At 35.4% G+C, this 72,089-nt stretch overlaps 1 protein-coding gene across 1 annotated transcript; it reads left to right on the forward strand.

Moving 5' to 3' along the window:
• Window positions 1-22,316: 22,316 nt before the first annotated feature.
• Window positions 22,317-33,597, forward strand: LOC145667575 (uncharacterized). The gene is made up of 2 exons (XM_081735045.1): window positions 22,317-22,337; window positions 32,929-33,597. Exons 1-2 carry the CDS (start codon window positions 22,317-22,319, stop codon window positions 33,595-33,597), a joined length of 690 nt encoding a protein of 229 aa, XP_081591171.1.
• The last annotated feature ends 38,492 nt before the right edge of the window (window positions 33,598-72,089 follow it).

Below are 72,089 nucleotides of genomic sequence, written 5' to 3' on the forward strand. Positions count from 1 at the left end.
CGCGTATCTTTAGTAAATTGAAAATGATTATTGATTATCGGGTTTATACATATAAAATACAATGTTGCAACCTTATGAAGGAAAAAGGTGAATTTTGATAGTCAGGGTTTTTGTTTTGTCTTTGAGCCAAATAAATATAAATATTTATAAAATATGAATACTTGTCGAATATGAACGGTTATGTAGAATTTAAACGTCGACGAAATATTAAGATAGATATTAAAGTGAAATTTATTGTATGGATTAATATGAATATATATATATATATGCGAGTATGTATGTAATGGGCTCGATATTTACCCTGGTCTTGTTAGGTTGCCATAGATTTTTGACACCCGGTATTAACCAACTATTTGTGATATATAGTATTACCGCGTAAATTGTCATAAATTACTTTTTGTTGAGTTGTAATTAATTTCTGTAACTATTAAAGTGGAATATAATGTTAAATACTGCATGTGAATAAAACAAGTAGCGGGTCGTAAGATAAATAAGAATAACCCTAATCCTTACCCAAATTTACTTTGCGAGTGAAATTAGCAACCTACGAAACAGTGCGCCCCTCCAACGACTTTTTCCATCAGTAAACCATGAAACAAATCCTTCCCCTACGATCGGAAACCAAACTATTCAGTATCTAGAATTTTTTGACTACGAGATCTATACTAGGAAAAAATTAGTGATCTTAAATTCAACGAACTGAAATCTGTTTAATAATTTAATGTGAATACCGGAATATGGAAATATGTTCCCAATATCTGTGACTGGATTTGATAAGTTTTCCTTAATATTGACAAACTTTGAAATTTTAGATAAAGTGCGTCGAGTGACGAAATGAGAAATATAGATATACATATATGTGATATGAAGCAATTAGTTGTCTATAGTTAAAACAAAAACAATTGAATACTCTCATGGACACAAACCACAGTGCGTAAAGAGAGTTGAAAAAAAAAAGGAGCTATTATCGACGTGAGAACAAAGACTCATAAAACTGTCGATATGTCTCCTATTGAGACAAAGACTCAATAAAATATTACTAAAGTGTTTTTTTTTTAAATGATTAACCAATTATTTTTTTTCTTTTCCTGCAATGATATGTATTCATTGCACTGAGTTTTAAATATATATTGACCCTTGAATTTTTTTTCTTGTCTCGTCTTTGGTTTAATTCTTTTTCATGTAATCCAACTTTTAATATATATATAAAAAGAGAAATGTGTTATTTGATCTTGTTGAAAGTAGCGAATTTCTGTGCATGTTTATGAAACATTCTTTTCATGTATTAAATTTTTTCTGTTATGTCAAACTAAATCTTCTTCTATTGAAATGTAATAAATGTCTATAGCAATGTAGTTAGGTTAGTTTAATTCAACCAAATACAACCCGAAATATACATTGTCCTGTATGAATGTGTGTGTGAGTGAAATGTAGGTTTAGTATTAAGTGCACCAATTATCTTGTCATACATATGTGACTTATTATAATTATTGGTAGTTATCAATTGAACTCATTGAATGTTAATACTAACTTAAGTTGGCTCTATGAAGGAAGTAAAAAGGACTGAAGTAGCCTGAACGAATGATCATCATGAGAGAACTGTGAAAGTCAAAATCTTCGACACATATGTGATACTCTGATTTTTTTTTCTGTGGTCGTTTCTAACATGCCATCAACTTCGTCGTTCATTTTTCAAATCTTGAATATTAGTCTAGAACTTCTGGAAATATTGAATAAACGGTAAAATTAAACTTTCTCATCTATCTCAGAGCTAGATTGGGATAATTCGGTAGTTGGGGGCAAATGGATCTAGGTCGGGGATGTATGGGTTAACATGTGTCTACCTTTGATCACTTTAATACCAAACATTCACCCAATAGCTATTGGAAATGATCCCAATTAGATAATTATTCACTTTCCTTTACCATATTCCTCAAAATATCCAGTAACAGTTTCCTCTTTAGCACCTTCTTACTTTACCTCTTTCCTCTTCTATCTTCCTCTTCCTTTCTTCATCTTCTTCTTCTATTTTTAATAAAACTGAAAGGGGGGTCGTGACTGGGAATTCTATATGTAATAAACACGGTCATGTATTTATTTATTTTATTTTATTTTCTTTAGAAGTCCGATAAAAAGTTTTCTCGTTTCGATCGAACCTAGTATGTTTCGAAATTAAGAAATGGAAATTATATTCCAATATAATTAGGCATAAGCTGATAGCTTCATGAACATCCCTACCAGGGGTGAAGGGTTCCCACTCACGACTTATTCTGTGCATCACTTTTGTTGCAGATTTTTTTTTTTAATCAGTTTTAGATTGACGAGCGGTGACAGGATTCGTTGTTATGGCAACAGTGGTTTCTATGACAACGGCCCCTTTTTCCAGTTTTACCCTGTGGAAGATATTTGTCGAGGATCCCAAAACCAGCACAAATATTGAGCAAAATATTCGATCATGACAACATTTGTGTGGTCATAAATAAAAACAGTAATAAGGACTGAAGCACGTACTACAATGTTCCTTTCATCTTTATTTGTTTCACACATTGAAATACTTGTACTTCTTACATGTAACTTACTTTCCGTTTACATTATATTTTCTTCTATTTCTTGGATGAAATGTGCCTTTTATTCAAATGTTTCAGTTTTCTACTACTCTACTTCTTATCCCATCCCTCCTCTCAGGACCTATGGGAGACACTACAACAAAGGTTGCATTACATTATGTTGTTGTTGATGGTATTCTCTTTCCAGCTGAGATTATTTCACTTTGATTGAACACTATAGGTATAGGTAACATTGATTTTTTTTATATATGAACACACACTGAAACTTCAGGCATCCTCAAATGGGATACTTACGGGGGCCTAATGACAATTTTAGCCTCATATTCATATTCAGGCCGATTGGTTTATATGAAATAAACACCAATATCAACAGTTTCACTTTCATTCAAAATGGGGATGGAGATGCCATAGACCATCAAATGGGGCCTCAGTAAGTTTGGCGCCTTTCAAAAAGCTACATCAATAGCTGTTCTTTTTGCATTTGTCCCCTTATAGGTCTGGTATAGTTGGTTTTGGCTAATTTTGAGTATGGCGTACCCATGGTACAATTTTGGAAAAAATATGTGATTGTAGGGTTAAAGTGACATCTAAAATTAATGTTTTCATAATTGTGCTCGCAAACCGTCATAGGTCAAAAGGGGCTCAAAATATTGAATCGAATTTTTTGAGAAGGGGAAATGGTCGATGGGACCTGTTTTTTTTTTTTTTTTTTTTTTCAGACAGAACCCTTGTATACACCTATACATACATCCAAGTTTGAACTAAATCGACCGAGCCGTCTTGAGAAATAAATTAATCCCACGTTTCCGATTTTGCGCCATTTCTCATGAACTAATGAGAGTTGACGTTTGAAATGTGAGGGATTAATATATCTTGGGGCTACCTACATACCATCCACTTGTCGTCCCAAAATTCATTTGAGGCCATTTCACGATACTCATCCACCCATGCTTTTTCAGCAGAAAAAGTGCGTCTTTGATTCGAGTATATACGGTAAGTTTAACTAAACACGCATGTGTAGTATATACCTCGAGTTTCTGTTTCCTTAATACGCTGGTTGGACAATATCCGACCTCAAATATGCTACGTCTAGTGAAATCCTAACTCTTTTATAATCCGTATTATTATCTGCGTTTTCCAACGTATGCAGACTGTCAGAAATACATTTGCTTTGTTTAAATATTTTTAAATTAAATCCTTTCCAAAGTTATATGTTTTCAATCAACATAGATTAACTTTAACCTCTGAAGTGACAGTCCTTTCATCAATGTTAATTAAGCTTCTAATTAGTTAATTAAATAGTTTAGTAATTATTTTAATTTAATTAATCAACTTATTTAAAAGCAGTTTAAATACTTACTTATCTTAATTAAGATCATATCATCTATTAAGCTCAACTTATTTATAGTTTCTACTAATTTTTCCGTTAATGAATTAACTTATTCTATGTATTTGACACAACTGAAACCTTTAAGAAATCTATATTATTTCTGGAGGCCATGATAGTAGACATTTTAATGAATGGGCCCAGATCACATTTTCGTCTCAATTGAAGTTTTTTGTGTGTATGTGTTTGTGTATGTCTTTGGCATAATTTAGACTAAACAGTTTACCAAACATTGTTAGGATAATCAAGTCTAGGAAGCTCAGGTGGGCATGTCATGCCGCCAGAATGGAAGAAAGTAGGAACGTTTTTAAAGGTCTCACTGGAAATCCAATCAATAATCCACCATTAGGAAAACCTAAGCGCAGATGGGAGGACAATATTGAGATGGATCTCGAAGAAATAGGAATACAACGTAGAAACTGGATTCAGTTGACTAAGGACAAATTCAATGAAGAGCTTTTGCGAGCGCGGTATTGAACCTCTGGTTTCCATAGGCTATAAAACTAGTTAGTGTGTGTGTATGTGTGTGTTCGTGTGAGCATGTGCATAGTGAACCTATTCCATGCTTTATTTACAATCATGTTCGTATCGTACAATATGGGCTCCCTTCGAACGACGACGAGCTTAACTGGGAGCATTTGCTCCCTGCCCCCTACCTGCTTCTAAGTTACACCACTGTATCTTATGTCAATGACTCTCATAATACATTTAATAAATGTAGTGAAGTAAACTTAATTAATTTTAATATCGATGTAAATATTTAATTCGTAAAATATTTGTTTACATACCAATATTTTTCTAGCTATTAATATTCATTTTTTCATTAAGTAAATATTATACATAATCAAATCACTTGGGACGACATAATAATATCTTTAAAACCTTGTCCTTGATTGATTTTTCCGATTTCCTTTCCTTAGTTTCCAACTATTTTCATATTAAGTTCAAATATGTCAACTTGGAATTTATAATGAAAAAATCGCTACATAAAAACTCAGTATGGATATTTGGTACAGCATACCATTCGTTCTAATAACAGTGCAAGAATAACAGGATAACAGCTATGATGAGATTAGTAAGTGATTGTTATTTTCTTTCATATATAAAAGTTAAAATTTTGGTATAATACCACTGAGTAAAGAATTAATTTGGTAGAAAGACAATATGCACTTGAATTTTGAAATTGATCAGTTTCAGACGAGAAGATTTAGAACACCCTTATCTATTACATCAGCACAAGTGCGTGCCGAAATCAAAGGAGCGTAATTGCTCATGGTCCATTTTGAACAATCCCGAATGGAAGACGTGTTTTAGTATTTAAGTAAAGAATTTAAGAAACCTCTGCAATTAGAAAAGTTTGAAGTGGTGTTATGAGGTAGATAGGTAATGTTTTGATTGAAAGAAGTTTTGGTAGCCGCAGCAAGTGGAAAAAGAATATTTGTAAGTACACACAGAATATTTGTAAAATTCATGATAGATAAGCTTATGTAAAATTCAAATATGGACTGAATTCGAGTATAAGACATATATCACTGGGTGGAACCAATATTTAATTCCTTATTACTTGATATTCTGTGCAAAATAAGATACTTTACCTCCATGCGTTTAACATTATATCACCATAAGAGCCAGGTATAGAGCAATCAAAAATAAAATCATATCGTTCCTAAAAATTACAATATTTTTAAGTGCTAGTAAGTGAATTAAACTTACCGATTATTTTTATAAGTGCCACTAGAATGAATACATAAGAATATAGCATAAAGTTTCTTAGAAGTAAAATTATAATACTTTTAATTTGTATTTGGAAGGTAAAATTTTCCTCACCAAATAATACATGATAAGTTACTCGTGCAAAATTTGGATCGACCTATGCATTCTGAGCATATATTAAATAATAATAACTTCTGCTGGAATTTGGAAATTTATCATTGCCTTCATTAAGCATATCATACAAAAATTGTGCCCCATGAAGGTAATGATAAATTTCCCACTGAAACACTATTATTATTAATAATACATGGTCAGATTATTTTATTAATTATTAGTCACACCAAAAGACACAGGTTTCAATGTTACAACCGATGAAAGAAGCAAATTTCATTAATACTCTTACTCTTAACGTTACTCCACATTAATTGTCTTATATCTGATACTGTTTACTTGATATATGATAACTTTTCTGAAAGCGAAAATGTTTGCTTAGTGATATATAAAATTGCATGACTTCAAAATTACAAGCTGCTGATGATACTTAGGTAAGTATAAGTATTTCGTATAAAGTGCTATATCAGTTTTAGCTTACCCTTAACACAAATAAATTTCTAAAAGTAAGATGAAGAAAATAAAACTTTTCTCTCCATGCAAAAAATGAGATCGAAAAAGAAGTGTCTTTTTTACATGTTTATAACTATTTTTTATAAAAACTACAAATTCATAGGTTTTATATGAATTCTGTATTGTGGCACAACCACTAATTTCAACATAATATTTCTTCATGGCCACAGTTGACGAATAAATCTCTGGCATGGGTGCTTGACTGGGATAAAATCCCAAGTATTGGTTCGAATCCCACCATTAGTGCTCTAAAGATACATTAAAGTGTCACTAAACGAATCAATACAAGGAAATAAAGTTTTAGAACGTAGTAACATATGGAGTATTGTCAGAACGACGCACATATTAATATAATAACTTACATGTTCATTCTTATTACTGCTTTAATTTGCAATGACGATAAATAAATTAGCACTACTTTGCCATGATATAGTTTCGTTTGTTCATTTATGTAATTTTCTTTTATGAACAACTTATCGTCAAGAATATCTTCAAAATGTAACATCAGTTCATTAATTTTTGAAAGTACTGCGGTTTCCTTTTCTGAGTTCCCTTTTCCTGAGATGTACACTATATCAGCAAATATATTTGTCTCTTTCATTTTTGTCCCTTAATAATAATATTAATATCATTAACTTATCTTTACAGATTATATACACCCTTCTCTACACTTTGGTATCCGCTGGATCACCACAATATCCAGCTGGAGTCTCACCTGCACAATGTCCTAATTATCCTTTCTGTGGAAGCACACCCATTCCTGCATTGACTCCGCAACAACTTGGCATTTTGGGTCAAGCCTCTCTTGCTGCAGCCCAAGGACAATATGTAGTCAACCCCAACAAAGATGATGGAAGTTACAGAGGTGGTGCTGGACCTGATGGCGATGATGGAACTTACCGAGGAGCAGCTGCCTATGGCGATGATGGAAGTTACAGGGCTCAAGCTGCTTCTTTAGGAAATGTGTTATTACAATTACCTCAGCAGGTGAGCCCAATTATTGAAGACGGAAGTTACCGTGGCGGTGCTGGATCAGATGGAGATGATGGTACTTACCGAGGTGCAGCAGCTTATGGCGATGATGGAGGTTACAGGGCTCAACCTGCTTCTTTAGGAAATGTATTATTACCATTACCTCAGCAAAGAAGCCCAATTATTGAAGATGGAAGTTACCGTGGCGGTGTTGGATTAGATGGAGATGATGGTACATACCGCGGTGCAGCAGCTTATGGCGATGATGGAAGTTACAGGGCTCAAGCTGGTTCTTTGGGGAATGTAGTATTACCACTTCCTCAGTGAGGAAGTCCTGCCATTGAAGATGGAAGCTACCGTGGCGGTGCAGGATTAGATGGCGATGATGGAACTTACCGGGGTGCAGCAGCCTACGGCGATGATGGAAGCTACAGAAATTAGAGTACATTGACAGAAATTTAATTGTCTATTTACCAAAATTCAGGAATACATGTGACTATTTGTTTTGTTGAATGCTTCTTGAAGGTGGTCATGCAGTTTAAAATTGTTGACTAATATTTTACAGTATTTTTTCTTTTGATCCTAATTCTGGTAATGTATGGAGAAACAGTGTAAAATACTTCGACTTCAACTTATTTTAGGCAAGTAATTTAAAGAAATAAAAGTATTAAAAGTATTTTTCTTTCAAAATTTTTGTCATTTCTTTAAAACTTTCAGTAATCGGTCTCTTTTTGATTTGGTAAGGATACCTTTATTTAATATCTTACAGCGATTGAGTAGATTTCATTTAAATCTTGTTCAAGGAAGCATTTGTAGAGTAGAAGCACAGTCTTCATAAAGCTATAATGAAAAGAATGCGAAAAACTTTAAATTGGTTACCGAACAAAAATATTATTGATTTAATACTACATAATGCTCATAGAAAATGGGCCACAAAAAATTGGAGTAATGTAAGTATTCTCAACAACCAGCAGTAAGTACGGGCGAGATAGCTCAGGGATAAACTATTAATGCGTTTTAATTGATGTTCCGTTTTGAAAATTAAATATAGTTAATAAGATATCATAATAGGTAATAAAGTGAGAAGATTATCTTACTATAGTTAATATTAGTTGAAATGTAACATATTTCTTGTTAGGCTTTCAAGAATTATGACTAAAAGGAGAATTGACCCCAAACTATGTTCAGCAATATATTCAAATGGGCCAGTACAATCTGTCTAAAGGGACCTCTATCAGCATAGGTACCTGCACTAGATTGATAATTATATATAATTTTGGCAACATCAATCTGTTGTGTAATTTTCATTGAGTCCATGTTTATAAATGGAAAACTCAATACTTGTTATGTTTTGATTACGTCACACTTCCTCCATTATTTTGAAAAGGAATGGACACTGTCCAAGAAACAGAAAATAATTTGAAATAACGAAGGGCAATAAAAAATATCCTGTTATGGACTCAATTGGGTGTTTCCAGAGGCGCACAGGATAACTAGATTGGCAAAAGACCAGGGGCGCACAAGAAGAGGTCTACCGGTGATGTGGTACATTTGTTTATTTATTTGCAAGAAAACTTTCTTAATATTAAAGAAAGTAAGCATGTGCTATTTGTATAAATAATTATTATAACCCTTTCCGCACGAACCCGCACAATCGTGCGGGTAGCTTTTCTGTATTACATAAGCAAGAATTTTTCATTTTTCATGCTCACTACGGCTTCAAAACACGCACAATTGTGTGGGTCCACTTTCTCAGAACCTACGATGGACCCACGCATTTTTTAATAAAAATGTTCTATACATGTTTCATGTAGTATGGAAAAAGCGATTTCATGAAAATAGTCTAAGAATTTCTACTCCCGTGCAGAAAGGGATAATACATGTCATTCTTTTCGATAAACAATAGAACGATAAAAAGGTACGAAACACCTTTGGCAACTACTCTCGACAAGTCCAAGATATGAACAAAACAATTTAAAACATTGACTATAGTCGACATTCGCTGAGTAGGGAAATTTTCTTTCCGTCCACAAAAGTCGAGTTTCGCAGTGAAAGGATTAGGTATTACTAGAAACGAAACTTTTTCCCAATAATTTTTATATTTTGTGGCATTAATTATCACAATTTTCGCATTTATGTCTCATTTATTTTTTTTTATGTAGCACAAGATTTTTTAAAAATTATGGAACTTGTAAACAGTATATTTTTGGTAGTAAGGTGCACATCTAATACAAAATGAGGATATACCTTGATTAGGTGCATTCTTACTAATGTAACTAACTAACTAACTCTATGGCCTATGGAACCCGGAGGTTCAATGCCGCGTTCACAAAAGCTCTCCACTGACTTCTATCCTTAGCTAACTGCATCCAGTTTCTACTTTGTATTCCACTCTCTGCGAGATCCATCTTAACATTGTCCTCCCATCTGCGCCTAGGTCTTCCTAATGGTCGTTTTCCGATTGGTCTTCCAGTCAAGACTTTGAAAGCGTTTCTACTTTCTTCCATTCTAGCTACATGACCCGCCCATCTAAGCCTCCTAGACTTGATGACCCTAACAATGTAGGGTAAACCGTATAAATTAAGTAGTTCCTCGTTATGAAGTTTCCGCCATTCCCCATTCCCGTTCCTCTTGGGTCCGAATATTCGTCTCAGGATCTTGTTCTCAAATACCTTCAGTCTATGTTCTTCCCTCAGAGTAAGTGACCATGTTTCGCAGCCATACAAAACGACAGGCATGATTATCGTTTTTTATATTTTAAGCTTCAAATTCCTCGACAGAATTCGCGACGACAAGAGATTTTGAACCGAATAGTAACACGAATTCCCTGCTTTTAGTCGACGTTTAATTTCTTCGTGGATATGATTTTCCTATGTTAATATTGATCCTAGATATTTGAAACTATCCACTTTATCAAAAGTATTATTTAATATTTCAACGCATCCATAATTTGCTGTATTTAGGTCCCGACGCACTTCCATGTATTTAGTTTTCTCTGCATTTACTTCTAAACCCATGTCCCTGCAAGCGTTTAATAAGATCTCTGCATTTCTTTCTATTGTTCTCCTATCATTCCCTCTTTGAAATATAGAAATTAATACAAAAATTTAAACACTTCCTCTAACGTCATCCTTAGTTAAAGGATAACATGCAGCAAGACATTACCAATTCTTCTTTTTAGTTTGTTCTCCTGTCAGTAACAATCATATTATACTTGGAAAAGAATCTCTCGTCATCAACACTCGAGACTGGCAACCATATTGAACGTAACGAGCTGACATCAAAAGACCTGTGGTTAACTTTTAAAACTGTTTAATAATGATACAATGTCAATTTCCTTACTGTTGAGAACTTCAATAACCTTACTTTTAAATTCACGGTAAGGAACCAACAGATCATGAATATTTTCACTACAAAACGCACTGAAGGATTTAAACAACAGTTTGATTTTGTTTATGTCTACATCTTTAGGAAGTGAAACAGTTTCTGGATCATATAACTCGCAGAGCTTTTTCGTAAATGCGTTCTTAAAGTTAAATGATATTGGAAATGCGCTTTTCATTTGTTATTATTATTATCAGCAATTAACAAGAATTCCACTTTTTCGTTTTTATTCGCATTTATCACAAGTAATGCCGAATTTCACAAAAAATCGCGATAATATAAGAGTGATTTCTGGCTCTGAAACGAAAAGTTTGAGGTTTCCTGAAAAATATACGCATTTTTTTTAACGTTCCGAACATATCGCGTTAACGAAAAAGTTTTGTGTCTAAGTATCACAAATACAGAAATTCTCCATGTTAACTTGAAACATTCTCAATGTTATCTTTAAATCGTGAATCCAATGGTCAAAAATAAATAAAAAATGAATGTAATATAACTCTAGCTATACACGACTCCAACACTCACTTCCTGATTAATTATTTATTAACTTTATGTTTTAAACTACGGGTAGTTATGTCATTAAATGTTCTAAAGATCATAGCAACTATGGCAAATCTACTAAAAAATAAACACCAGTTACTCACTCAATGCAGCAATACCTCCTATATACTCGAATCTAAGATGCACCCCATTTCTAAACTTCAAAAGTTGTGCCAATTTCTTGTACTCAATTCTAAGATCCTAAAGCGGTTTTGTACGCGATTTCAAGACGCACTCCCATTTTTTACCTGAAAGGGCTTGAGTTTATTGAATAAGTATAGTGGATAAGTATAGTGAAATGGCTCCAGATGAATTTTAGGACGGCAAGTGGATGGTATGTAGGTAACCCCAAGATACATTAATCCCTCACGTTTCAAACCTCAATTCTCTTTGGTTCATGAGAAATGGTGCAAAATCGGAAAAGTGGGATTAATTTATTTATCAAGAACGGCTCAGTCGATTTTGTTCAAACTTGAATGTGTGTATAGGTGTATACAAGGGCTTTGTCTGAAAAAATTAACATGTCACACCGACCATTTCCCCCCCTCAAAAAATTCGATTCAACAATTTGAGCCCCTTTGATCTATGACGGTCTGCGAGCACAATTATGAAAACATTAATTTTAGATGTCACTTTAACCCTACAATCATATATTTTTCTTTCAAAATTGTACCATGGGTACACGCCATACTCAAAATTAACCAAAACCAACCACACCACACCTATAAGGGGGCAAATGCAAAAAGAACAGCTATTGATGTAGCTTTTACATATTTGCTACGTGAATGAATGAGAAATCACACCTGAAGTGCCAAATTCACTGAAAGCCCATTTGATGGCCTGTGCTGCCCACATCTCTAGTTTGAGATATAGTGAAACTGTTGATATTTAACCATTTATTTGGGAATGAACACCCTTGTCATTTTAAAACAAAGACGAAAGAATAAATCTTTGTGATTGTGTGAATTTGTCTCGAAAAAGGGAATACTGACAGCCAAGAGAGTCTGTTGCGATTTTTCTTGGGGCAAGAACCCCCACCTACATAAGAATTGTATGTTTTATATTAGTAAATTAATAGTCAATGAATTAAAATATAGGCCCTGTAAAACTTATATTGAGAACAAAGGTTATGAAGTTCTCATACCTGCATTTAAAGGCAAAAAATCACAATTGTCCGCCGCAGAAGCAAATGATACTAGCAAGAATTCGTTGTGTAAGTGAAAAGCTGGAATGCTGAAAGAAAAATATCGTCTGCTGGATGAAATATTTGACAATGAAATGATAGCTAGTATCGACCCGTATTACAGAATTGCTAGTTCTCTATACAATGAATTCTCCATACGTGTGACACAGATGAAAACCGCTCCACAATCAACACAATCATGAAATCTGCGAAAACTTCAGTAAACGAAAACACCTTTGCAGCCTTTGTTGAATAGAAGAAATTACGAACAAAAGAACTTCCATTTTCATGTATTTCTTCACAGGATCTTGAGGATTTTCCTCGAATTACCGACATATATTAAAAACGATCCATCCAAAATAAACAGGCAACATGTTATTTGGCTGAAATGCTGGATGAAAGAGGTATTATTAATATGCAGTATGTTAAAGATTCATATGAAATAAGCACCAATATCAACAGTTTCACTTTGACTCAAAATAGGGATGGGGACGCCACAGACCATCAAATGGGGCCTCAGTAAGTTTGGCGCTTTTCAGGTGTGATTTCTCATTCATCCACGTAGCAAATATGTAAAAGCTACATCAATAGTTGTTTTTTTTTTGCATTTGCCCCCTTATAGGTGTGGTATAGTTGGTTTTGGCTAATTTTGACTATGGCGTACCCATGGTAAAATTTTGGAAAAAATATGTGATTGTAGGGTTAAAGTAACATCTAAAATTAATATTTTCATAATGTGCTCGCAGACAGTCAAAGGTCAAAAGAGGCTCAAAATGTTGAATCGAATTTTTTGAGGAGAAAAAATGGTCGGTGGGACCTGGTTTTTTTTTTTTTTTTTTTTTTTTTTTTTTTTTTTTTAAGACAGAGCCCTTGCATACACCTATACATACATCCAAGTTTGAACAAAATCGACCGAGCCATTCTTAAGAAACAAATTAATCCCACTTTTCCAATTTTGCACCATTTTTCATGAACCAATGAGAGTTGAGATTTGAATTGTAAAGGATTAATGTATCTTGGGGGTACCTACATAGCATCCACTTGTCGTCCCAAAATTCATTTGAGGCCATTTCACCACACTCATCCAGCCACGCCCTTTCGGAGAAAAACTGCGTCTTAGATTCGAGTATATACGGTAAGTTTGACTGGACACACATTTGTAGTATATACCTCGAGTTTCTGTTTCCTCAATACGCTGGTTGGACAATATCCGACCTCAAATATGCTACATCTAGTGAAATCCTAACTCTTTTCTAATCCGTATTATTTTCTGCGTTTTCCAATGTATGCAAACTGTCAGAAATATGGTACACTTGCTTTGTTTAAATACTTTTTAAATTAAATCTTTTCCAAATTTATATGTTTTCAATCAAACATAGATTAATTTTAAACTCTGAAGTGGCAGTTCTTTCATCAATTTCAAATTAGTTAATTAAATAGTTTACTAATTATTTTTATTTAATTAATCAAGTTATTCAATAGCACAGTTTAAATATTTATCTTAATTAAGATCATATCATCTATTAAGCTTAACTATTTATAGTTTCTACTAATTTTTCCGTTAATGAATTAACTTATTCTAGGTATTTGACACAACTGAAACCTTTAAGAAATCTATATTATTTCTGGAGGCCATGATAGTAGACATTTTAATGAATGGGTCCAGATCATGTTTTCGTCTCAATTGAAGTTTTTGTGTGTATGTGTGTGTGTATGTCTTTAGCATAATTTAGACTATACAATTTACCAAACATTGTTAGGATAATCAAGTCTAGAAAGCTCAGTTGGGCAGGTCATGCCGTCAGAATGGAAGAAAGTAGGAAAATTTTCAAAGATCTAACTGGAAATCCAATCAATAATTCACCATTAGGAAAACCTAAGCGCAGATGGGAGGACAATATTGAGATGGATCTCGAAGAAATAGGAATGCAACGTAGAAACTGGATTCAGTTGACTAAGGACAAATTCAATGGAGAGCTTTTGCGAGCGCGGTATTGAACCTCTGGGTTCCATAGGCTATAACATTAGTTCGTGTGTGTGTATGTGTGTGTTTGTGTATTTGTGTGTTCGTGTGAGCATGTGCATAGTGAACCTATTCCACGCTTTATTTACAATCATGTTCGTATCGTACAATATGGGCTCCCTTCGAACGACGACGAGCTTAACTGGAAGCATTTCCCTGCTCCCTACCTGCTTCTAAGTTACACCACTGTATCTTATGTCAATGACTCTCATAAATACATTTAATAAATGTAGTGAAGTAAACTTAATTAATTTTAATATCGATGTAAATATCTAATTCGTAAAATATTTGTTTACATACCAATATTTTCTAGCTATTAATATTCATTTTTTCATTAATAAGTAAATATTATACATAATCAAATCACTTGGGACGACATAATAATATCTTTAAAACCTTGTTCTTGATTGATTTTTCCGATTTCCTTTCATTAGTGTCCAACTATTTTCATAGTAAGTTCAAATATGTCAACTTGGAATTTATAATGAAAAAATCGCTACATAAAAACTCAGTATGGACATTTGGTACAGCATACCATTCGTTCTAACAACAGTGCAAGAGTAACAGAATAACAGCTATGATGAGATTAGTAAGTGATTGTTATTTTCTTACATATATAAGAGTTAACACTTTGGTATAATAGCACAGAATAAAGAATTAATTTGATAGAAAGACAATAGGCATTAGAATTTTGAAATGGATCAGTTTCAAACGAGAAGATTTAGAACACCCTTATCTACTACATCAGCACAAGTACGTGCCGAAATCAAGAGAACGTAATTGCTCATGGTCCACTTTGACAAATCCCGAATGGAAGGCGTCTTTTGGTATTTAAGCAAACAATTTAAGAAACCTCTGCAATTAGAAAAGTTTGAAGTGATGTTATGAGGTAGATAGGTAATGTTTTGATTGAAAGAAGTTTTGGTAGCCGCAGCAAGTGGAAAAAGAATATTTGTAAGTACACACAGAATAATTGTAAAATTCATGGTAGATAAGCTTATGTAAAATTCAAATATGAACTGAATTCGAGTGTATCACATATATCATTGGGTGGAGCCAATATTTAATTCCTTACTACTTGATATTCTGTGAAAAATAAGATACTTTATCTCCAGGTGTTTAACATTATATCACCATAAGAGCCAGGTATAGAGCAATCGAAAATAAAATCATATCGTTCCTAAAAATTACAATATTTTTAAGTGCTAGTAAGTGAATTAAACTTACCGATTATTTTTATAAGTGCCACTAGAATGAATACATAAGAATATAGCATAAAGTTTCTTAGAAGTAAAATTATAATACTTTTAATTTGTATTTGGAAAGTAAAAGTTTCCTCTCCAATTAATACATGATAAGTTATTCGTGCAAAATTTGGATCGACCTATGAATTCTGAGCATATATTAATAATAATTTCTGCTGGAATTTGGAAATTTATCATTGCCTTCATTAAGCATATCATACAAATAATGTGCCCGATGAAGGCAATGATAAATTTCCCACTGAAACACTATTATTATTAATACATGGTCAGATTATTTTATTAATTATTAGTCACACCAAAATACACAGGTTTCAATGTTACAACCGATGAAAGAAGCAAATTTCATTAATACTCTTACTCTTAACGTTACTCCACATTAATTGTCTTATATCTGATACTGTTTACTTGATATATGATAACTTTTCTGAAAGCGAAAATGTTTGCTTAGTGATATATAAAATTGCATGACTTCAAAATTACAAGCTGCTGATGATACTTAGGTAAGTATAAGTATTTCGTATAAAGTGCTACATCAGTTTTAGCTTACCCTTAACACAAATCAATTTCTAAAAGTAAGATGAAGAAAATAAACTTTTCTCTCCATGCAAAAAATGAAATCGAAAAAGAAGTGTCTTTCTTACATATTTATAACTATTTTTTATAAAGAAACAAAAACTACAAATTCATAGGCTTTATATGAATTCTGTATTCTGGCACAACCACTAATTTCAACATAATATTTATTCATGGCCACGGTTGACGAATCAATCTTTAGCGTGGGTGCTTGGCTGGGATAAAATCCCAAGTATTGGTTCGAATCCCACCATTAGTGCTCTAAAGATACATTAAAGTGTCACTAAACGAATCAATACAAGGAAATAAAGTTTTAGAACGTAGTAACATATGGAGTATTGTCAGAACTACGCACATATTAATATAATAACTAGAGACCGGATGTCTAGGCACTAAAAACCTGTAAAATAGGCAGGCAAATAGGCACTAAAAATTTTAAAAATAGGCAGTAAAATAGGCACTAAAATGTAACTCGAAATAATGAAGATAAATACTCAATACCATTAAAAATAGGTTCAGGTCATAGATAATGTTCAAAGAATATAGAAACATACCTGTTTGTTAATATCTTATTTTATTGTACATATAAAAACGAAGCTTCTTATGCATTCATACATACTGGGTGAACCTAAAAGATCTGCACATACTTCGGAAGGTGATTCGTGATATCAAAAGAAGATCTGTTGCATGATGCATATCAAAAGAAGGCAAAAATTCCTGTTGCATGTTGTGGAATTCCGCGTCATGTACGAGTGACAGGGGTGCCATCTTAAAATTGAAAATCGAATCCTGACAATTGGAACGAGACATAAAAGTGTGCACATACTTTGAGAGGTGTTTCCTGACATTCAAGAGGACTTTTTGTCTTCTTTTCATGTCACGAATCACCTCTCAACGTATGTGCACACCTATCTGTTCCGTTCCAATTGTCAAGATTTGATTTTCGATTCCAAGTTGGCACCACTGTCACTTGTATACGACACAGAATTCGACAAAATACAACAGGACCTTTTGTCTTCTTTTGATGTAATTAATCACCTCCCAAAGTATATGCACATCTTTGAAGTTCACCCTGAATGTACATTGTAACGCAGCACGTGTTTGTATTTACAACCACTTATTATACGTATATATGCGTCTTTATTTATGTTGTATAAATTATAGATTTTCCTAGTGAAGGCTTATTTTAAAGAAAATGCATAAAATAGGCAACATTAGGCACTAAAGCAATTATTTAGGCAGTAAAGGTCGAAATAGGCAAAATAGGCAAAATAAAATTGGCTTAAATCGAAACTATAACCCCCCACATAAACTTTGAAACGTTATTTTTGATCATATCTTTAATATTAAAGAATAGGCATTTTGCCTAACATCCGGTCTCTAATAATAACTTACATGTTCATTCTTATTACTGCTTTAATTTGCAATGACGATAAATAAATTAGCACTACTTTGCCATGATATAGTTTAGTTTGTTCATTTATGTAATTTTCTTTTATGAACAACTTATCGACAAGAATATCTTCAAAATGTAACATCAGTCTATTAATTTTTAAAAGTACTGCGGTTTCCTTTTCTGAGTTCCATTTTCCTGACAAGGGAACCTTCCGAAAATGATAGTTGCAGTGAAAGATGTGGCCTATGCCAATTGAAAGGGCTGTAACAGAGATGAGCATTCCCAAAAAATTAGCTGCCCATAGCAATAGGTTCAAGAAATATAAGGGGTGGAAGTTTGGGAAACAGCAAGTTTGGACAAGGGAGAAAAGTGCAAATTCCGCCAAAAAGGGGGGCACGGCAAAATACAATGCTGACAAGTGATGTATAGAAAGAGACTTGCCACAATAGGGAACAAATGAAGGCCACCAGTGGGGTTAACCGTGTTGCCAACTGCAATGAAAAGTATATGTTTTGCAAAGAACACTATATGAAGTGAGTGCAATATTCAGTGTCAACCTGTCATGTAGAACATAAGATATGGCCGGGCTGTGTATATTAGAATGAACAAAACAAGAAGCACCGACTATGCAGGAAACCGACGTCCCTAGAGTCGAAAAGAAAAACGAGTTCCAAAGTTGGTAACATTGGCCATGAACATCCAGACAAGTCTAATATAGTTAGGCCACTCGCTTCACAAAAAGAAAATTCCGGCAACAGGCATCACTCGGAATGCATCAATGCTAGAGTGATTGAGGCAATGTCAAGTCGGGGAACATGAAATGGTTGGGTTGAGCCAAAAATCGATAATAGAAGTAGTGAGCATTATGTCATGGTTGGGTCGTATGTGGGAATATACAGGGTGTCCCACCAAACTTTGTGACCTGGAAGATTTGCGAAACGAACAAAAATGTAACGGATCCAGTTGTGCAGGAATGTATCAATGTCAGGGGGTGATAAAAGTCTGTGAGAGGCAAGTGCCCCCAGGATCCCCATAATAGGGCCCCAGGAGCCAACTTCAAACTTTCAAATGGCAACAGGGACCGAGTGGTAACTCTCTTGATATATCATGGAATGTGCAACAACACCTATAGGAAACATTTGTTATATGAAACATGTTTTTCAAAATAGCCGATACAAATATATGTTGTGTCTTAACATGGCATCGTACATTGTGATCTCAAATTGCTGGGAAGCGAAAAGAAATGTTGCAAATCCAGTTGCACAGGAATGTACTCATGTCGAGGGCCAAGAAAACTTTGTAAGAAGCAAGTCCCCCAGGGCCCCCATTATAAGGCTCGAGGGGTCAACCGCAACATTTCAAATGGGAACAGGGAGCGGATGATATTTCTCTGGATAGATACAACACCGCCTATAAGAAACATTTGTTTTATGAAGCACGAGTTTCAAAATGGCCGCCAAAAATGCGCGTTGTTCTTGTCACCGAGCAGATATTTTTGGCGGTCATTTTGAAATCCCATATAGTAAATATTTCTGATATGCGTTGTGGCATATTCCAAGATTTATCGAAAGAAATATAACTCGACCGATGGTGCTATTTGAAATTTTGAAGTTGGCCCCTGGGACCCTATGATGGGGACTTGAGGGCACTTGCGTCTCAAAGAAGTTTGTCGCCCGCTGACATGGGTACATTCCTGCACAACTGGATGTGTCACATTTTTTTCGCTTTAAAAGTATTTCAGTCGCAGAGTTAGGTGGGACACTCTGGATATATCTTATAGACGGTGATAGTACTGCAGACAGCAACACACAGTAGATCAAGCCTTTGATTATGTTTGCTTTCTACAGGTGTGGATATGTGATAGAAAGACCGAAGGTTCCGACACCTCTAGAGTACTGTTTCGAGACATTCACAGGCGATCATTGTACCATGTGTGACGGATTGGCAGTATTCCGCTGTGCTCACTGCAAATGTATCTTCGGTTTGGACCATTGTCTCATCGAACAATTGCACGTACAATGTGGACGAGCATGTACAAATGATGCGGAGGCTAATGCCTGTTGCCGAAATTTTCTTTGTGTGAAGCGAGTGGCCTAACTATATTAAAATTGTCTGGATTTTCATGGCCAGTGCTGCCAACTTTGGAACTCGTTTTTTTTTCGACTTTTTTCGACGTCGGTTTCCTGCATAGTTGGTGCTTCTTGTTTTGTTCATTCTAATATGCACAGCTCGTGATCAAATGTGGCGCATTATGGCCAACTCCGCCTTTCCCGTATTTTTCATACTTCTGTTTTTTCTATTCTCTTTTGTTAGATTGTACCACTGATTATACACTCATATCTTATGTTCTACATGACAGATTGACACTGAATATTGCACTCACTTCATATAGTGCTCTTTGCAAAACATGTACTTTTCATCGCAACTGGCAACACTATTAACCCCACTGGTGGCCTTCATTTGTTCCCTATTGTGGCAAGTCTCTTTCTATACATCACTTGTCAGCATTGTATTTTGCCGTGTCCCCCTTTTTTGCGGAATTTGTACTTTCCCCCTCTTGTCCAACTTTGCTGTTTCCCGAACTTCCACCCCTTATATTTCTTGAACCTATTGCTATGGGCAGCTAATTTTTTGGGAATGACCATCTCTGTTGCAGCTCTTTCAATTGGAATAGGGCACATCTTTCACTGTAACTATCATTTTCGGAAGGTTCCCTTGTGAGATGTACACTATATCAACAAATATGTTTGTCTCCTTCATTACTTTCCCTTAATAATCATTAACTTATCTTTACAGATTATATGTTTCCTTCTCTACACTTTGGTATCCGCTGGATCACCACAATATCCACCTGGAGTCTCACCTGCACAATGTCCTAATTATCCTTTCTGTGGAAGCACACCAATTCCTGCATTGACTCCGCAACAACTTGGCGTTTTGGGTCAAGCCTCTCCTGCTGCAGCTCAAGGACAATATGTAGTCAACCCCAACATAGATGATGGAAGTTACAGAGGTGGTGCTGGACCTGACGGTGATGATGGAACTTACCGAGGAGCAGCAGCATATGGCGATGATGGAAGTTACAGGGCTCAAGCTGGTTCTTTGGGGAATGTAGTATCACCAGTTTCTCAGTGGGGAGCTCCAGTTATTGAAGATGGAAGCTACCGTGGTGGTGCAGGATTAGATGGCGATGATGGAACTTACAGAGGTGCAGCAGCCTACGGCGATGATGGAAGCTACAGAAATTAGAGTACATTGACAGAAATTTAATTGTCTATTTAACAAAATTCAGGAATACGTGTGACTATTAGTTTTGTTGAATGCTTCTTTGAAGGTGGTCATGCAGTTTAAAATTGTTAACTAATATTTTACAGTAGTTTCTTCTTTTCATCCTAATTCTGGTAATGTATGGAGAAACCGTTTAAAATACTTCAACTTCAATTTATTTTAGGCAAGTAATTTAAAGAAATAAAAGTATTAAAAGGTTTTCTTCCAAATTTTTGAAATTTCTTCAAACTTTTTATTAATCGGTTTTTGATTTGGTAAGGATATCACTATATAATATCTCAGGCACGTAGCCAAGAGGGTCCGGGGATCCGGACCCCCCCCTCTTCGGGACCAGAAATGAAAAAATTAAGGATGAAACAAAATGAAATGAGAAAAGAAGGATCAGCGTTAAAGATAAAAAGGTACAGCAAGCTTTTGGTTACTCTTTCTTATGAGGAGATTGGTATTACTTCCAATACATGGTGGCGAGATGAGTGAGATGTCCTGGAAAAGTCAGAGAATTTGAAATTTCTAGAAAAGTTACGGAATTCTCAGAATTTCTGCTACTAATAAGGGAGATTTCAAGCTTCCGAAAGTACAGTGCTTTTGTCTAATAGCGTGGACATTTTTTATCATAATTTTTCGTCATCGCACCCTTGCAGTATCAAACATGTTATTTAAAAAAGAATTTCTGCTGCTCCTTTAACCTGTTATTTGCAACTGACAGTAGTTGACGGAAAAATAAAAACAAAAATTTATTTGGAAAGAAAGTTCTGTTAACATTTGATTCAACAGAGAAAGGGACGCAGATATTGTAAAATATTTTACAATACATCACTGAGTATGTACTTTTCATAATAGTGAATATGTACTTTTTATAGTAGTTGAGGTCATAATGAAAGGAAAATTGTTATATTTGAATGACGTAAATATTGTAAAATCTTTTTAATACCTTTTTTATTATTATTTTACTCGAGATTTCTTCATAGTTTGTTATTAAAATACTTACTAACATATCCTCATTTTATTGTCCTAACAAACCAATATATGTTGCTAGTAAAGTAATTTAGATTGATCGAGCTCCTGGGCCTTCAGAATTTCATGTCACGCGCCTCCCCCCCCCCCCCGAAATCCTGGCTAAACGAACCAATATATGTTCCAGCAAAATAGTTTAGAATGATCGAGCCCCTTGTGTGATGACAACAATATTTCATGTCACGGACTCCCCCTTCACGAAATCCTGGCTACGTGCCTGAATATCTTATACAATTGAGTTGACTTCGTTTGAAACTTTTTCTTTGTAGCATTTGTAGAGTAAAAGAACAGTCTTCATAAACTTATAATGAAATAGAATACGAAAAATACTATAAATTTATTATCAAACAAAAATATTATTGATGTATTACATGGCGGTTGTAGAAAATGGGCCACAAAGAAATTGGAGTAAGTAACTATTCACAACAACCAGTAGTTACAAAACAGCATCGCGGACGGGATAGCTAAGGGATAAACAATTAAGGCATTATGAGTGATGTTAACTTTCTAAAATTTAATATAGTTAATAACTATCATAAAAGATAACAAGTAGATTATCTTACTATAATTTAAATCCTAATTTCAACTGAAATCTAAGTATATTCCTGGTTAGCGCTTCAAGAAGAATTGACCTCAAAGTAAGTATTTCTAAAAATTTGTCTTCAAAATGTTGTATATAAACGAAAGTTACAAATATCAATTAAACGAAAACTGCAAATCGGTACGTCTAACAGTTACAGAAATGTCAAGAAACAGAAAGCAATACCACAAAAGTGTGAGGTTTGCGTACCAAAGAAATTATGAGAACATAGACATAGAATATGCATACAAAATTCCTGAAACGATACCACTTGAACTTCCCTTGATGAAATTTTGCGTACGCTATTGTTTTGCTTGTTGCAGTTCATTGAGTTGATGCATAATCTTTTTTCTAACGAATGTCTAATCCACTCCGCAATCCCTTCCCCCCCTTCCCCCCCCCGTCAGAAAAAGTAAAAATGTTTTACATAGAGTGCCTAGATTTATCTTGAAACAACCACGTAATTTTTCAACTAATACATAAAATCTTATGAAATTTTGTAACATGCAAACATAGACAGAGGGACATTGATATGCTTTGCAATATCACTTGGTTAACAGTGCTGCCAACCGCACATAAAGTTTATTTTTTTAAATAGTACTACTAGGGAGAAGCAAAATATGAAATTTTATATTTTAAAGCATTCCTCGCAGAGCAACAAGAATATTTGTTTCATGGTATCTAGAATCGGAATAGCGTGTTTTTAATCTTCATAATGCATAAGTTTTCACAAACATGTTCATGATAATTCAAGAAAAATAAATATTCCTTCACAAAACAGTTGTTTAATAATTCAGTATACTACGTTTCGAGTTTGTTGATGGTGTTCCTTCTTGACCTATCAACGCAAGCTCACAATACAGTAACTAACCTATGACCAATACAGTGAAGATCATATTTACATAGATTATTCAGTAATATTCACAGTCAGATGGCAATAGTATGAGATAAAAACAAATGAAAGTCTATGATATCCTAAGAGAAGCATTACAGCTTTTTTTAAAAAAAAAAAAATACAACTTCATCTCGTATTCCCCTATTAAATTGTGAAGAATCACATTTTCAAATTTATTTTTGTAAGTATAAAGCATTCATTTTACAGAATTTGTGACATTTTTTAATGATCTAAACAAGTTAATTAGAAATGCTACCAACACTACAGTCTAAGCTAGATTTCTCTGAAAAAGTCTCAGGAACTAAATTGTTCTTTAAGTTTCTGAATTTATGTTTTAAGTTCGCTTCTGCTATTGAGTGGTTAGACTCATTTAAGTGTTTAGTTAGAGATGAAATCCGTTTTTGTTCAGCGTATTTAATGTCCCTTACATTAAAAAAAAAAAAAAAAAAACTTTTAAATTCTAGCCCCGTTTTGTTTATCCAATGTATTGTTCCCCACATGAACATGTCACTACAGATATACCCGAATTTTTAAGGTCTTTTATAAAATCCTTTTGTGTGTGTGTTGGGGGGGGGGGGTAACGAAGCAGAGTTTTGTATGTTTGGAAAGGGAGATGAAGCTAATTGTAACTTCAAATACAGGAAAATCATTTTTAGTTTCGGTGATAGATGTACTGTTTGAAGTTTGAGTATTGAATTCGCGTGGGTCGGAAGTCTACAATACGATCTGTGAAACGAAACACATTTATTTACATATAGAAAAATACCAATACTGGCTACAATACCAGTTCTTCGCACGAGAAGGATAGGTTTTATTCAACATATCATATTTGAACGAAAAGAAATGACTCATATCTACCCCGTCGGTATTGTTCCTGTCTATATTAGTTAAATACATATATAAATAACGAAGAGTAACCCGTTCGGTGTTATCCTTATCAATTGTCGGGCAAGCTGACATTTAACTTTTTGCCTATTCTTTTGCATTATACAGGGTATTTCAAAACAACACCGACAAAGTTTTGGAGGTGATTCCTGAGACCAGTATAAGACAAAAAGTATAGACCAACCTGAGTGCACAAATGCTTCCTTTCGGAGTTAGAGGCTGCCAAAAATATAAAAAAATGAACTTTAAACGTCCGTAGCTCCAAAACTATGGGACCTACTGTAGTCGGGTCAAGGCCTCACTTAGGAACTAATATGTGCCCTGTCCAAAAATACATGTTTCAGAATTCTAAGGTACTCAAGCAACAATTTTTATAGAGAAAGTTTAGCTACGAGCATATAATTTGAAGTAGTTACAAACTACACTGAAAAAAAGGACTTGGTCAGGAATACCAAATTTGTTTGGTCAGAGCATTTGGTCACTTTTTTTGGTTAATTTAACCAAAATTTGGTCATTTTGACCAAACCTGTTTGGTCATGAACACTATTTTTTGGTCAGAACATTTGGTTGATTTATTTGGTTATGCCAAACAAATCTTAAGTGATTTGGTAAAGATTTGGTTTTCCTGACCAAAGTGTTTATTTACAAAGTCACGTGTATCGATTTGACTTCTGGGTAATCTTTATTTAAGCTATCAGTGTTTTGAGCGTATGTTAGTGACAAATAAAACTTACTATTTAGCTGCACAGAATGAATGCTTGAAGTGTGTGATTCATTATGTAAATCGAGGTAAGCTTACTTTTTCGTATATATTACTTTATTGTAATGTAATGTGTATTGGTTATTTTAGTGGTCGTATATTTGGCATAACATATAGGCCTTTATATACAGATGAAGCGGGCAAGTTATATTGACGACGCTAGGGCAGGGAGCAAAATTATAGCGTCAGGGGTTGGTTCATTTCCTATTCCTCCACTAGAAACTTCCGGAAAGGGATAAATCAAGTGACACTAGAAGTTTGCAAAATAAACTGGTGCATTCACAGTTTATAGATGCACAAAATCCAAAATATACGGAAGAAATAAGTAGTGTTTACTTTCTTCCCCAGATCACTTGGTGTAGACTCTGGCTCACTTGGTAGTGATTACCATTCTTATTTGTAACTGTGATGTAGTCATGAATATAAATGGAGTGTGAACGTGTGGTATAGAAACTACGGTGCATAAAACACGAACCAACTTGTGCTAGGTGGCCACTAGAAAGCAGGAATGCTATCTAATCGAGTCAGGACAGGAGCGTAGCAGAGGTGCCCGAGGATTAAAAACGATGTGCGTCCGTACGGAGCAGACGCGTCAGCGACGGTGGCTATTCATATAAACGAGATAGTTAAGAACAGCTCACTATAAGTCACATTACCGACTCCGGAGCCATCGAAAGATTTGGGGGAGATACTAAATGTCATCCGAAATATGAAGCATACTTTTGAAGAACTTTTCATATGGAATTCAAATATGGGAATTCTTACCTATGAGATCGATATTTCCTGAGAAATGCGTTAATAAAAGCGTATAAGTTTACGTTTGGGACACCACTCGAAATAATTATTGAAGAAATATATGTTCCCTAATTTACTTCTTACTGACTCCTAAAAGATTTGCACTGGGCGACATGAAAATATCTCACTTGGCATACGTAAAATTCAAGGATGCCATCAGAAGTAATTGTTAAAAAATCACAATTCTTTCCGAACATGAGAGATAGTAATAGACATTATCGTGTCCGTGAGTTTTCTCGAGGTTCTCCCGTTTCCTCACACATTCACATTCCACCATTTTTGTTGCAATCAATCCCTTCCATTAATCACCCGTCACCTTTGACATAAAGGGCACAAACATGGTACGTGAAACGAATTATTTTGTGGAGAGGAATTGCGGTGGTTCAGTGGTAGAGCGTTCACCTCTGGTGCATGGGGTCCCTGGTTCCCTTCCAGCTCGCATCAAATGAACGTTGTGGTAGACAAACACCGTGTGCTTGGGTTTCATCGGGGTTATCCCGTTTCCTCCCACTTTCTTCATTCCACAATATCATTCGTTTCTTATCATCACCGTCTCCTTTAGCATAAGTGTGGGACGTAAACCTGAAAGATTTCATTTCATTTTGTGAAAGTTCCGTCAGGGCTTTTGCCGGTGATAATCATTTAACGCAGATGGTTTGAGATAAGTGGAAACGTACCATGAAGTGCACACTATTGGTGACTTTTTGCTGTTAAGTTTCCTTGTTTTTACTTTAAAATATTGTTTAAACCTTAAAAAAGTTATTACGGGATGTATATTTTCATCGAAGCTACACGTAATATTTTTACAAGTACTAACTTTGCATTTGCATATTTAAGAATTTCTTGCTTTGTGACGATATTTGTTAGAAAAAAAGTTCTCATGACTTTTGCGATAACCGCATTATTTTCAGTTTAGTACTTATATTAACAGTATTTGGTAATTTCTACCAAATGTTTTGGTCAAATTCACTAAATGCAGGTTTAGTATTTACAACCAAATTATTTAGTTCCAAGAACCGAATTTGGATCATTTTAATTAAATTTTTGGTATTCCCAACGAAGTCCTACTTATTTGGTTATTCTTTGGTCAAAATTACCAAACGCATATTTGGTACTGGTAACCAAATACTAGGTTCCTGCAACCAAACAAATCATGACCAAATGATTTTGTGCTGGTGACCAAGCGTTTGGTTGGCGCTATATTGACCAAACGATTTGGTAACCAGCACCTATTTTTTGGTCAATTTGACGAAACCTTTTTTTCAGTGTACCTTTATAAAAATCGTAGCGGAAGTACCGCAGAATTTTGAAATATGGATATTTAGATAGCACACATACAAGTACCTATGTGAAGCATCTGACTACGGAAGGGTCCCACAGTTTTGGAGCTATGGATCTTTAAAGTTCATTTTTCATGTTTTCGGCAGCCTATAACTCCGAAAGGAAGCATTTGTGCACCCAGGTTGGTCTATGCTTTTTGTCTTATACTGGTGTCAGGAATCACCTTTCAAACGTTGTCGGTGTTGTTTCGAAACACCCTGTATATCATCGAGGCTCTCACCAAATAGCTAAGCGATCCCGAAAACTGAATTAGGACTCTAATATCCATCGTTCTGGGTATTTATCTTCTCCTATTATGCTTTGACCCTCTTACAATCTCCTCTCCTCAAGGCGAAAATCGACAAAATGGTTTCGTACGGGGTTAGACCTGATAAAGATCTATCTGTATGCCAAACTTGGTAACTTTGGGAGACTCCTTATTATGTGAAAATTCTTATAAGGGGCACACACACACAAATGTTATTTTACTTATAAAGTATACATTAACTAAAAGGGGAAGACTACTAAAATTGATACAAAACGTAACCATTTTTCGTAAGTGAAAAGGAATAATGAAATGTAACTTACCACAATAAGAAATCATGTTATTTTACACCCGAAAATATGGATCAAAAGAATTTTCAGCGCTGCCATCTATAGAAATTACAGTGTGGTCAGAATATGAATTACCCAAAAATCTAAGTTAAGGTAGCGACTAGAAAAATGAACTCAACAGTAATTGATGATTTATCATGTAGTCTTGGCTCCTCGTTAACTACTTTTTAAAGTAATATTTGTGTTTATTTTGTAATAAACAATACAAAATAAATAAGTTTGTAATAAACAGAACAAAATAAATACGAATATTATTTAAAAAGTAGTTAACAAGGAACCAAGACTACATGATAAGTCATCAATTACCGTTGAGTTCATGGATAATTCAGATTCTAGCGACACTGTAATTTCTATGCATGGCAACACTGAAAATTCTTTTGATTCATATTTTCGGGTGTAAAATAACATTATCTATTATTGTGTTGTTACATTTCATTATCTCTTTTCGCTTACGAAAAGTGGTTAGGTTTTGTATCATTTTTAGTAGTCTGCCCCCTTAAGGTACGTACCCAGTGGTTCCCAACTGGTGAGCACGCCTCCCAAAGAGAGGGTGAGGAGGGATCAAAATGGATGCAAGTTTCTGTCAGAAATAAACTGTGAAATTACGAAGAAAGTAGGACTTACCGTAACTATTTACAATATACGATTTTTAGTAAACTTCGCAAACGCTACGTGATTAACATTTTGTCTGTATTGTTCGTATTCAAGATTTCTACATTATTGAAAATTATACATATTAAAATTCTCCCAAAAATTATCAAAAATGAGTACAACATTATTTCAGAATACAACACAAGTTTATCGCTTAAAAACAAAAGCATAAAAGAAAATTGTTATTATAAAATCACTCTAGTGGGCATTATAAGATCGCAATGTAACTACCTACGTCCATACGTAAATATTTGCAACCGTTACTCCACACGATTGCTTGAATTAATGCAAATTTTTGAATTGTGTATTTTTGCAATAAATAACTAGAGCGATTACCTGGACGAGTGGGTTAATGAAGTCAGTCTTTTAATGTATTCGCGCGTAACGGTGACTTTAGTGGAGGCTATCCATATCACATTTGCCTACTATTGAAAGAAAGGTGTGCGCCGTTAGCTGGAAGCAAACATTCTCCAGCAGTTGACACCTACTGGACGAAATTAAAATTTCTAGGCGTGATCTTCTTCACCGTACTCGTCAGAGTTTATTATTAAATTATTATTATTATTATTATTATTATTATTATTATTATTATTATTATTATTATTATTTGAGAATTCAATGCTGTATCTGAAATAGCAGAAGGGTTGAAGTAAATAGAAAGAAAATCCAAATGAGAAGGAGGAAGTCATGAAATGTGCAAGGTTTACGGCAGAGGCGCGCCCGCGTGGGGGCCCTCCGGGTCCGGACTCCCCCAAAAAACTTCGTAACTCAACATACGGGTCCGACCCTTTCAAAAAATCAAAACTTAGTAACTCAACATACGGGTCCGAAACCCCTCAAAAAAAACTTCGTAACTCAACATACGAGTCCGGAACCCCTCAAAAATACTTCGTAACTCAACATACGGATCCGACCCTTTAAAAAAATCAAAACTTCGTAACTCAATATACCGGTACGGGTCTGGACCCCCTCAAGAAAACCTCGTAACTCAACATACGGGTCAGGACCCCCTCAATAAAGCAAAACTTCGTAACTCAACATATGGGTCCAGACCCCTCACAATAAACTTCATAACTCAACATACATTTGTATACTTTCTTAATAAAACTACACATATTTTAGCAGATAAATCATTGATACAGCATAAAGAATTTATGTTTCGCTTCGTCTGTACTCTTTCCTTTGTTATAAGAACAATCTATTTGTATACTTTTTTCCCCTGAGAAAATAGGTGATAATACTTACAAGCATTAATCGTCATTTCGGGTACAAAATAACACTGACTCAATACCACGTAGCGGTAAGACTTGTAGTATTGAACCCGCTGAAACTTTAGACCCCTCCCTACGAAAAAGTTTAGGTTCGCGCCTGGTTTACGGATAAGGTGCCAGGTAAATAACGTTGGGAACCTGTGGTTTAAAGTAATGTGAGGGCAATCAACCTTCTAGTAAATAAGAATAGAAGTGAACCAGCGATGGTGTGTCACAGTGTCATAGTGCAAGTGATCGTACATAATAACCTGAAAAAAAAATTAACAACAAATTTCATCAAAATTAATGCAGTTCAGTCTCCGAAGCTAAAATGGATTTTTTTTCATAAAGCTAACATTTTAGGAAAAAAAATAAATACCATTTACCTAATGTATGTGCATATGTAAGGAGTTACACATTCTGTTATACATAATTATAAGAGTTGGAATGAAATTTATTATTATTTTAAGACAGTCCTTGATTTATTTGCTTTCCTAATTTCCTTCCTGTACGTATTGGTTAAGTTACAGTATATGTAATAAATATTTATCTTTATATTCATAGACCTATATAAGTACACATTGATTTACATACAACAAATGCCAAATATGTCTATTCAGAATTGATAATATGTTGTTATCAGTATATAAAAAGCCTCCAGTTTCTATGTAAAGCACACACATCATTCCTTGAAACAAACGTGTATCAACTACTGGATCAGTTGCCATGATGAAAATAGTAAGTGTTATTCAGTCACTACCTACGTATTACTTTGGTTACAATTCATGTTTTAACATGCCAATTTTCTACTAGTATATCTGGAAATGTGCTAAATTTACGTTAGTGCAAGCACGTGTTAATAGGTGGCAGCACATCTTAGTTAAACTCAACAAATGGTTGTTAAATGTCATTTAAAGAAAAAAATACATGATCATAGAATAATCCGTGAATTTTTCTTGATATAGTCGGTATACAAAGTAAACCAACTTTTGTTATCAGAAGTAAAACTATCAAAAGTGCATTACGGACAACGTGGAGGCGTCAATCAGTCGAACGTTGCCGGCAGTCCGTTATAAAAATATAGTCATTTGGCATTATGATTAGAAAGTAGAAGGAAGAGTGACTGATTCTTTCCTTGAATAGTGTAAACACGCATCTATTGAACCTCGAAGGAAAAAACTTGGTTTTGTTTATGTGCTAACTATATTTACTTTCGTTCATTGTTGGAATGTTTCCAAATTACAAATGCGAATTGCGTCACTACTAAGAGAACAAAACAACAACAGATATAGAAGAGACACGATTTTTTTCGAGCTAATGTGGACCCGGCTAACCTCAGATAATCGGAGCTTGGATAATATAGATTCTGCAAAATGAAGGACAATGCTATACGTGCAGTGGTAAAGGCGTTAGGTATAGCATAACAACTAAACCAGGTAACGAACTAGGGACTCCACGTACCAGATGTAAGCGCTGTATCACTGAGCCACCGTGCCTCCTACAAAAACAGTCGATTTGGAGCTCAAAACTCAAGTTTATTATATATTATTGCTATTTTTAGTATTATACTTGTTTCTACAATTACCACTTGCATAACGAATATAAGATTTTTTTGTAATATACGATAATTTTAAAAACGAAAATCAATAATTTTGTTCTCTAAGGTTGGCTACTCTGGTTGAAATATACCGAGAATAAGTGTAAGGACCAAGGATCTTATAAAATAGAGGATCTGTTCTTACAACAAAATCTTGAAGCCATACGTCACAGTTTCGCCACCCCTACTCTGCCCACTTCACCCAATAGGATTTCAATGTTTTGAGTCAACAATCATGGCGGAAACGAAAGTAGCCAATCAGACGATGGCAGAAACAAGAGTAGCCAATCAGACGTGTCGATGCTCGGTTGTTTTTTGGATTCATCAATTTAATAGGATGAAGATACATATGGGCAGATCCTCTATTTATAACATCCTTGGTAAGAACATCAAAAAAAGATTGCAGGACATCTGCTAATGTAAATTTTGTCAAAAATTAATATGCTCACAAAACTTCTTTTATGGAAGATTACAGAAAATATAATACGTTGCTCATCACTTGGTGTAAGTGTTAAACATACTGCTTAAAGCTTTGTTCATTGTTAAAAATACAAACCAATACAAATGTTGAATATCAATCGTTTAGATACAAGGAGAAGATGAAACGCAATGACATTGTTATAATAACATACCTAGCTTGATACACAGAAAAACACTAGTTACATTCTTTCAAATACGAGTATAATCGCCTGTCATTTCTATCATCTTCTGTTACACATATGGAAAATGTCATACACAGTCAGCGGTGTCCAGGAGGGATTGCCATATGACAAAGATCGATGGCGAAGTTCGCATGCCTCGAGTAATGGTTAGAAACCCACTACCGTCCCATAAGCATCGGTTTTAAAAAAGAGGCGTTAATATACAATCAATCAACTTGAGACTCTTTCAAGATACCAATTAACAAAACAACTAACTAACAGGTAGTACGTTATATTGGTATTTCAAATTGAGTTTTCATTTTCTGCTCTGTATCGTTCAATTCTGTTGATACTCGTAGATTTTTTTGTGTCTGATGAACTATTTGATACTAGACTTTTTTGTGCCTGTTCTAGTATTTCATACCAGATTTTTTGTATCCAAATATTTCACACCAAATTTATTGTATTTTTTAAGTATTTCATTCCGGGTTTTTTGAATCTGTTCAAGTATTTGATACCAGATTTTTTGTGTCTGTTGAAGAATATGACATAAGCAAAGTTTCTTATATAAACGTAGAAATGAAAACACTCCAATATTATTTCAATTTAGAAATAATGCCATTTAGAAAACAGGTTTTACCTAAGAAAATGTATTACTAAAATAGTAAATGAAGTGTCCGTTCTTCGAAGGAGTGAACAGTATAGAAACTGCAACACAGCAGAGTAGTTTGGGTTGACTGGTTTGAGAGGCATCTGAGATACTTATAGTTTTTGAAGCTCTAGAACGTGTGACACCCAATCCCCCGCAAACTGAAAATTTAAAAAAAGACTTCGTACCCAATTAGATCTGTGTACAAATTTTGATGCCTCAAGTGACTCATTCCTATGTGAAAATCTGATTATATATACGCACTTTCTCTTATATATTAGTATAGCTAACTTTTACGGATTTCACATCTTTTGAAAATGTATTACACAATATACATATCATATATGTATTTTGTTCATAGGTACTCTGCGCCATCCTCTGTACCTTGGTATATGCTGGACCACCCCAATCAGCCCAATATCCAGCTGGAGTCACTCCTAATCAATGCCCTAACTATCCATTCTGTGGGGCCACTCCAACTGCTGCACTTGGACTAGGACAAGCTGGTAACCTTTTAGGTATCGCTGCTGGTCAGCCTGGAATTTGGGGACAAGGTTCTCTGGCTGCAGCTCAAGGACAATATGTAGTCAACCCCAACATAGATGATGGAAGTTACAGAGGTGGTGCTGGACCTGATGGCGATGATGGAACTTACCGGGGAGCAGCTGTCTATGGCGATGATGGAAGTTACAGAGCTCAGCAAGCTTTGGGAAATCTTGCAGCACAAGGATCTCAGTGGGGAAATCCAGGAGCACAAGCAACTCAATGGGGAAATCTAGCAGCACAAGGAGCTCAGTGGGGAAACCCAGGAGCACAAGCAGCTCAGTGGGGAAATCCAGGCTTACAAGGAGCTCAGTGGGGAAATCCCAATGTTGAAGATGGAAGCTACCGCGGCGGTGTTGGATTAGATGGTCAGGATGGAAGTTACCGCGGCGGAGCTGGCATTGACGGTGACGATGGAACTTACCGAGGAGCAGCAGCCTATGGTGATGATGGAAGTTATCGTTATGGGGCTCCGAGAACTTATTAAGGACATCAAGATTCGATAATGGCAACTCAGAAAACTTCTGGCGGTAGTTTATGATTACCCATTGGAAGTACAGTCACTAAACAAATTTGGATTATTATTTGCAATACTTTAAAAATGTTTCTCATCATAAATTGGGAAATTCCGATATAAAGTATACATAATGTTGCCCAAACAGATTATTATCAAAATATGAAAATTTGTCTTTGAATAAAAACTACCGTTATAAACAGTCAATTTTAATTATTCCTTAGAACTAGGCCTAGTGTTTCATTTGGTAAATCGAAGAAAGAATCTAACGATGATCTTACTTTCAAGGCATTTCATGTTGATCAGCATTGTTGACATCATTACCAATAGAATGGTATTAATTCTAAAATCATTAATATAAATATTAAACGGGGAAATGTGTCAGCAAGTTTGGGAGCTTTGCTAACCGGAAAAGAATTAGAAGAAATCCTCCATGAACTATTCGAGATAAAATTTTCGTCAATTAACATTAATAATAATAATAATAATAATAATAATAATAATACGAAGATGCTGAAGAAGAAAACTGTTAATAAATATAATTTTAAATGTTACAAATTTGAATGTCCATCATCATCATCATAGATATTCTGTCATTATTGGCAAGTCACTTGCTGCAACTTAAAAGTTTCTATGCTCCATGGTCTTCCGCTAACCTCTTCGTCTTCACCAGTCGCGTATTTAGGATTTTCTTTCGGCAGGACTATGTACAACACATGAATAAGTATTTATATTTTTCCTTAGAAATGGTAAAAAGGATTATTGTTGTAAGTGGAATTTCGGGGTGGGCTTGAGACCGATAGCCACCCTCCCCAATACGCCACTGGTCTTCTCGTATGATTTCTCTGCTTTGATATCGTCCATTAATTGTAGCCTCCTTCGTCTCCTTCCTCTTTTTCCTGCCACCATACCTGTTTCATTCATGATACAGTTCTTTCTTAGGCAATGTTAAAACCAGTTTCTCTTCCTCTTTTTAGTAATATCTAAAATTGTTGTTTTCTCCCTCATGATTTCTAGCACCCTCTCATTCGTTTTCCGCTCCACCCAGCTAATTCTCTCCATTTTTCTCCACATCAACATTTCGAAAGCTTCCAGTCGTTTTCTTCTTTTTTGCGTAATGTCCATGTTTCTGACCCATACAGCACAATATTCCACACGAAGCATTTTATGAGTCTTTTTTTCAACTCTTTATTTAAGCTTCCACAAAATAGTTATTTTCTTCCTCCTAAAGGCTTCTTTTGCCATTCCAACCCTTGCTTTTATGTCACGTTCACACTTCATATCAGCACTAACAAAACTATACAGGTATCAAAAACCAGCCACCTGCTCTATTTCCTCCCCTCCTACTTCTATATTTCACACCGCCCCCTCATTTCAATCACCATGGCTTTTATCTTTCTATCATTTATTTTCATCCCATATTCTTCACAGCCTTTCCACAAATCTTCTAACATCTTATTGATTTTCTCTTTAGATTCTTCAAGAATTTAAATGAAACCGTAAGTTATAACTATTTGATTGTTAAATTTCAAATGTTAAAAATATATTTAAAATTATAAATATGCATGGACATCCGCAAAGCGTTAGTGGTTAAATTTCAAATATAAACAACTTTCAAATTTCAAATTTAATTAACAACAATTAACAAATTGAATTTGCAAAAGTTCTTTTAAGCTTTGCCCGAGTTCGCGACGTCGAGGCGGATGATGTCCTAGTTCTCAAAATATAGTGTCTTTTATTTGATACCCTACCTTCTCAACTTTTCAATTTAATTCGAGTTTAGTTTGTGTTTTAGTATTCCTTTCAGCAGCGAGGCTTTTTGAGACGTGGACCTACAGCTTAACATACGAACCAAACCACATGAGTTCTCGCCGGGAATCGAATCTGGGTTTCCCACACCAAAGGTGCGTATGCTAACCGCGTAGACATGAGAGAACTCACTTCGAAATAACACTGTTATGTCGAATTATTTCTTTTTTTCTCCTCTTTAAATCATTAAATACAAAATTTGTAAGCTTAAGATTTGGAACAACTACCTCCAGTAGCCAATAAGTTATTAGTGGAATTTACTTGGAACATATCACCAAGTACTTTATCACATTGTTCACTGTGTCAGTTATTCCTACACAGTAAACAATGGCTGTAGTAATTCAACACAATGTCTCTGTGTTATCCTAGTAGTGTTAAATTCTCGCATATATCTGGTGTTACTTCAACTCCATGAGATCTTGGAGTAAATGTTTAAAATGGAACTTGTTAGATTAATGATTAACTACTTAACCTGGTCTCTATGGGTTGAAACTGTGGAATCAAATGTGTTTGGAAAGAGATGGCAGATCTCCGCTCATGTAAATTATGTCAGAAAATTTCTACATTCACAGAATTAGTTACGTAAAATATTACAGACAGTATAATATGTTGCTCATTACTTGGCATATATGTCAAAAGTGTAAAGCATTTCTTTTGTAAATCAATATAAAAATTAGTAGAAATTCCCAGTATTCCCTGTATCAGATTGGTAGATATTTCTTATATCCTTCAAGACTAGGCTCTTATGCGTTGCAAAGTATAGTATTAAACATTGGTAATCTTTCAGTATTGTAACTTTGCTAAATTCTTTTTCTGGCAAATGAAAGGATCCCTGACGATTAACAATTACTAATATTAGATCCTTCCGAGTTGGGGTGTTACTAACCAGTGGCGCAAATAAGTCTTCAATATTGAGGGGGATGGAGAGACAGGCCGGTAGCCAGCCCCAAAATATAAGGGGGCCGATCCAACCATATTATAGTTGATTTGCAAGCCTACCGTGAAAATTTTAGGGGGGCAGCAAAAATTTGGGGGGGATCGGCCTTCCAGACCCCCTGGATACGGGCCTGCGGGAAGATTGTTCCCATTTATATATTTTAAGCGATGTTCAAAATATTTATGAAATTGAAAAACAATGCTGTGTAGCATCAGGGGAGCAGAGTTTTCTTCAACATTGGGAGGCGGGCAGATTTGAGACTTATTCTGGGAGGAGAGATGAGACTCATATTACGGTAGATGAAACTGATTTCTGAGGTGAACCTGTTGTATATTACATATCAGGCAATGTAGATGAAGTAGTGGTATATACCAGTACCGGATCTAGAAATTTCGGGCCCCCCCGCAAGAAAATTTGAAAGGGCCCCCTCTATATTCAATACTTTTTAATACTACATTTTAATGAAATATTCCTAGTGTTCTATTTGCAATGCATAGAGATTCAAATACTTACGTTTTAGAAGAAATCCTTCCTCCTCGACTCCATCTCCTCAAACTCCCGTATAATATCTCTCTTTTCAATGGTCGAAGCCTCTCATGGTTGATTCCCAATATTCCCAAGTCGCTCATTCTCTCCTGTGTCATTGAACACTTAAATAGCTCTTGATCCCGTTTAAGACTGAGAATGATCTTTTAGTGGAAGCCACAGTCACGGGTAAAGTCAGGAATAAAACAAGAGCAGTCAAAACTTCAGGATAGCTTGGACCAATAGTATTAAACTTGATGTATAGTAATACTGGCAACTCAAGAACAGTGTTGATCTTTGACATGTGGTTTCTAATCAAAATAGTAGTGACGGACCGATGTCTTGGTGGTACTTCTTTTGTATCTGGAACTCTATTGTAAACATTAACCCTGAAGCAAGCCTCGCTGTGTCCGAAAACCGACGATTTTCTATGTTCATTTTTTTTCTACTTCCACTTTGGGTAGCCTTTTTGCTACGAACACAGGGTTGACTTTCCACTTTGCAGTAACAGCTGTGGCCTCTTGTTTTATTTGATTATATTCTTCAATCATTTTCTTCAATTTCTCTTGGCTGTCTTCAAGAGTGCGTAAAGGTTTCTTAGGTCAATTTGTTTAGTTCGGAGAAGTTGCGATGCGATGTTCAGTTGTGTAAATATTTTTGAGAGCACCACAGTCAGAAACACAATATCGAAGGAACCCATGACTTCCGCCAATCGCTCTGCTTCTGATACCTCATTAGTCTTCTTACTTTGCCAGTGAAAGTTTTTGGAGAGTTTTCATTACATCAGCAATGGACTCAACTTGATAGCCACAGTGGACTAATACCGTGAGGCCCATCTGATTGGATTGAGCTTTTTCAAAGTGACATCTAATTCTCCTGTCAATGATGACAGAATATTCAACCTATTTATACTTTGACCAAAAAAATATAAACAAATCCTGGAGCGTTGTAAAGTAACTGGCAACTTCTTTCACACCTTTGACGGTATCATTAATGACAATGTTTAAATTATGTACCTCGCAGTGAATAGGCCTATATATAGCTCGTTCTCCAATTTCTTGAAGTCTCTTCTGAACATCTGAGTAAGCAGACTCATCATAGCAACGCCTTTATATCCCTGCCCTCTACATTTTTTTTTTTTTTTCAAAGACAATCCCAATTTTTCCAAATGACTTAACACCAGAGTTGCAAGTCTGGATGCAGTTGGATGTAAAAATCCTAAAAACACTTCAGCAAGTGTTGCAACTCTTGCAAGAGGCACAATATACGGATAAGTTTATTTCTAAATCCCTCGAAAGTAAGAGACATCTCGTGCGTCGTTGTCTCATTACTTGGTTCAAATAATTAAGCTATTGTGAAAATATTCTTTTTCAAGTGTTAAAAAAAATAATATTTACAGGCAAGGTGCAGGGGGACCTTTAAAAGCCCTTGAACCCCCCTTCCGCAAAGCGGGGTCTTGAGGTTTATAGATCCGGCACTGGTATATATCAGTATTACAAATCAGTGCCATGAACACATTATGAAATCTGAATACACGCATATTTATAATGTACTGTATATGTTTCTACTAAGGCATCCACAGTGTAGATGAAAACCACATTTCAAATCGTATTATTGGGGGGACAGTCCCCACTAGTTCCAAGATTGGGGTGAAATGTCCCCCACATTGCCCGGGATTTGTACCAGTGTTACTAACACAAAATATATTTTGAAAGTACACCGTGACGACGTTCCTATTTTTGCGTTCCTTCGTTCATTCATCTAGTTCTTTAACAACACCGCAACGTTCTTTCTAATACCGGCTCTGTTTCAAACCGGTAATACCGGGGCCTTAGTGTCGGAATAACAAGCTAGAGTGCTAGTCAAATTGAGGTCGTATTAACAAAATCAGTTTTTGATTTGTATAGTAACAGTCAATGGTCTTACTTCGTTATACAGTGAACCCTGGTATACGAACTACTCCTGCTGCGAAGAAAACCGTTTACAAACAAGTTCTGTGCAAACATTTTTTCCTCGGCTTACGAACAATATTTCAGGGTACGAGCACACACACACACACACCAGTACCCACAATTCCATATCCCCGGTAGTGGTTTTATATGCTTACCATAAACATTATTTTCCTCAGAGTGTTATGTTCAAAAATTGTTTTTCGCTCTCTTTTTTTCACTTTTAGTTTGTTTTATCCAGTGATGCCTCATGATATAATTTTTCGGCAGTCACAGCCGTTAGAAAATATAATTTCTATAATTGGTTAGTGCTTCTAGTACTCTAAATAAGCAAAACGATAAATTCAGTGAAAATAACCATATATACTTATACATGATAAAGACTACCCATTCATAAGAAATTCGTCATTTTATTTGTATATAAAGTCAATTCTGCTCTTCTGGGCAGCCAATTTGTCAATAATTTTGTTTTAGTCTAGTCTTCACTATTTTTTTCTCTGTTGATACTATAGCTAATGGACTGATACAATTCTGAGTTATATGGTATGTTTTTTATTATTATTATTATTCTTTCATATAGTAAAGCAACTTTTAGTTTCTGAAGTGGACATCGAAATATCTACTATGATTCTCAAAAATTTTGTTGTGTACTAGAAAAAGTATAAATTCCAATATGAATTTCTACGGTTTACCATCAATTCACGATGATACACTAATGACATCTGCATTAGACACGGAAGTCTGCTGTGTCGTATATTTTAATTACTAGGTATGCTTCTCTTTTTCAAAACTGCTAACAGTATACACGCAACATGCAATGCAACAAATTATTATGGCGGCTTCAGAGGTGTCTTTAATTACGAACGCTTTGCCCACGTGTTCTTGCGTTGTTGTCTCAAGACACTTCATTATTGTTTTTGTATTTACGTTTCTTCTCAGAGATTTGGCTATATAGGACGATATTTAGAGTTTAAAAGTGAGATTATTATAATGTTCGATGCTCCCCCGTAGGTCCATGTCTCATATAGCCTCGCAGCTGAAAGGGGCGTTAAACTCAAAATCACCACCACCTGTCCCATCGAGAATCGAATTCGGGACTTACACACCAAAGGCATACTGTGGTACTAGACGAAAGAAGAGGGCAGTCATTACATTAAGTAAACGAAACCACGGAAAACATTAGAATTTATCTGAATCTTCGAACTAGTAACGGAGACATATAGCATGTTCAAACACCCAAAATTTGATGAAATCAATCAAAACTGAACGAATGTTACTTTTTTTCTACAAGATTATTATCATCCTTAATAGATAATACAAACGAGCTGTGATGCTTATTAGAGACACACCAGAAATGTTTGTTGGGATGGATTTCAAGTTTTGGGATGGGGTGGTGGTCTAATATTACAAGGACTATGTCTATGTACTATTTACCTACAACCGAAAAACTATGAGTAATTGTGAGGGTTTTTTTTTTTCACCTATATTCTCAGAAACAATAATGGAATTACGTAGATTGTATTTATAAGAAAAGAAGGAGTACTGGGAAAGCGTAAAATCAAATCTTTTATGCAACACCCATCATTTCTCTACGAAACAATCATACTTTTAGTGTGAAAGTGTATGAAAGTAGTCCTGAGAGAGTCAGCTTTGGTCTGTGATATACAGTCTGTATCGATCATTGTTATTGTTTCATGATTCCGTCTAGCAGACTAGTAAACAGATAAGTAGACCTCCAGTGATTTTAGAACGATAAGCAGCTCTCAAACCCAAAAACATTAACCACCTCTCTCCTATAATGTCAATGCAAGAAAACATGAATATTCCTCTAAAGGTGTAGGAACAAACCGGTCACGAAAGTTCATGTAGATAAGAGGATGTACCACGTACATGGTTAGAAGCAGAGACATTATCTACAGAAACATGACGATAATAATAGTAATATTAAGGAACTGAATGAATTTAAATCCAAGTTAGATATAGCTTGTTACAATTTCGAATAGATTATTTAGGAATATCTACAAGGGCCTTGAAAATTATATAATAATAATTAGATCTCGAATCCAAACGATGTATTAAATACGTGTATATTCCTTTTACTATTCCACATACTACAGGGGTGTTCCTTCAATATTCAAGGGATGTCCCATATTTCCCCATTGACATAATATAGGAAACACATTTGTTAGCTTTTGTCCCAGAAACGGGACTTCCTGGAAGATTCCTGTCCGGGCTCTTTGCGAGATAATTCCAGGATAACTTTTGACCAGAGCAATGTTGTCCCATGACAAAGGTATCACACTGAAATTTAAGGAAACATCGTGGATATTTCTATTATCTTAAGTTTCTACTGAATATTCCCGCACAAGTATAGGACTTGTGGAATGCTCAGCGGACATGTTGTGTTGTGAATAAAACAGTTGAATAGTAGAATAACAGTTGAAAAATTACCAACAACGTGGGTAAATTTTCAAATATAATTTGTATAATTTTAATTTTGACCTTGTCTTTCTCTCTTAAGTCTTTAAAAATTATGGTACTCCACATGGTTTGATTAGGATTAGAATTAGTTTCCGTCTATCTCACCGCCGGAACCAAATCTCCAATGCCAATTCTGTATGGTTAAAGTTCAGATATTCCTTTGGCTTCTATGTAGTTTTTTTTTTTAATTCATAGTTTAGCGTCTCTTTCAGCAGCTAGGCTATTTGAGATATGGATCTACAACTTAACGTGGGATCTGAACTTAGGGTTCCCAACTGGCCGGTTGTTCATCGATCTGGCCGGAAATATTGCTGTTATTTTGATTGAAGGCGGTGACCGGTACAAACTTCTTACCAGACCCTTTATGACTGGTTGTTTTTCAAATTTGAATCTAGTTCGAAGCAATTTCATGTTTGAAGTATACATTTAAAGAGTAACTTTCATTCTGTAAATCAAAAACTGTCACCTTTCACTCTCTATCAGCGATTAATATATTTTGTTCATTTGTTTAGACAATTTTAAAGAGATGACAGAGATTATATCAGGGAAAATTTGAAAGAGTGAAAAAGGACAAAGTAATTTCCTGTAGGTGAAATATAATTTTAAAGAATAAATTTCATTTTCCAAATCCAAAATTGTCACGTAAAGATTAATATACTTTTGTCAATCTATTTCGATAATTTTAAAGAGTGGTAGTTACTGGTAAATACAATAAAATTATCAATACCGATTTCAGCTTCTCATTTATTGCACAATGTATCTATTAAGCTTATTAATGAATGTACTAAGGATATGCAGAATACAGGTGCTAATGCACTTTTGTTCACGATAATACATTTCCTTCCCATGGATGGGTCTGAACAGAGATACTTCACACTTAGACCTATATCATAAGGAATTTTAAAGGGGTGCCGGTTTTTATTTTATTTTTTTTTTTTTATTTTCCAGAGTTGGCGACCCTATCCGAACCACATGAGCTCCCGTCGGAAATCGAACCCGGGTCTCCCATTTGCAGAGAGTGTACGCTAACTGCTTAGCCACGACGAAGCTCTCTATACTGTTTTCGTTTGCTGTAATACCGTCTGAAACTAAAATAATGGCATACCCTAATCTTATTTTTTAATTCCGTAAACAAAGAAATCACTTTTTAAAAAAGAGTTATATTAATCGTGCATGATACAAGATAACATACCAACGTTTTTTTTTTCTCCCTAGCGGTCTGTGGTATGAGGCGAATCTAAAAAGAATGTTGTAGGTCAAAAAGTAGAACAATAGAAAAAAAGTAAGGAAGAAAGTCATATGAAATGCAACAATAGAATTGAGGAAAACGAGTTTTGGAGAGAGGGAAGGGGAACTGCCCAGCCCAAAAATTACAATAATAATAGTAATATTCTCGTAAGGAGAGGACAAGCAGCTACCTTGAAGAGAGGAGAAAATTACGTAGCAACTCCCATCGCAACGTCGGATGGCTTCTACCTTGAACGGAGACCCGGAACACAGCCTCCAGTTGCCAATCACCTTAACACGTCGCCCTTTGTTACTACCAGCTAACTGAAGAAGCAGTGTTGGCATCCGCTTCCTCTGCATTCTCTCTACGAGCTGGAAAAAGAAAAGAAACATGATATACGTACCAGAAATTAAATGGGAAATAAACAGATAAGGAGAGAAATATGGAAGGTTGATATCCCTCTCCTTAAGAGTCTTCATCCCGGCGAAATTAAAATATCGCTAATTTTACAGTAATTATGTGATATCTTCAAATAGATAAAAGATAATCGAAATGTGGAACAAGAGCGCCCTAGACAATATTATTTTACATGAGAAACCGTTATCACGACTCACTTATCTGCTTTCGATTTCGAGCCATTTTGAAAATCGGCATTTATTTTCTTGTTTCTAAACAGCTGAAAACGGAAAGCCACTAGGTGACTTGTGATAAGGTACCTCACGCAAAATAATATTGTCTCGGGCGCTCTTGTTCCATATTTCAATTATCTTTTATCTATTTGAAGATATCACATAATTACTGTAAAATTAGCGGTATTTTAATTTCGCCGGGATGAAGACTCTTAAGTCATTTATTCAGAGTTTTACTTTGTCTTTTTTTCAGTAACAAATACAGGGTGTCTACTATAATTCCAAAATGAAATTTCGTGACTTTTTCGTGGCCTTTTCTTTACCAAACATTAAAATTTCACAATATTCTCAAGAGAAAATTTGGTTGCGAATTAGGCCGTATTTTAATACATGCGATAGAAGCGTGCTTTGCCTGCGATTTGGTAGCGTCTAAAGCCGACCGTACACATTTTTGGCGGTGAGTTTTGATGTTTTACAGAACAAAATTTTAAGGTCTATACTTATATTTGTACAGATAAAAAAAATCGTAACCTAAAAGCTAAATTTCGTGACTTTTTCTTGACTTTCATGAGTCTTTACTGATTTCGTGACTTTTCCATGACTTTCGTGACTTTCGTGACCGATTGACACCCTGAAATAGCTTTTTAATGAGTTATTTATCTACGTAAGAAAGAACTTTATTCATGTAGAATATATCTTCATTTCCTTTGAGGTGCAGAAACAGATAGAATAATTACATGTGAAGTGATATATACGGCACATTGGACTGTGTGGTTCAAAGACTCTTGGACATTACGGAAGTTAGGGAAGAAATATTTAGAGCTTCGACATGTGGCGTTAGAGGAAAATGGAGAAGATAAGATGGATAAAGAGATTAACAAATGTAGATGTTTTAAAACATATAGGAGAGAAGACGACGCTTTTAGACAGCATTCTTCGTAGAAAGACCAATTGAATTGGACAAATCTTATTGATATTCAAATCAATCTTGAATATCAAATTTGATATTTGAAAATTAGAAGAAAATATTGGAAGTTAAAACAGGAAGCTGAAGATCGAGAAACGTGAAAAATACATTTCCAGGCTTAGACCTAAAATTATATAATAATAATAATAATAATAATAATAATAATAATAATAATAATAATAATAATAATAATAATAATAATAATAATAATAATAATAATAATAATAATAATAACTCATTAGCCCCCGGACCTGCCAAAGGCAGAATACATATAATAGTAGAAATTCATAAGGGTACCCAAGGTCTTGATCGCAACCTCATAAATTTACCATTCTACTGCACCTTAAAAAAATGCTATTCTTTTCCCCAATTTACCATTCTCGTCCCTAAAATTTAGCATTGTGCCCCATAAATAGATCTTTCTTCCCCTCCTCCAAAATTCGCCAATCTCCAATCTGATATCATTTTCAATGAAAAATGGTGTCCCTTAAACAATTTCATTTGGCGTAACGTGCACCCTAAAACCTGTCTAGTCAGTATCGGAGTTTAGGCGTGGCCAATGGGGCAACCGCCCTAGGACCCGCGCTTAGGAGAACCCCGCGTTGTGAGCATGTTTAGAAGTAGCATGTTGGCGCTCGGTGATATTTACCAGTACTCTGGCCCCGCGGGGTCATTATTGGCATTAGGCCCCACGCGCACCTAACGCTGCCTCTGTCTGTGGTTACCCCTAGTAATTCATACCACCTGCGATCACTACCAGTCAAAGTTATTTCAAAGATGAGGGAGGAACGTGAATAAGGTTATAAATTTTCAAATTTTGAAAAAGGGGGAATTCTGAAAACTTTGGTACCTCAAATTCTCTTCAGGATCTATCTTACGAACTATGATAGTAGTCTTCATTCAAGGATTAGGATTAGGAATTAGATTTCTGGGCTCTTGGCATCTATGGCCATGTTAGCCGTCACGTATGAGGGATAATATCCCTCGGCGATCACACTACTCTAGGAAAGGGAAGGAAGAAAGGATTGGGGAAGGAAGGAAGTGACCTGGGACCTGAGTTAGGTACCACCCCGGCATTTGTCTTTTGTGAATGAGGAACACCTCACTCAAGATGGCTGGTCTGAAAAAGCTTTTACACTTTTTCGACCGAATATCCCCACCGGAAATCGAACCCAGGACCGCTCGCACTAACGATGAGAGCGTAGTCTGTATACAAGTTACTTTTCTCGTCTGTCCAAGTGAGCGGCTCTTCATGGAAATGCCATTGGTAGATAATTGCAATTTTTATCAGTACAAAGTAAGAGTAACAAAACCTTTACCTAACGTAATTCTTGTATACATTAGTTAGAATATTACGTCAGGTTTCTTCTTTTAGGTTGCACTGATAGATTTTTTTAAATTTTTATCGATGGGACTTCCCTCAAAAGCCGCCATTATTTATAACTTAATTCTAGAAGTCTCTTTAATTTGCATTTATAATTAGTTAGATTTTAGCATCCCTTTCCAGTACCGAGGCTATAGGAGATGTGGCTTTTGAATATCTAATCGTTGAGCAGCAAAGTTTAGTATATATGGGCTTTTTACTTCATAATAAGGGCTTCCTTAACACAAAAACTCCTTTATAGTAAAAATTTTATTACGTAAACAAATTCGTTTTGTGGCACATTGTAAAACTATTGTAGTCTTCTAAAATATGTTAACCTCTTTCTGCATGATTTTTTTCATTTAGCGAAAAAAAATAATCAGTATTGGAAATCCTCATATGGGAACTTGAAAAATGAATTAAAACTTACATTTTAGATTTTTCATTTAATTCCGACGAGAAATAAGTAAGTGTCATATATGACACACTTACAACTCACAAAGAACATGCCAGATGACACTAAAATCTCTTATTCATACACGTCAATATCTCACACGCAGACAAAACAGTCATTTGATGCCTTTGATAAATCACAAAAAAAGCTAAAGTGAAAAAAAGGTATGTACCATATATGGCACGGTATGCGGTAAGGGATTAATTTAATGTTGAAAACGGAAAGGATATATTTTCCACTTCCGGTTTTAATGGTCGAATAAGAAGAGAAATGTGGAACCTCTTCTTCAGACATTGGACTGATATCAAAAACCATTTCTTCCTATCTTTTACCGTTTAAACTTTATGGAGATAACATACTAAAACTGGATGAGTGGTTAAATCTACGAATACGTAGGCCTAGTACACTCACAAAACACAGCATAAGCCCATGTAAGATGAACAACATAAAACCTGTGTAAAACCACTGACATGAAGAGTCTTTTCGTATTCATAGAAAATCAGATTGTAGTATGGCACGTCTCGTAAACAAGCATAGGACTTTTTTATTTTTATTTATTTGAACAACCTGTTACCACCGAAGATTACCTGTAAATTTTCAGAGTATGTCAATCAGTCAATGGATTATGAACCAACTAAAGGGTGGAAATTTACAATATAATTATAAAATAAGATGAATTCCCTTCTTTTTAAGAAGAGGAGAAATGAAAGAAGAGGACTAAGACATGTGTGCATATTTGGCTACCTAAATCTCCGATCTAACACCCGAAGGCTTCTTTCTTTAGAACTTGTTGAAGGATTAATTGTACACAAATAAACCCTACAAAATTGAACAATTCAAATGTTATGTATAAGTCTAGAGATCGAAACCGTTAATGTCAATATTTTGAAAAAAAAAGTATTGCGGAATTTGGACAAATGCACTCAAGTATGTTTGGATACGAAAGGAGACTATCCTTACCATGGGTCACACGGAAGGTTCATTAAAGATTTCCTATGACCTAGCTATAGTTAATGTAGAATACTGAAATTTTACATGTTCGTTGATACATGTCTTTATAGATTTTCTGGGAAATTTCATCTTCTAACATTTTCTGTGTTACAAGGCGCTAAAGTAAAAGTGTAAAAATGGATCCAATTGAAGCTCAGGTTATGTTTAGCTTTCTGTACTTGAGAAGTCGCACAACAAAGCAAGTATCTGATGAGATAAAAAAGACTTGTGAGGAAGATCCATCATATGACATTGTGAAGCACTCACATCGTCAGTTCAAGTGTGGTTGGACTTCCATAGGAACAACCCCATTCCTGGGAGACATAAGTTCACCATTGATTGGGCAAGTAAAAGCATTCATCTTGGAAGATTGCCGTCTTCAACATCTCTCTAAAGCGAAATTGGTACTGGAGCTAGTGAACCCTAAACAGGAACATCGCCTAAAATAAGTACCATATTTCTTCACGTATAAGAAGCCCCCTGATTTTCGGACACGAAATTTAGAAATATTTCTTAATTACGGTAAAGTAATTGAACCAAGTTTTATTCATGGAAAACAAACACTACTGATCACTGTGAACACTCCTCATCACTATTGAAACTCACATCCATTAGCGTCTTCTCGTCTCTGCCTAATGAAGAATCACTTTCCTCATATATTGTCTCATCCTCAGTTCCATCCAAGGCATTTGAAATGTCACACTTCTTAAATGGCCTCACAACAATCTCAGTCTTTACATTTTCTTTAACTCTTGCTGCTAGTGTCAAGTTGTTTTCCGAAGACTTCATTCATCGAGTCCATTCTTCTCTCATGACAACTTCAGAGGGTTTGTTATAGCTGACATCAAGAGGTTGGAGGTGACATCTCAAGCTTCCAGGTATGTCAAGTTTTGTCTCTTGCTTTACAGCAATCTTCTTTGTATTTTTGTTTGTGTCTTGAAAGAGTGTAGGTGGTCTTCCAGTTTGCACTTCATCAAACAAGATATTCATACCATCCTGATCCATCCAACCCTTGACATGAACATGGACAATCACTTCTCAAGAAATGTCTTCTTTTGCCATGCTTTTACGTTTGAAAATCAGCACTGAAGGCAGCTTGGTACTATCGGCAGAACAAGCTAGTACAACTGTATAATGGCTCTTTCCATGTACAGTTGTCTTCATTATTACTGTCTTCACCCTTTTTTTATCAACAGTTCTGTTATTTGGAGTACCAAATTGAACGGAAACTTTGTCCATATTATTAATATGCCCCAATTCAAATTAATGTATCTTACGATATTGAATTTATCAAACTATGAAAGTCAAGGACCTTCTTCTCATACTTTTCAGGAATCTTTCGGGTAAATTTGATACGTACACACAGGTATAGTCCACTTCGCTTCATGAACTTGAGACACCAATTATGTTGACTTTTGAAATCAGTAAATTCGTTGTCAGTCGAAATGTTTCTTGCCTCATAGCGATCCACCTTTCTAGACAGAGGAATTTCGATTGTCCTTTGCTCTACAATCCGTCTTTTATTCTCTCTCTAAGAGAGGAGATTTTGCTGACTTGCTTCTCATAGTATTCTTCTGCCCTGGGATCTTCAGGTGGTTTGTTCTTTCCATCAACTACTCTCTGATTGCTTCCTCAGTTTCCTCGGAAGGAGGACCAAAATGATGTCCTGCAGCCAGTGGCGGATCTAGAAAGTAAAAACTGGAGTGCAACCAGAACACAAACTATGATAGGTATATCATGAGTTCACTATAAACTTTCAAAAATATATAAATAATGGCTTCAATTATTTTTGTCACTCAAAAAACTGGGGAGCTAGGCCCCCACGGTCCAGAACTAGATCCGCCACTGTCTGCAGCACGATTTTCACTGATGTTTCCAAACTCGTTAACATGAATTCAGTATTGAACGAATGTCATTTCGCAGCAATTTCTTGCAAAAACGTAACAAACATTAACATGATGTAAAAAAAAAAAAACAGAGAGAGAGAGAGAGAGAGAGAGAGAGAGAGAGAGAGAGAGAGAAAGTATATACAATGAGCACAGTGCACAAAAAGTCCGCACAGAACCAACAAACGCGTATATTAACAACTACCATACCTCTGTACCATGCTGTACCTGATAACAGTGACGAGTTCAAAGAGAGCGCCCAGTCACTAGAATGATCAGCAGGGCCCGGATCTTGTTGACAAGTCAACTTTCTTCTGTTCCGCATATGAGAAGGCAAGTTCAAGTAAAAACGTTATCCATCAACTCTAGGTTCTAAAAATATACTTTTTTAGGATCAACTTTTGGTCTCTTTTTGCTGTTTTGAAATTTCAGGTCATTTTTTTAATATTTTAAGGTAACTTTTAGGTCACTTATGGTTTTTTTATTCTTTTTTTCTACATAAGGAAATCTTTAAATGAACACGGTTTACGGATGTGGAAAAGACGAAGTTGAATAATCTCTTTTCTTACTTCCTGACTATTGGAGTGGAAAAACTGCATTCTTAACAAGCTAATGAAAACTAAACTGTAGCTGGTTAACGAAAGGCGGGGGTTGGTAGGTGGCCAAACAGATAGTTTTGGGTTATTGACCACAATGAATGTTAAGGTATACGGACAAAATCTCGCGGCCGAAACATCGCCGCCCAAAATCTCGCCGGCCAAAACCTCGCGGGACAAAATCTCGCCGCGCAAAACCTCGCGTGGCCAAAACCTCGCCGCCCAAAACCTCGCGGGACAAAATCTCGCCGGGCCAAAACCTCGCGTGGCCAAAACCTCGCGGGACAAAATCTCGCCGGGCCAAAACCTCGCCGCCCAAAATCTCGCCGGGCCAAAACCTCGCCGCGAATGAAACTTTTCTTTAAAATTTACCCAATGTGTTTTCTAATATGCAATTCCACATTACAAATAATAATAATAATAATAATAATAATAATAATAATAATAATAATAATAATAATAATAATAATAATAATAATAATAATAATAATAATAATATACAAAACATCGTGTGCGTGGGCTTTCTCGGGTTATTCCCGTTTCCTCCCACTTTCTTTATTCGATCATTTCCTTCATCCTGGTCATCTACGTCTCCTTTAACCTATAGGACATAATCAAGGGACGTCGTAAAAACTCATATATTATTTCATACTTTCATAAATATTATTAGATTTTTGTTAAAATTTTAAGTTTTTGGATGTTCCAAAGTTCACGAAACTAACCTCGTTAGTTGTCATTACTTTCCTTATGCAGACTTTATTTCCCTATAACCAGTTTAAAATAATCCTGTCGCCCTACCTTCACATTGAAATCCTCTAATACAGAAATAGAATTTTCATATGGTATCGCGGGACTTGGTCAAATACCCGTGATACTTCTTCTGAAACAGCGTCTTTTATACCGTCATCCTTATCATCTGTTGGAACATTTACATTATGGTCAGGTGAGATTTTGGGTATGGCGATATTTTGGGGCGCGAGGTTTTGGGCGGCGAGGTTTTGGCCTGGCGAGATTTTGTCCCGCGAGGTTTTGGCCAGACGAGGTTTTGTACCCAAACCGAATGTTATCACGTGAATAACTAAAAATGCATTAGAAGGTGTACAAGGGCTTTAAACGTGTTTTTATCTATTATTTTCCTGTAGTCTAAACTTGCTAAGTGTTATTGTTTAAGAGTGCTTCCTAGTTTCAACTCGGGAGTGAACTGACGCTTTCAATACTTACAATGCCGTACAATGGACTGATCAATGGACATAAATGATAAATGGACTGCAACTAACTGAAACAAAACTTTTTGAATATGAGTGAGAAATGTTAATTAAAAATCCAATGGATATTAAAAAATGTCAATGTTTAATGAAATAAAAGTTTGAGAAAACGTAAGTTTTAAGGTCAATTTTTTGTGATTTTAGGGTCATTTTACAGGAATTTTAGTGTCATTTTATAGGTCACTTTTTAAAAATTTTTAGGTCAACAAGATCCGGGCCCTGATGATCAGAATTACTAGAATTGGTCATTGTTTATTTGCAGGCAGTTCATATATACACTTTGCTTTACAATATCACCTTTATCTCTTACTGCTTTCATTTTCTATTTTCTATCATTTTCACTCTTGTTTGCCTTTTTTCTAGGAGATGAGCCCAGTTATTTTTCCCTTTTAAATGCTAACTGATATTTTTACAATAACTATTAAATTTAATATACATAATATAAATATATAACACATAAACGCTAATAAAATGCTAGTATGTGTTCTAAAAGTTTCAATTGTTTCTCATTCAATATGATCAATATATTTGATAAAAGTATACAATAAACTAATATATTTTGATATACTCGGATGGCTGTTTTTGGTTGTGAATTAGTTTTGTATGTATATGAGTAAGATATGAATAGGACTAACTTATAAAGCTAATACAAGTATGTATTCCCATATGAAAATGCAGTATTGTTAGCCTATATTCACAGAAATATTAATACTGTACTCCCTCTAGAAGACTTCTCATCGTAAATATTTGAAGGTCAAGAAGCTACACATTAGTACAGGTTGTTTCAAAACAACACCGACAACATTTGGGATGTGATTCCTGACACCAAGATAAGACAAAAAGTAATTATAGACCAACCTGCGTGCACAAGAGTTATAGGCTGCCTTTCAGAGTTATAGGCTGCTAAACACGTGAAAAAATTAACTTTGAAGATCCATAGCTCCAAAGCTATGGGACCTATGGAGTCTGGTCAAGAGTTCATTTAGGAACTAATATGTGCGCTATCCAAAAATATGTTTCAGAATCCTAAGGTACTCACACAACAATTGTTATAGAGGGAGTTTGGTTACAGGAATATAATCTGAAGTATTCACCCTACCCTCTATAAAAATTGTTGCAGCTGTATCACAGGATTCTGAAACATGTATTTTTGAATAGGGCACATACTAGTTCCTAAGTGAAGTTCTAACCGACTACGGTAGGTCTCATAGTTTTGGAGCTATGGACCTTCAAATTTCATTTTTTTTTTCATGTTTTCGGCACTTGAGGAGCCGAAAGGAAGCATTTGAGCACCGAGATTGGTCTATACTTTTCGTCTTATCTTGGTGTCAGGAATCACCTTCTAAACGTTGTCGATGTTGTTTTGAAATACCCTGTATATTATAAATACATCGTCCATGCCTTTATAGTTACATGTAGCATCCCATCATTCGCTTGGTTGAACTGAATAAATCCATTCATTATGGACGTCTTCTGGAATTCAACCAGTGCCCTTCAGTTTACAAAGTGAGGTCGTCGGTTTTATTTTTTCAATTCTCTTCATGAAACCTGTCTCTTATAATAAGAAAAACAATAATTTATTATTGTTAATAGAATATGGCCTACAGATTTCATTAATATAGAAGATTCAGAACAGGATTCAGTTTCATTTTTTAGAATAATAAAAACAATAGAACATTCTTTTTTATTCAGTTTACTGAAACGATTCCAGCAATGCGGAAACTACACAAATAATATGCGAAGATTTGCTTTACATAACCCATTTAATACTTTAAGAATGATAGTAATATAAAACTCTCACCAATTAAAAAAGAAGAAAAGTACACATATTTTAACTAAAATAAGTCGTGATTCTTTACACTCATAGATATCCACAAGTGTCAATTATATATTTATCTGTTGAATATCAATTCATCATTGGAGTTTGTAGTTTCATTTAATGCAACCTAATCAATAAAAATTGGAGTGAAATAAATCCAAATGCACACAAATAAACTTTATTATTGCACTGATTATAGGGCCTACACATAAAATATTATTGTTGACAGTGTAAATCTTTAAAAGAAAATGGTTATTTATGAAGTAATATATCTTTATATATATATATATATATATATATATATATATATATATATATATATATATATATATATATATATATATATATATATATATATATATATAGCTGTATTTCTCTCCATACAATAGTGTATAATTTCCTTTTAATATAATTTCTATAATTTCCTTTTTTACCGTATAATTTAATGCATTAACTATAATTTCAGCCCGTTTCATTTCAAAAGAAGAACTGAATAATTAATTTCTTTTTTTTTAAGTGTTTGGCTCACGTTATAGTGAAGAATATTTTTATTTGGACATTTTACATCATAACTTACGACAAAAAATAGTATTTTTTAATGATCTTGATTTTTTTCGGGTATGTTCGATCTGTATTAACCGTTTTGGAAGAATGATTTCCTATTTATTCTATAAAATCTACATCTATCTCCCACCAACTTGAAACGCTCCTCTCATTCGTCACCACCACTGCGTTGTAGTCACTTGTTCTTCTTTCGATGCATCTTCTACTGTCATTATCAGTGGACTTCCTTCAAAGCAGCAGAAGACGAAGAGTAGGATAAGTATGTAACACGCAACGGAAGAAATAGAACACGTCACACTGCGTGAACGTTTAAGCACTCACGAAGGCGACGTGAACGGCCCGAGTCGCCAGCTTAGGATGACATCCCAAGCAAGAAAACACAAACAAACGCTTCCAGATGCGGAATGGGGAGAGTCTGTACCCAAGGAATCGAACAAGGAATAATCAGAATAGGCCTAGATACAATAATAATATTACAATGATCAACAAACAATTCACAATTCAAGTTATTATTACAAACTGTAAACCTAGAAGAAAACAAATTAGCACAAAACATATACATACATAATACATGTATAAACTAACATGCACATATTTTATCAAGGAACACATTATCTGCTTTTTTACATATTCATCTTATTTCCTTTTCCTTCAGGATGCAGCTGTTTTCCAATGATCCATCCAAATTATAATGTAACTGGACGATGGTCTAATTCAAGTTGATATATTCTTAGATGTTTTAAGCAAGTATCTCTAGGTATATGCTAGTATTATTAATAATTTTTAAATATAGTTCATTATCTTAAGGTATTCCATAGTTAACTTTTCTTCTGCGTGTTCACTATCCTGAAGAATGATTCCTAATTGCAATAAGAAATATGTGGATAAACAGTACTCTTTTGCATCTTTTAGTTTCTTAGGCGTATTTCGAGCTTTTGAAACTTTACTTCTTTGTATTTATTTAAATATTTTATCTTTACTAAAATGAAATATACTTTGTACTATTCTGTCAATAATAAATATGCATTTATTTTTCTTATTTCTTCTTTAATTCAATTTCTCGACGCTTCTGTATTCTTCACATGTATAATATATCTGGAATACGCCTAGTTCCACATTGCAATAAACCTTGTAATTCAAATCATTCTACGGATTTTAATTTCTCAAACATGATTATCATGATCATTAATATTAGACCTACATATATCCCATATCCTAGTAAAATATTCATAGCTTTCTGTACCATCAACAGTCCAGATACTCCTAAATGTTGTAAACAGCCATAAGATATCACAAAAGCAAATAACATTGTTCCCACAAGAAATTTTGATTATGCTCCAACAGTTTTAGTACATAAAGACGGTCATCGGAAATTACGTGTGAGAACCCGGAGTGGGTCCACTAATCAACACTGCATACTTTTAACCTTCATATTTCTGATAATTATAAATCTAAAGAATACCATTTAACTTCCATTTTTTAGCTTCTTTCACTTAGTAACCAATTTTTTTTAAAAGTATATAAGATTACTTTCTTTTCTTTTCACGAAGAAATTTAGAGGTGCAGAAATTGTACCAGTTAGCCAAAATATGCTTTGCGTTGAGATACAAAATAAAATTAACGACAAATTATGGAATAAATAATTGAATAAATAAGAACAACAAAATCATAATACTGAACAAATAAACGATCAGAGTTTGGAATGCCATCACATAACGTGTGGGGCATTACAATTTGCCAGTGGTGGCAAAAAAAATTTTATGATGGGATAAAATTTTTAAACATCAAATATTTGTATGTATGCAACATAATTTCTTCAGATATTCATAATTATATAGGGTCCTAATTTCAAATGCCCTCGTATAAATATAACAAAGATATTGAACAATTATACTAAAATTATTAAACTTCAACATCAACAAAAAATAATAATGATCAAATACAAACATAGAATTAAGTCAAAAGGTGTTTCCAATTCTTTATCCGGTGTCCCTAAAATATTCCTTCTTGATTAGCCTTTTCTTTTTGTATTTCCGGCTTCTGACCAACTAGATATTAAGCCATTTCATTGATCCCATGATCATCCAGTCCTGTTTTCCTCTTTTAGATTTCCGATGATCTCGATATTTCTTTAAAATGCCTATCTTAACTCGACATTTCACTCGTTTCGGAAGATTCATATGTTTCTTCTTTACTTCTTTCCAATACTGATAAAGTCGTCTCATCTTAGGTGTCGATCGTCTTCCATCAGTCATCTTTCTGATACATTTCTTTTTTCTCCTTTTCCAACCAAACCAAATCCTATTTCTCGTTAGTTGAAGCTTGGGAAAGACATCTGTACATTTCATTTCTGTAGTCCCAGTGTCGCGATCTCTCTGTTCCACTTCTTTATTTGACACGTTATTTTCTTTGACTTTTTCTTCCACTACACCTTCCTTTCCTAGTATTTGACATGGTTTATTTATTTCAAATTCATTTTCAGTCACAGATGTGGATTCATGACAATTTTCTGTTTCATTTTCTTTACCACATTCTTCGATTTCCACTTCTTTAATTTCTTTCTCATCTTCTTTCTCACGACCTTCAATTTCATTTTCTTTGACTTCCGTTTCTTTTATTCCGGTTTGGATTTCTTCAACTTTATTAGCTTTCCCGATGTCAATCCCACCATATTTTAGAATATCTATTCCTCGTTTTCCTGGACATTCTTTAGGAGTTTCTCCCTTTAACCTCACGATCGATTGCTTGGTAATTTCTCTAAATTCTTTCAGAGTCTCAGCATATTCTTCCCTCACATCTCGTGCAGATACTGTGAAATTCTTAATGTCACCTCTTAATTGGAACAGTTCTCTCAAAATTAAATCTAATTTATCTTCTATTTTTAAATTCGATTTAACAGTATTTGTCATTGACGTTTCTGTTTCCTCTTCATTCAAATTTCTCGCATTCGGATTCTTTTCCCACTGATATTGTTCATCATCAGCATCACTAACAGAGTCCTTACTCTTATTCACTAAAAGCGGCATTATTTTATTCTATAAACTAACCCATTTGGGTTCTCACTCACAATAAGATCCGATGATTCATAAAAATTTGCTACCTTGTAGATCACTGAATACTTATTTATTTATTGCAATTTATTATCCTTTGGACGTCAATTCCCCAGTCTAGGACTCTCCGCATTCTAGAATTGAATCCTTCTTCCTTCAGGTATAACCATACAATCTATATCAGCTTCAGTAACAAATTATCTTGAAAATATTCACCACTTGCGCGCCGAATGGACAATATCCAAGTCTTATCAGTACCATCATCATCAGACGTTGAGTTACACTTCTTAAAATTTTGGTACTAAGTTGGTAGTCTTCACGGAAACCATCTGGATTCAACTTCCTTCTTGAAGGCTGGATTCAACTTCAAATCCTGGCTGGGTCGCCAAACTTGAAACGCTCCTCTCATTCGTCACCACCACTGCGTTGTAGTCACTTGTTCTTCTTTCGATGCATCTTCTACTGTCATTATCAGTGGACTTCCTTCAAAGCAGCAGAAGACGAAGAGTAGGATAAGTATGTAACACGCAACGGAAGAAATAGAACACGTCACACTGCGTGAACGTTTAAGCACTCACGAAGGCGACGTGAACGGCCCGAGTCGCCAGCTTAGGATGACATCCCAAGCAAGAAAACACAAACAAACGCTTCCAGATGCGGAATGGGGAGAGTCTGTACCCAAGGAATCGAACAAGGAATAATCAGAATAGGCCTAGATACAATAATAATATTACAATGATCAACAAACAATTCACAATTCAAGTTATTATTACAAACTGTAAACCTAGAAGAAAACAAATTAGCACAAAACATATACATACATAATACATGTATAAACTAACATGCACATATTTTATCAAGGAACACATTATCTGTTTTTTTTACATATTCATCTTATTTCCTTTTCCTTCAGGATGTAGCTGTTTTCCAATGATCCATCCAAATTATAATGTAACTGGACGATGGTCTAATTCAAGTTGATATATTCTTAGATGTTTTAAGCAAGTATCTCTAGGTATATGCTAGTATTATTAATAATTTTTAAATATAGTTCATTATCTTAAGGTATTCCATAGTTAATTTTTCTTCTGCGTGTTCACTATCCTGAAGAATGATTCCTAATTGCAATAAGAAATATGTGGATAAACAGTACTCTTTTGCATCTTTTAGTTTCTTAGGCGTATTTCGAGCTTTTGAAACTTTACTTCTTTGTATTTATTTAAATATTTTATCTTTACTAAAATGAAATATACTTTGTACTATTCTGTCAATAATAAATATGCATTTATTTTTCTTATTTCTTCTTTAATTCAATTTCTCGACGCTTCTGTATTCTTCACATGTATAATATATCTGGAATACGCCTAGTTCCACATTGCAATAAACCTTGTAATCCAAATCATTCTACGGATTTTAATTTCTCAAACATGATTATCATGATCATTAATATTAGACCTACATATATCCCATATCCTAGTAAAATATTCATAGCTTTCTGTACCATCAACAGTCCAGATACTCCTAAATGTTGTAAACAGCCATAAGATATCACAAAAGCAAATAACATTGTTCCCACAAGAAATTTTGATTATGCTCCAACAGTTTTAGTACATAAAGACGGTCATCGGAAATTACGTGTGAGAACCCGGAGTGGGTCCACTAATCAACACTGCATACTTTTAACCTTCATATTTCTGATAATTATAAATCTAAAGAATACCATTTAACTTCCATTTTTTAGCTTCTTTCACTTAGTAACCAATTTTTTTTAAAAGTATATAAGATTACTTTCTTTTCTTTTCACGAAGAAATTTAGAGGTGCAGAAATTGTACCAGTTAGCCAAAATATGCTTTGCGTTGAGATACAAAATAAAATTAACGACAAATTATGGAATAAATAATTGAATAAATAAGAACAACAAAATCATAATACTGAACAAATAAACGATCAGAGTTTGGAATGCCATCACATAACGTGTGGGGCATTACAAACTGGATGAAAAAGGTACATGTCACTCATCACATGAAAACAAACAAACAGGAAAGTTCATATCAATGTAACTACGCAAAGTTTTCTTTCCAACTGTAAATTTAAAGCTAACAATTATCTCTATACGCTACTGAATATACCAATATCAAACAAATAGTAAAGTAAGAGAGTAAAAATATATGTTGAGAATCGAAGAGGAGAGAAATCACGGTTAGCTGGATCTTGAGACAGACTGCCGCCCGAATTTATTTTAGGGAGATCGAAAGCATTTCGGGGGGGGGGTCCAATTTCAATATGAGAATATTGTAAAATTGCTTCTAAAATTAGACTAAATTTACAAAAAAGTCGGGGCTTCCGGATCCCCAGGACCCACCAATCTGATACCAAACAGCCTTATTCATGACGTTGTTTTTGAGTGCGGTTTCCATTTAAGTTGATCTTTAGCGTATGATTTGTTCGCCTATACGGAAGAAATTTCGTTGGTATTTGCATCTGATCCTTCATGTGGTAAAGTAATATGAAGTGTGGCTCTAGTCTCGTCCATGTGTCTTTGTGTCCAATGCGTGTGGTTTTTGTGAGCCTCTCAAAAAAGTAGAAGAAAGCGATTCAACGTATCTATTACATGGTGACGTAATAAATCAATTATTTTATATTGTTTCCTCTACCGGTCATAGATAGTGTGGGTTAACAAAAACTTAAATCATGACCCACTGACCCATCATTCACCATGACCCACCCATTATGGCCCATTATGGCCCACTACGACCCACCAAAACCCATCGTCATCAACTCTGACTCATGATCCACGCCCTCCTCTTCACTGAATAAAAAGTTTACACTTGTAATAAAACTAGGCTGTGAAATTATCACTAAACTGAGTTTGAATTTCTACGGTCAATCGTTCAAGCACCGCTCTGTTACAATACTGGTGAATCTGACCTTTATGATATAAAGCGGTAAAGTTATTTGTCATTGGCCATGTAACGATGAATTTCAATTTAATTATCATATATAATTAGATACTTTTCAGATAAAAATAGGATAAAATTTTCAAGTCTCAAATCAAGGTAAACTAGACCAACCTAAAAAAAAGAAAAGAAAAAAAACAGTGTAAAACTCGACTATGTCGAAGGCCAAGTAGCAAGTCCTATTGCTATTATTACAATTACAAATATCAATATCCAAAAGTGCTTGAAGTTCTTTTTTCACTTAGGTATACTCATCTCAGATAAGTAAATAGAAACAAATGAAAAAGAAAGAAAAACAGAGGCCTTGAAAATAAAACAGTAAAATTCACCAGTGTTCAGAAGATGCTGTTTACAATGCACTAAGCAGAGTGGGTCGGTAAGTCAGAGCGGATCACTGGGTTGGTGTGTCAGAGTGTGTCATGGTAGGTGGTGTATCACAGTGGGTCACGTTCTGTTGACCCACGATCCACTGACGCACTCACAAATCTTGACTTACTTGACCTACGACCCACTGAGCCACTCCATCTTTGACCATGTCTTCCACAATGTTTTTCAACTTGATCTATGTCGTGTACTTATATGCACTGACTCGCAAAATATTATTATAAGCCTTCAGAGTATCTTTAGTAAATATGTCCTTGTTCAAGACTTCTTATGAGATACTATCTACTACAGCGACAAGTATATTCGTTGTCTGTTAGGTATCGGAGCAAGTTGGTTTTCGAGAAAAAGATTGTGCCCACACAATGAGCCAAGAATGCAGCCACATTGGCAAATGTTACACTGGAGAACTATCTTTCTCTCCCATGTACCGACTTCTGTAACTCTTCCCTTCAACAGTTGCTCTTTCATTGACAAGCCGATTAGAACTAGGCCAAAGAACATAAGCTCCATTCCATTAAACATATTAGACTTTGTTGCGTACTAGCTGCCGAGATGAAATGATTCTCCTGTCTTTGCATATTAGACACTCACATTTCACCCGTTTCGTATTTAGTACGTGACGTCAATCGTTCGTATTCTTAAGACCATATCGCCCTGATGAGTATTTGACACATTCTTCTAAAATGTATTCAATACTCAGATCTGAGAAAACATTTATAACAGTCTAATAATATAAAGCTGATCAAGAAAATTCTGTCGCTTTTTCACCAACCACCTTCGAACACCGACATGTCACGTACGACGTACCTGGAAGACCAAAAATAGTTCCTAGCAGCATCGACGACCTTTTGCCAACGTTTTGGAAGGCCATGGATTCCATCACGGTAGAACTTGGTGGGCCATGAAGCGAAGAAGGTATCAAGTGCAGTTTGCACCTCTACTAGGGATTTGAACTGGTGTCCTCTAAGGTAATTATCCAAGGAATGGAACAGGTGATAACCGAATGGTACAATGTCCGCGTAGTATGGCAGATGCAATAGTGTTTCCCATCCAAGGCGTAGAATGGTGTCCCAAGTCATCATAGCCACGATTGTCCTGTAACAGGAGGACCGCTTTGTGATTCAGAAGTGCTGGCTCCAGAGTTTTATTTTTTTCTTGAACACGGCTCAACTGCTGATAGTACACAGTCGCGTTGATGCTCTGACCAGCTGCCTTCAATTCCCTATGCACAATGCCGCGAGGAGTCCACCAAACACACAGGAGGAGCTTCTTCTGGTGCAGTGCTGGTTTCGGCTGTTTTGGAACCGGTTCATGGGATGCTAACCTATGATAACGGCGCCTTGGAGCTTCTTACAAGATCCACTTCTCATCACATGTCAATACCCTGTCCAGAAATTGCTCCTTCCTCAGAGGAGACAGCAAAGAAACACAGGTATCTGCTCGCGTTACCTTCTGGCCCGGAGCCAAATCATGTGGGACACATCGTCCAACTTGTAGTGCTTCCCAGGTTGATGGAGGAGCTGCCGAATGGTTTCTCCACTCACACTGAATTGTAGTCCTTGTTCCTTACATGTTCGGCCACTCTTCGCTTCAATTGCTGCCTGAAGATCTTCATTTTGAACGTATATTGGTCTTCCGGCACGTGGTGCGTCTTCGAGTGTTTCGTCACCATCCTTAAACTTGTTAAACCACCGTTGCACTGTCTGTCTAGTCACGACACCCTCACCAAAGCCCTGGCATATCTTCCGCCTCGCTGTACAGTGGTCGAAAGCTGGGAGAAAGCGGTCAAAAATCGATTTTGTGTACTTCACCGCCTATGAAATTGGTATTGATGTTTGATTATAAGTATCTCTCCTGCTTCCAAACCCGGTGTTTCAGGACATAGGAATATTTTCCCTGTTCATAAAATGCATGTAAACATGAGAAATAAAAATGCCGAAAAATCAGTAAAAACTGAACCGAACAATATTATATGTTTAAACCATTTATATTGTTTCCAAGGTCGATGAAAGCGGTTGGATAGTATATTGGACTCAAATACTGTGTATTTACTGAAGAGTTTTATTTGTTATCCATTGTCATATCACTTATACGATAGCTTTGTTAGTGTTACCGAAAAGTTACATATACGCTGATGTTAGTAGCTCTGCAGTCTAATCTTATCCTTGCTTACCTGCAAAATAAGGTTTATTGAGTTGACCATGAGTAGTACAAAGATTGAGAATTGCAAGTAGCTGCAACCAAGTGCAGCTGAAGGACTCAGCCCCAACTAACTGGAAATGCGTGATGAGTACTGTTGTGGTGGTCGCAATCTAGATCCGCTCTCTCAGCCTTATAAAGACAAAAGGTATGTTGTCTTCTACGTAATTTGGATTGCCCCTCGTCACTGAATAAAAGTTGTAGTGAAAGCTTCATACATATGGTAGTCATGTGGAGCTGCTGTATATTACACGTCAGTCCAGTAGTATATAAGAAGATTCTATACTAAATCTTTTAATCTTATCGAAACAACGTAATCCTGAATAAATTACATTCCGATAAGTATTAGTGTTTCTTCGAAGATGGTGCGAGTGCAAAACCGCAACTTTAATTTTGTATCCTAAGACCAAACACACATTTGTTTTACACCGTCTTTTTATTAGCTGCACATACAATTGGAGGGAGAGCACATTCAACCTCTAACCGCTTCTTGGATGCATATTAACAACTGTTATAACTCCGTACTGGCTAGCAATGTCCAATTCACGTAAGGCGCCAACATGTTGTTTCCAATTTATAAATTTGTATGTATGATTCACGATGGTGGATTTCAAGATGGCGGCTTTCATTTCAATGTCCTCCCCAACTTCTCCTCACCTTTATTACTTCCCTTCATTGTTCCTTTGGTTACATTTTGCAGTACGTGACATTCATGCGAGAAGTTTACATCTGTCCCGGAGTACTAAAAGGATCAGTTCTATCTCCTCTTCGGTATATATTACACATATCTAATATGCCCTCTCCATTGTCTCCCATGTGTGCTTTATAATTTGCTAACGGTATAACTTATCTTCAAAAAAGCTCCGGCATAATAAGTAACTTGTATAAATATAAAATTAATTTTGGTGCAGTAAGGTGTATATTTTCTCCGAGGCCTATCAATCATTCACACTGCCTGGGGTTGAAATTCTTCAGTAAACAGAAGGTCTATTTACCCCCTCCTTGATTAAAGAAAAATGTTCTACCACTCTCCACGTGACGCCCGTCACCAGAGTGAAGAGTCACTACCTGCTCTTCAGGCCGTAGCACATCACTTATTCACAGGGGCGTTGCGTCATCTTGTACAGCTCGTGACATGTGTGGAAGTGCAAAGTAATTAGATGTTTCGTTCTACGTAGGCGGTCCAGTCACTGAAGTCTTCGGGCACATCGAACTCAGTTATATAGTATCACCAGAAGACTCACCTCCAATTTAGTTGCAGCACGGCTTCTGCGTAAAGGCCGGAACCGGAATCAAATGTTGATAACAAATCTCAAGAATGTCGCTGATAGTAATTGAATGTCATATCAAATCTTACACGTTTTAACGTAAGTCAAAAAGCCATGTTGATCGACCCCATAAATTTGTATTACGTCTATCAAACAACCGACACTACAGTGTATATCAAGGTTACACTTGAAGACCTAATCTTTGGAATCAGATACAATAAACCTAAAACAGAATATACATGACATGTATCACGTTCCGAATAAATAGTGAAATAAACCTGTAAACAAATGTGTTAACATATATGCATCTATTAGCTGAAATATAAATAACGCTAAGTGTAGATGCTATAGTATTAAATAGTTTGCATAAGATTGTATTCAAGATACAAAGAAGTCCCATATCTTATTCAAGTAACATATTCCTATCCAGTCGTCTGCTGATAATGTTGCTTGAGGTAACGTTAGAGCTCTTTTGTATATCAAAGTAGATAATTCTAAAGATTCTTATATTCTCCAGATAAATATATTAGATATATATTAGTTCTTATTAATTAGCTTTTACTTAAGGAGGAAAGTAGGTAGATAAGTACACTAGTGGTACAAAAGTTAATGGCGAAAGTAAGTTTCACATGCTGCATCACTCCCAAATGGCACAGACTAGTGAATCTTGAATCATACTTTAAAAGTAATGCTACAGCATGACACAGCAAACAACAGAAAAAAATGTGAGTTTAGAAAAATAAAATTACAGTTTTCTGTAGTGGCAATAACGTACACTGAAAACACTGCGACTAATTATGCGCCCCTGATATTACAGAACTAGTGAAATGGTTCTTAAAAGAGTATAGAGTATGTTATCACCACGGACTGTAATGCGTGCTCTACAATGTTCTCTAATGCTGCTCACAAAGTAGGTAATGAGCTGTTGTGGTGTGGATTTCCATTACTCCACCAGTGATGTTGACAACTGCTGGATGGTCCTTGGTGCATCTGGACGTGCTCCAAAACGTCTCTGCGTAGCATCCCAAACATGGTCGATGAAATTCAATTCAGGAAAACAAGCAGATCAGTTCATTCGCCAAATGTCCTTTAGTTCCAAGAGCTCCCCACCTGTGCTGTTGGATGTGGTCGTACGTTATCATCCATAAAGAAGTTGGAGCCGACTATACCTATGAAAAGACTCACGTGGTGAAGTACAGTGTCACAATAACGTTAACCGGTGAGTGTACAGCGCTCAAAAATTGCGAAGTCGGTATTCCCATGTCGGTATTCCCATCTCAACATAAAAGCACCTGGAACACCACAAAAATCATATTCTATAATGTTCCTCGATTCATCACCGGCTCTTACCTCTCGCCGGATGAGTCTACGTTCAGAATCACTACTCAAACTAAATCTGCTCTCATCGGAGAAGAGAACACAACCCCACTCCTCCTCGGTCCAGATCTGATGTTTTTGGCACCTAAGCCACCACTGTCGTCTACTTGCAGTCGTCAGTAGAATATAACATAATGGCCGTCGGGCTTCAAACCACCTCCATGCACTCGATGTGTCAGTGTGCATGTAATATATTCTTAATATTACACATATTCTTAATATTACATACTGTATATTCTTAATATGACTTCGGTTATATACAAGAAGATATTATGATGAGTACTTGTTTCGTTATCTCTTCGTTTGCTCTAAACCAGCAGATATGATTTGCAGATTACAAGGTATATGATTACAAGCGCGATTAAAAGATAAAAAGATTGGCTGGATGTTAATACAGATGATTCAAAGACAAGACCCATATTGGTTTGAACGTCAGGCTTAATATATATTTAAGCCTAATAGTGCAAATACAAAATGTTGCATACTGCATAATTGAATTTTCTTCGTCCGTGTTCGAAACTTCGAAGATTCTCATACCTTCAATGATTCATTGTGTTGATTCATAAATTTTCCAAAATATTAATTTCAAACAAGGCAAACAATAAGAGTTCAAATAAACCGAATGTTCTTACCAGAAACTATATATTTTCCTACCATCTATGATAACCACATAAATTGACTGCAAATGGAATGCGATGATTCAAATATATTCTTTATGTACAATGTGTCCGTAAAGTCGGGCAACCCAAAGTTTTATTGTGTATCTCTTTTGATTTAAGAATGATAAAGACCTGAGACATGAATCAAATGTAAGCATGTTCTATTTAGATGTTGATAACATGAACATCGCAAATTTATATCAAACTAGCAGCGTTCACCCCGCTTCGCTGCGGTCACCCCGGAACGCAATAAACTTTGTTACTTAGATAATTTTTACTTTTTCGCTTTCAAGTGATATGATAAAAACCATAGAAGATTGCAGTAAATGTTAACATTATATCGCCTGTCATTTATGTTAACCCGCCCCGCTTCGCTGCGGTCACCCCCGAACGCAATAAACTTTGTTACTTAGATAATTTTTACTTTTTCGCTTTCAAGTGATATGATAAAAACCATTATAACGCCTGTCATTTATGTTAACCCGCCGAGTGACACGGTCATGCGGGTTGCATATACATACGTTTATTTTTATACCTATGATGAACTAATAAAGGATTTGTACGTAATGGACACCTGAATGGTCAATTATCTCAAGACACTGGTAATTGAAAATTAAAGTGATATGATAAAAACCATCTAGGGTCCAAATCCTAATAACCCCCCAAAAATAAAAGAAATTGGTTCAGCCGTATTAGCGTGATGAGCGGACAAAGGATTTGTACGTTCTCTTTTATATATATAGATTTTGGAATAAAAAATCATGTTATCAATTATTTGCAAATTCTCATTGCTTATCATTAATTATCGTAAAACACACCTGTTGCAGTAATTTTACGATAACAGTGTTGCCAGGGGCCGGATTTTTGTCAAAAACACCCATTTTACGGACTCACATTAAATATCCTTTTTTATATGGCAACACTGTCAACTTTGTCAAATTTTCGCATCAATGGATAAATGTTTATGCATACTGTACATACACACAGGAATTCACCCGCAGGAAATCAGCTTTCTGCAACTGAATATTGATTTTCTTCATTTTGCACATTTTTTATTTTACACTTACACTAATCTCTTTCGTTACTACACAAAAACATTGCAAGTTCCAACATTAGTCATGATCTAGAAAATATCTACATAGAACATGCCTACATTTATTTCAAGTCTCAGGTCTTTATCATTCTTAAATCAAAAGAGATACGCAATCAAACTTTAGGTTGATGACTTTACGGACACAGTGTAGTTAGTCCTATATAGACTGCCTTAAGGTATTTTCTTATATTAAAATAACTTTCGATTGAGTTTTTAGTCGGTTGGAATCAACTCTTTACATACCCAAAAATTTATTATTTCTTCTACCAGGAATAAAATTTCAAGTGCTAACATAAATTCATATCCCCACATACGTAACTAAATTACGAATACATGTAACACCAAACTATAACAAAAACAACTAATTTCAATTTGTTACACCTCACGTTAATGGAGCATAAGAAAAATATTACGTAAAAATTTTATATATAATTATCTTACCCGTTTTCCATGCAACATTGCGTATGCTTTCTCTAAGACTTTTTTACAAGAATCTATTGTTTGTGATTAACACCAGTCAGGCGCAAGCATGCAAATCCATCCACAGTTTTAAAATCTGTTTGAGGACACCCTAAATAAATTACTAATAATAATGACGGTGCAGGTGCAGAATAGTCTGTCAATTAAAAAATATTCCTTTCCTGCTTCAAATGATTTACTAAGATGTTCTGGACTGTCATTACCCCGGCACGGCACATTCGCAAATATTTGAGTACAGATTCATAATATGCGTGCCAACTGTGCTTCTCCTTAAAACTATAAATACGCGTCCTGACATACGCCATACAAAGACCTGTGCAAACACACATAAACGTATCAAGTTGGCTAAATCGGTGAAAAGCGAGAATGCTATCTATCTGAGTCAGGGCAGAAAAAAATGAAATGAAATCTTTCAGTTTTACGTTTCACACTGGTAAGTCTAACATAAAATACGGTACTGTTTTCCTGCATTGTGCAAGAATACTCCAACTGTGTAAATTAATATCCTAGACAATCCTCTTTCATATTCAATGTCTCATTTTAACCGAAAAATTATCATTTCTATGACGAATTTTCTTCACCAGTATAATAATAATAATAATAATAATAATTATTATTATTATTATTATTATTATTATTATTATTATTATTATTATTATTATTATTATTATTATTATTATTATTATAAAGTGCGCAAAACTGGACCACATTTTGTTTTTGATTTTTTTTAAAAATATAAGTTACTTAAATAAATTTTAAAAGCATGAAATATTTACTTTACAATATTATGCACCATTTACAATCTACTTTCAGAAAATATCATTAGCAATTATTATTTAAAAAATATTTTTGAAAACTTAACACTTGAGTAATTTGAAAAGTAGTTGTTAAAACCGGATCCCTCGCATAAATTATCGAAATAACAATAAACAAAATTAGAAAAATGTATTAAATCTGACAAAACATAATCTAGTTTTAAAGTCTAGGAATTAATTCGTGCGGGTGGACAAGAGATGGCGCAACGAACGGAGCGTCCCACAGTTCCGTGTATCCACACATGTGTTGCAAACCCCTGTCATCGCGTATCGTTCGTAGTATAGGGCAGTGGATTAAAGCGTCAACAACACCAGTTTGTAGTTAAGTGAACATGGCGCAATTTGTGCCTGATAAAGTGTTTTTGCGGGGTGTCCTGCTGCATTACTTTAACATGCAGAAAAGTGCGACTGAAAGTCATCGTATTTTGGTGGAAGTGTATGGTGACCATGCTCTAGCTGAGCGAACGTGTCAGAAGTGGTTTGCACGGTTTAGAAGTGGTGATTTCGGCTTGGCAGACCAAGAGCGAGCTGGACAGCCAAAAAAATTTCAAGACGAAGAATTGACAGCATTGCTCGAGCAGGATTCGTGTCAAACGCAGGAACAACTTGCAGCAGCATTAGGCGTTGATCAAACAACAGTCTCCAAACGCTTGAAAGCCATGGGAATAATTCAAAATATGTCACATTGGGTTCCACATGAATTGAAAGACAGAGACGTTGAAAGACGAAAAACCATTTGCGAATTGCTGCTTCAACGACAGAGCAGAAAGGGGTTTCTGCATCGAATTATTACGGGTGATGAGAAGTGGATCCATTACGAGAACCCTAAACGAAAAAAGGCCTGGGTGAAACCAGGTGAACCAGGTCCATCACAACCTAAACGAGATATTCACTGTGCAAAGGTTATGCTGTGCATATGGTGGGATATGAAAGATGTGGTGTACTATGAGCTGCTGCAACCGGGTGAAACTATGAATGGAGAACGTTATCGACGACAATTAATGCGTTTGAAGCAAGCTCTGGCCAGAACACGACCAGAATGGGAGAACAGACATGATAAACTTATTGTTCAACATGATAACGCTCGCCCACATGTCGCAAAACCGGTCAAAACCTATTTAGAAAATGTCGGATGGGAAGTTTTACCCCACCCGCCGTATTCACCAGACGTTGCTCCTTCGGAATACTACTTGTTCGATTGCATGAACAACGATTTGATTGGACAGAGGTTTACTTCTTCAGAAGATATCGAAACATGGGTCTCTGACTGGATCGCTTCCAAGGATGAGGACTTCTTTCGCCACGGAATCCGTACATTGCCTGACAGATGGGCGAAAGTGGTGGCTAGCGATGGACAATATTTTTCTTAAGGTATTTATGTATTTTGTGTTTGTACTACAGCTTCAATGTGTGCGTACCAACCGCACGAATTAATTCCTAGACCAAATATAAGTGCTATAAGACAAATAAATGGTTTAGTTTTAAAAAATATATGCAGAATATATGAAAAAAGAGAGAAAATATGAAAATGAATTAAATCTTTTAGAGACAAAAATGCAGATGTACACGTCCTTTTCAGCCCAGCACAATCCACATGGACCCACAGCGAACATATAACGCACATCACCCATTTCCTATCACAAAACATACACCATTCGTGGATGGGGAAACTTCCGGGAAAGGTTCCAATTCAGACATTCCTGAGGACACGCTGTTTTCATCCTCTCTGCTTGGTTCTTTCGCATTTTTCTCAAAATTGAGGCGTTTTCTCGCAAGTTGTTTCCCTTTTCTAGCAGATGCTACTGCTGAACCATGTTCCCGGTCGTGACGCTTTTGCGTCCTTGAGCACGATTCCTTTCTTGATGTTCAGCTTTCTTTGCTTTTTTAGCTTTTTCAGTTACGTCAATTGGGCTTTATAAGGCGTAGATGTGTTTGATGACCGTAGAACTGCCACACCTTAAGTACCCTATTTGAAGTTCTCTTTTTGTTTCTTGGAATGGGAAGATGTGAACGGACTTATCTTAGAAGAAGTGGAACCATGAGAATGCTCAACTGTAGCTTATGACAGAGGAATGATCTGACCTGCCGGAGATGTTGATGGTTTATTTGGATCAAATTCTAAGATACCTTGTAGTTCGTCTTCATCACATTCTTCTCTATTATGTGAAAAGTTCTGATTTTCAGATTTTTTCTTCAACACAGATCCATAAAAACAGAAGTCTCGTTTCCTGTTAGCTTCTTCAATATATTTGACATCTAAAAACAGCTTCTTGTTCAAGGATATATGCCTGTTAATTTAAATACGTTGATTGCTATTTGAGCTGTTTGACATCTAATATAGACTTTGCCAAATAGATCCATTACATCAAAAGCACTGACAACATTCATTGTGCCATAACCAATGCCTGATTTCCTTGCTGTAGTAAAGTTTGAGACAACCCATGAAAGTTTTATCCAAAGGCTGTAGTTTTTGCGAGGAATGGGGTCGTAGCGACACAATTCTAACATGATTTTTTTTTTTTTTTTGCCAAGTCAATCAGATCAATATTCTGCGTGTGGCTGAAGTGGCCATCCAAGATCCACAGCACTGGTTTTTCCTTAGTAGGATTGGCAGTCGATGAAGTCGAAACCACTGGGTGAAGAAGTTTATTTGGATTCACGCTGAAGGATGTGCTGCAAAGGTTGTTTCTGGTGGAGCCCGCTTTCTCAACTGTTCACTCATATTTTTCCTCTGAAAAATTACTAAAGGTGGTACGAATGAGCCACTAGCACTCATACACGCAACTACCGTTATGAGAGCCTCACGTTCTCGTGATGTCAAGGCGGCTATTTGTTTTTTACCCTTAAGGCCAATTACTTTTGCTACTTTAGGTTGCACTACAGTAATGCCGCTCCTATCAACATTGTAAATTCTGTCAGGAGTGAATTTACCTTTCTCATAAACATCTTCCAGAAGGTTATAGAATGTCTCTGTGTTTTCTTTACTGAACCCAAGAGCCCTACTATAGGATGTTCCAGTGTGCTTTCTTTCTGACAACTTGGTTTTCTGTGGTGTGAGGAAAAGACTGACCCAGTTTTTCCCAACAATTTCATCTTTGCAAGAATGTTCAATATTATTTGTCTTTGCCAATTGTACGGCCATACTTCGCAAGTCATTACTAGTAAGCCCGAAAAAAGAAGCTTCAATAGCGAGACAATAGTAAACCAAGATCTTCACCTAAAACTGGTTGGTCTACCTCTTTTTGTTATTGATGGTTCCTCAGGAGTCCCGTACTTTATGTTGGACAACCGCATAAGAGATGGACTACGGAACATTCCATCAAAGTGTTGTTTACTGGCCTTCTTCCAACCCATCTTTTTCCTAACTGCGCCAATAGCTTTAGCAAGGATGTTATAAATAGATTATCTGCCCATATGTATCTTCATCCTATTAAATCGGTGAAGCCAAAAAACAACCGAGCATCGGCATGTCTGATTGGCTATTCTCGTTCCTACCATCATCTGATTGGCTACTTTCGTTTCCGATATGATTGTTGGCTCAAAACATTGCGATCCTATTGGGCGGAGTGGGCAGAGTAGGGGGTGGCGAAACTGTGACGTATGGCTTCAAGATTTTGTTGTAAGGGCAAATCCTCTATTTTATAAGATCCTTGAGCTTTAGTCATTTTAGACGGAATCCAGTTCCTCTGTTTAACCTTCCCCATTATCCTCTTTGAATCTGTAACATAATTCAAAGAGAATAGGTCTAAGAAAATGTACTGCTTCGGGCAGACTTTAAACATAAAACCAGTTTAGGCAACTGAAGGGGTCCGGTTTGTGCGACTATAGCCTATAGTTTGATAATCAATAGATTTTTAACCAAACAACTAAATGGAACGAATGGAACATGTAAATATTAACCCAAAACATTACCATTTAAGAATATATATAGATCGGTCATAAGGCTTACCTGCTAATATCCAGGAGAAACTATTAAAAATATAGCACAACGTAAAAATTTTTCCACTGTCAAAACACGTAATGGCGGACTGATACGCAACAAGTGAAGCGGGCGACATGTGCGCTCTGTTACAGAGTGGTAGAAGTCTAAATTACTATTAATACTTTGTTTTACTAGAGTTCAAGAGAATGTATGGGAAGGAGACCAGGAAGGGGGGGGAAGTGTCCGGTTTAGAGCATTTTCCTAGAAGAAGAAAAACAAGAAGAAGAAGAAGAAAATGGTAAAAAGAGGAAAACTAATATAAAACATAATGTAGATAAATGTCAATAAAACAAAAATAACTCATTGTCAACGCTGTAAATTTGTCAAACTCTCTACCTATCTAAAACAAATAAAGAAAAGCTAAAAACAGCAGTTTTAAAATGACATTTTCAGCTAGTATGTTGCTGAAGTTATTGGTTAAAAATAATCTGATCTCAGAACATTTCCACTTGCTTAATAAAGTAAGTCTAAATTTATATACTTAACGAATCTGTCAATTTTTTTAAAATTTAACATATCCAATATTGAGAAACATTTACTACTACTACTGCTACTACTACTACTACTACAACTATTGCTATTATTATTATTATTATTATTATTATTATTATTATTATTATTATTATTATTATTATTATTATTATTATTATTATTATTATTATTATTATTACCTCTTCTGTTGTTTGACTTTATTAAAATTGGCCAAAAGTAATGTGATGAAAATCTCGACGTTGAAAA

This window comes from Thermobia domestica, chromosome 13 (assembly GCF_964235325.1).
Source record: "Thermobia domestica chromosome 13, izTheDome1.hap1.1, whole genome shotgun sequence".
Taxonomy (NCBI): domain Eukaryota; kingdom Metazoa; phylum Arthropoda; class Insecta; order Zygentoma; family Lepismatidae; genus Thermobia; species Thermobia domestica.

Coding starts and splice junctions, on each gene's coding strand:
- LOC145667575 (XM_081735045.1), top strand. CDS start 22,317: ATGGGCCACAAAGAAATTGGA. Junction 22,338..32,928: donor TGGGCCACAAAGAAATTGGA/GTAAGTAACTAT, acceptor TTTTGTTCATAG/GTACTCTGCGCCATCCTCTG.